The following is a 72089-nucleotide window of genomic DNA, read 5'->3' on the forward strand; positions in this document are numbered from 1 at the left end:
TTTTGAGTTGTGTGTTTAGTTTTAAGTTATAAGTTTTTGAATCAAATAACTTTTATAATTTCAAAAACTCAAAGCTCTCTCCAATACTCAATTCAAAACTCTTTTAAAACTCATAACCAAACAAATTTTTCAAACTCAAATCATAATTTCAAAACTCACAAACTCAAAATACAACTTTATTCTCAAAGCATATTTAGAAAACTTTACCAAACGTTACCTAAATTTGTTGTAGATACTTATAATAGGGTAAAATTCACTAATACTCCCTGAGGTTTTTAATTAATATAGATTCTCCCCTCACGTTTGAAAAATTACATTTCTCTCCCTGAGATTTGTAATCTCATTACAAATTATCCCCTGAATTGTTGATGTTATGCCCTAAATTTTTTTAAATTACCATTTTGCCCTTTTTCACATCATTTATTCTTTATATCATCATGATTACATTCTGCAACTTTCTATCATTAAATTCTACCTGAACATATTCTTATTGAGTGATGATATATAAACGTAAATTTTATATAAAAATTTTAAATACAATGATATAGTTTAATGGTGACCTTTCAATTTAAAACAAAAAACCCATAAACATTTTTTATATTTACAATAACATACTATCACAATATTTTTATGATATTTTTTGTATAAATTTTTATATATGAATAGAATTTTTTATTTTTATTTCCACCATTATTTTTCTTTCTTGTCTATTTACCTGCATTTATTACAGTATTACCAGATACCATCATTCACATTTATTACAATATTACTGAATTTTTGTACTTTTTTTTTTGTATTTGGTGAATTTAAAAAAAAATCACAAAATATTATATTTCTAAAGTATATATAGATTAGGTGCATCTAAAAAATAGAAAATAAAAAATTACTTAAAATATTAAAAAATAATAATAATAAAAAACACACAAAATAAAAAAAATTAATTTTTTGTGTGAGTTAAACTAAAAAAGATGATTATTATTTCTCTTGAAATAACATAAACAAAATATCAATGTTATTTTATTATTTTACATGTATAAAATTTAAGAGACAAATATATCATTTTAATCTGACAAGAAAATAAAAATAAATTTTTAAACCTAAAAAAAGAATCCACATTAAATTGAAATGTCAAAGGCATGTCGGTGTAATGTAACCCTTATAGCCTCCGTTTGGGAAGTGGGTTAGCTTTTTGGCTTTTTGGCTTTTTTGGCTATTTTAGCCTGGGCTAAAAAACTTAGTTTGGGAAGGGCTTTTTGGCTTTTTGACTTTTTTGACTTTTTTTGTGAGAGAAGAGTGTAATGATTATGGGTTGGATGTGATGTTTTGTTTGTTATGGCTAAAATAGCCTATTTTGTTTTTTGTGACTAAAATAGCCAAAAAAGCCCAACCAACTTCTTCCCAAACGGTGCCTATGGTATAAGTCCTTTAGGGCATCCACTTTATACTTTGAGGTTCAAAAATAGGGACGGGCTTTCCTTAAGTCCGTGATTAGATTGGAGAATATTATTGGACTTGTGAGGATTCACTATAGGTCTTATTTTAATAATCTGAACCGTTCAATGTGTAGAAATCGTAGAGTACTATATGCTTGTAAAAAATTAAATTGATCGGATATCGATAGCTACGTAATCAAATCAGTTTTGTATAAGAAAAATAGACGGTGAAAAAATAAACGATCGATAGAAATCTGATCCGATGAGATAGCTATTGATATTCGATTAATGTGTTTTTTTACAGGCATATAGCACTCGATAATTTCTACACATTCAACGGTTCAGATTATCGATACTAAACATGTGATGGGTTTCTACGGGCCTAATAACACTCTTTACTTTAATCACGGATCGAAAGAAGGCCAGCCCAATAAAAAGTCATATAAAAAAAATTTAAAAAAAAAATTGCATGGAAGAAACTTAAGAGAGAGTCCTTACTTTTGTACAAGTTACCAAAGTGTTGATTGGGCAGGACTCCGCAAATCAAGGGAATTTTTAAGTAATCACACGCAGAGTACGGGTCGACTAATCAACTGTTTCACACCGTGCTTTTATTTAAAGCACTTTTACTTTTTTATTACGGTATATGCCTTGTTGAGTAAAGTACTTAAATGCACCAATCACCATTGATGGTGCTTAACCCATGATCCAAACACTTTAACATAAGTGAAATATACTGTAATTATTTTTAATTTTCATTTTAAAATTTTTATTCAAGTTTATGATCGCGCAAGGCTTTGTTTAGATTGTGCATTTGAATAGTAGTTTGAAAACATATAAACAAAAATAATTTAAATGAAATATAAGGTATTTTTTTTTTTTAAAAAAAAGAAGATCTCTTCTAAATTCATAATCCAAAAACAACATAAGAGTATTTTTTGGTTGATTGTTATATTCTCAACTTTTATTATTGTATTTTTAAATTTTGTATAATTAGATCACAATTATCTAAAAAATCTCAATTAAAAAATCACTTTATCAGTTCACTGATTCTAAAAAATAATAATAATAATAATATTTTCTTGCCGGATGAATTTTATCTTCTTCTCCTTTTTAACTTAAATTCACATAATAAATAGTACCATAATTTTATAGTATGACCAATTTATATACGCATGTTCTCTTAAAAAAAATATTATATATGCACATAATATTATTTATTATGTGAATTTATATAAGAAATTTAAAATTAAAAAAAAAGTTAAATCACTTTGAGATATAAAACATAGGATAATGGGTAAATTACACTTACTTCCCCTAAAGTTTACCTTAATTACAGATACCTCCCCTACAGTTTCAAAAATTACATAGACCTCCCATAGTTTTAAAAATAATAGCCAAATTCCCCCTTCTATTAACTTTGTTCCATATGGTGTCAAAAATAACATTAAATGACTAAAATACCCCCATTCCATCTTTCTCTCTCTATCAACCTAACTACTCTAACATTGCCTCACCTAACCCACCAAATTCCACAGAAAGATAAATTAGTGACCTACTATCCGAGGCTATTGTCAGTTTTTATCTCAAAGTGAGTTTACACTTAAATTTAAGGAACTATTACACATTCATAAAAAAAAGTTTATGTTTTTAATTATTAATATTATAAAATTTACTCTTTTTTTATAATTATTTTTCAAAACCATTCCTGAAATAAATTTTTTTTCTAAATTTAAAGTTAGCATAACTAAACTTTTATATCCCACCGTGCAAGGCTATTGAAAAAAAGAAAAAAAAGATCTCACAGGATTTAAGAATATAATCAGTATAACTAAACTTTTAAATCCTAACTTGTTTGGTTTCACTTTTCAAGATTTACATTTTAGAAAATTTTAAAAAAAATTATTTTCATATTTTTTTTTTATTTTCACTAATTTTTTTTAATATTTTAAGTAATTTTTTATTTTTAGATACACCTAACATAAATACACTTAAAAAGTATAATATTTGTGAAAAAAATCTTTAAAAAATTCACAAAATACCAAAATACAAAAAAAAAAAATTGAAAATTCAGTACATTTTTGTATTCTTGTGTATTTATTAATTTTTTAACTATTTTTTTAATAAATATTTTACTTTTTAGATACATCTAAATAAGGTGCATCTAAAACAATTTTTAAAAAAATGCTTAAAATTTTAAAAATATTCATTAAAAACAAAAAATAAAAAAAATAAAAAACTCAATTTACAGAAAATTGAATCTAGAAAATTGAAACAAAACATATTAGATTTTTTTTTTTTTTATTTCTCTTTTTGTTTCCTATTAGAATTCTTATTTTTATTTCTCTTTTTGGTTTTTATTTTTTATTTTATTATTATTTAAAGGTCAATGTATTATACTATCATAACCAACATTTTCAATACAAAAGCAATTCAAAACATATAGGGAAAGTGAATCATAACACTTTTTGTTTGGTTTAATTTTCATAATCAAATTTTTTTTTAAATATGAAAAAAATAAAAATTAATTTGGTGTAAAAAATTAAATTAAAAAAATACTCATCATTTTCACATGATTTTTTTTCTTTTATGGATGAAAAATTAATTTTTACATAACCAATATTCCTGGTACAAGATAATTCAAAACATATACATATATAAAAAATTAACTTGGTATAAAAATATATTCATCATTATCATATTGTTTGGTGGGAAAGTTTACAGGTACTGAAAAATTGGAAGGGTATTTTGGGCATTTATGTGTTTTGTGTTGCTTATGTCACTCTTTTTAACAGAAGGGGAAATCCAGTTATTATTTTCAAAAATAAGGGAGATCAGTGTAATTTTTGAAACTATAGGAGAGGTATTTGTAATTAAGGTAAACCTCAAGAAAGGTAAGTGCAATTTACTCTATGATAATTTCAATGTAGAGTTGTTAGTAGTCTCCACAGAAATTCTTTGGACTTGTCATTTCTTTGATTTGCTTGCCATTAAACTTTAAATTTTGCAAATATTCTTTGGACACCACCCACTTAATACAAGAAATAACCCTACACTCTCAAACCCTAACCCCCACCCCCAACTTTGACCACTCTCCTTCGTAGCTCCATCCAATCTCATTCACCACCCCCAATCCCTCACCATCCTCTAGCACCACTTCCATTGCGCTACCCACAAGCCCCTTTCTTGCCTCTTTACGATAATTTACATCGCTCGTCTTCTCTTCTCCTTCATCTTCTTTTTTTGCTTCTTTTTCTTCAAAACTTACGAATGTGATCTCTCTCTCTCTTGAGGGAAAAGAAAAGCTAAAAATATAGAAAAAGACTAAACAACAGTAAAAAAGAGTGGAAATAGTTGAGCAGTAGTAAGGTAGGACGAAAAGGGGTCATGGATTTAAATAGAGATGTGAAAAAATAAAAAATAAAAAAATGAATAGCATTAAACAAATTATAATAAGAAAGAAATTATGGGTAAATTACACTAACACCCCTTGAGATTTGATGCAATTATATTTCACTTCTTGACGTTCTGGAAATTACATTTCCACCCCCGTAGTTAATAGTCTCATTTCACAAACTCATTTGCTTATATAAAAGGCAACAGCTCCTAGTAAAAAAATAAAAAAAATTACATTGAAAAAAAAAGTAAAGCAAAGGAAAATACAAAAAAAAAAAAAAAAAACAGAAGAAGTAGAGCAAAGTAAGAAAAGAGAGAGTGCATGAGTTCAATGTCTTTGTTCTGTCTAAATAATTGTAATGATAGGGGGTTAATGTAATTTTTTAAACGTCAAAAAGTAATTTGTATTAAATCTAAACTTCAGGGGTGTAAGTGTATTTTACCCAATAAATTAAGGTTGGTGTCGACTTGAATTTTTTATGAAAGAAATTAATAAGAGGGTGATGTGTATTTTACCCAATAAATTAAGGTTGGTGTTGAATTGAATTTTTTATGAAAGAAATTAAGGGGTTGTTTGGGGTGGTCATCACAGGTCCCATTTTGATAATCTGAACCGTTCAATATGTAGAACTCGTTGAGTACTATATGCCTATAAAAAATCACGTTCATCGGATATCGATAGCTATCTGATCAGATTTGTTTTTTTTCAATCGTTAATTATAACACCATTCAAATTTTTTTTTTTTACAAAACTAATTTGATTATATAGTTATCGATATCCGATCAATGTGATTTTTTACAAACATATAGTACTCGACGAGTTCTACACATTAAACGATTCAGATTATCAAAACGTGACCCGTGATGGCCCCCACGGGCCAAACAGCAGTGTGTAAAAATTGTACCAAAATTGTGTAATTTTTCTTCACAAACACTGCACAGCGCTGAACCGTTCAATGATTGCTGAGTTGTATAGATGTGTGAAAAATTAATTTTTTAATATTTTTTTAGTAAATAATGATAACTTTTTAATTTTTTAAATAATTTTTTGATTTTTTATCTTTTTAAAAAGACGTCGAACTTGACATAATAAGAGGGTGATGACCAGACAAGATAGTAATGGCTGAAAAGGACCGGGCCGGTGAGGAAGGCACGACTAGACCGGTTTGACAGGTGAACTGGCATCAACTAAAAAGAACAATCGGTCTACTCATTTTTATTTAATTTTTTTTAAATGTTTTGATTCTGGGCCTTTATTTCTAGAAAAAATATATATTAATAAATCCAATTTTGGATTCAAGATAATTATTAAGTCTTGTCAAGTTTTTATCTAGACAATTAAGTCTTATTTATCATAAAATGTTCTCAAAAAGTTCATTCTTTCATAATGACATATCTTATTCTAATTGTACCATTCTCATATTAAATGAACAATAATTTTAGCCTAATTAAAATTAAAAAAATTAATTGTAAAAATTATTATTATTATATTAAAAAAATAGTAAATAACAATTGGATCAAAATAATTATAGTATAAAATGCAACTTTTTTTTTTATTATTTCAAATTATGATTTTTTTATTTTAAATTTTAGTGTAAACAATCTAAAATGGCTAAATTCTATTAAAATTCGAAAGAGTTATCAAAATAATATTATGACAAATTTATATATATCTCAATGCATGAAATAATTGATAAATCTTACATTTATGCTTTTGTTTATGATTTTTTTTTAAATTTCAACAATTAAAAATAGTTTTATTATAGAATTTTATGTAAAATAAATTATTTATGAAATTTTTGGTTCATACTTTAATGAGAAAAATAAAATATACTATCATGAATAACTGAAATCTTCTATAGCAATTTATAAAATAAAAAAGAAAATAGGACTTATTTATTAATATTGAATTTTGATATAACTCAAAAGTAATTTTCAAAACAAAATAGAACAGAATTTATTAGTAATTTTTTTTATTGTGATTTATGATTTTTTATTACAATATAATAATTTTTACAATTAAAAAAATAATTTTATTTAGATTAAAAGTATTTATGAAATTGTTGTTCATAGTAAATGATGGGTAAAATTGGAATAACGTATATCATTATGGAAGAATGAACCTTTTAGGAATATTTTATGACAAATAACACTAAGTTGTTCATATTGAAACTTGATAAAACTCAATAGTAATCTTAAGAGCAAAATAGCACTTATTGGTAATTTTCCATGTTTCTACATGTTTAATTCTTATTAAAAAAAAATTAATTTAATGTAAAATTTTAAAAATTTGGTAATATGGTTACATCATACCACATCCATAATTTGGAATCCTAATATTATGCGACATGATTGATAATATAAAGTAAATTATGCCACAAGTGTTTGGACTTTTCTATCTTTTTTTAATTAAGCCCCTAAATTTAACCATTTCCAAATTAGTTTATTGTAGCTGCTTTGCTACATTCTCTCTACTTTTGATAGTTAATAATACACATTACATTCATTTTCATAACATCAAAAAAAAAAAAAAAAAAAAAACTACACCTTTTCTTTAATCATTTTTAAAATCGTTAATGAATTTTTTTTTAGTATAAAGAATTTTAGAATTAATTTTATCAATTTATCATTTAAATTGATTCTACATCATATACTGAATTATCAAAACTTGACAGAATGTAAGACACTAATTTTAAAAGTTAGAGATTAAATAGTATTTTACAATTTTTTAATTTTGAATTTTAATTTTAATTTTAATTTTTTTTTTTGTGGCTATTAATTGAGCTTCCTCAATCATTGATGTAGAGGTATTGGCTAATTTGAATATTTAGGATAGGTCTACACTATGGATAATTCTATTCAGCTACAAGGGAGTTAATGCCCAAATCAAATTAATCACCTACATGCTTCCTCCCCAGTTCTATCAAGGCCAACAAGTGGTGGAGGTATTTTAGGAAGGTCATTTCTTGCAAGCTTAAATATCAACTTAAATATTATATTTAATTTTTTAGAGCTCACAACATATCTTATTTTGATAATTTAAATCGGTTATTAAAAATACACTTGTTATCTATTTTTTTTTTTTTAAAAATAAGCATAATAAAATGAAAAAAAAAAATTTATTATCGAATATATCTAATTTTTTTTTTCCACAAACGATATACATGGAGAAGGCCCCTACAAAATAAATAGTTTAGATTATTAAAACAGAACCCGTGATAAGTTTTACACGCAGAAACATGTCAATCAAATTTAAATTTGAACTTGAGAAAAATCCAAAACTTGTATGCATACAAACACACATATCGATTACTGAATTGGACATAATTTGTCATACTAGACAACTTTTTATGAGGTGATCTTATTTTTTTATGAATTTCACACTTATATTGAAAAAATTATATTTAATTTTATGATTAATTTTTATGTAAATAGAAGAATTGTTTTTCCATATCAACTAAGGTTTGAATAAAATTTACTGAGTTTTGATATGTGGGTTGTAAATCATTAGATTGAACTCTCATAATGCATATTTTAAATTTATTTCCCAATCAATAAGCAATGAAATTTATTAAAATTTTGTTATGTCGGTTGGACGAGTTAGGACATGAGATTAGGTGTTAGCAAGATAATCACTTTTCCAAGAAATCAGTTGAGAACATGTGCAAAGCTACTCAAAAGAAGACGTATTTTTTTACAATATAGACAGTTTGGTTGACTTTACATTTTACTTGAGCATCTAGGGTAGGCTTTCTCCTAAACACTGTATTGAATCACTATTATTATTGGTTTTTAGTAACGAAATTAGTCAAACAACACCGACATATAATTTGATGTATATTTTATAAATAAATCATCAACATAGGACTAACCCATAAACTAAGGTCCCGTTTAGTAACATTATTTTTTAATTTAAAAGTCAAAAAAATTTAAAAAAAATTTAAAAAGCCAATAACTTATACTAAAAAGTCAAATATTCTTTTTTTTTTCTACCTTTTACATAACTTTTCATAAAAAACTAAAAAATTATTAAAACAGCCTATTCCCAAATGAAGACTTGAATTTAGCATGAATTTTAAGAGAGAGTATGATTAGCTATAAAAAAAGGACTATAATATTTGAATATTTAATGATTATTTGAACATATATATTTTTTTAATAAGAAATTTAGTGCATAGGGTACCTACATGGTGGAGATGCCGTGCTATATCTTTCCATTTATTAATAGACATTATTCTTAAAATAATATAAAAAAAAATCACTTTTTGTTCAGTTTGTGGTGCCAAGTATTCGGTTATATCTAATTTTGATTTTACTTCCTATCAAATATCAATTAATGAGTGAAAGAGTAACAATTACGTTATCTCAATCAAGCAATCTACTTGTTACATAAAATACTTTCTCAAATTCTAGAGTTTCCTATTTTGGTGCATAATAAAATTAAAAAATGTTTCGAAGTTCATAAAATTTTTTGACAAATATTATTTATTCGTTCTGAGGAAGGGGAAAGGAATCTCGGGAATTAATCCTAAGCTAATGAGTTGGTTGACCTTTAATTAAAGCCATGTTTGTTATTCGGTTTGGAGAGGTGGGCTTGAATTGTTAACCTGTGAGTCCCACAAAAAATAAATTTGATTTTGAAAAATGACTAGAGGTTGAATTTTGTACTTATTTTACAAAACTAATAAAATCAAATTTTAGGAAAAAAAAAATCGAAACTACCGATTAAGCCAAAAAAAAAAACAAAAAACAAACTAGAGAGAGTCAAGCTGAAGATGTTTGAGTTTATGGCTAACCTCACAATTTGCTCCTTAACGGCCTCGCTATACATGCAAGTTGAAGACTTAGGTCCATGCTCGAAAATCACAGGTATCAGTTAAGTTTGAAAAATACAACAAAAACAAAGGCCTAAGCCCTTTCCCTAGATCTGCTAACGATGTCTGTAATAAACAGACTCCTAATCTCAGTTAGCGGTTCATTCACCACCAAAATATCCTCTGATTGCTTAGCTCCAAACTTTGCAAGTGCATTAGTACAAAGATTACCCTCTTCGAACACATGTTGCACAGTACACTCACATCATCGCATAATGATCTTGGTATCTTCTATGAGACCTTTGTACGGAGAGTTTGCCTTTGTCTCTTCCTCCAATAACTTCATAGCTTGCATAGCGTAGGTCTCAATGATGACTTGGTGCTGCTGTTAATCCTATCTTTAACTAACTTGTGACTCTATATCAAAGAGATGCACAATTGAAGCTCCTCCTCACACCATCAAATTCTAAACTTACATTTATTTGGCAATTCAAATTATGTAGTGACACTTGTTCTGTTTTCTCTTAAAAATAGGATGAAAGTAACAAGTACCACTATTTAAATCAATAGAAATCAAATCGGATACCACATATATTGTCCTCGTAGAAATAATTCTTCCAAAGAGTAACCTTCGAAAGTTGCCTATGATTCTATGAAGCACTGACATATTCATGGATAATTCTCCATGTCCTATAAAGCACGTCCTATGAAGCATAGACATTTTTTCCGAAGTCATGTATTGGTGATATCCAACATGAACACATATCGACCACACTAAAAAAATATCCCATTTATTTTTATTTTTTTTCAACCTGACACATTGATAACACGTGATGGACACGTTGGGTATACACCATATCCATTTTTTGTTTTTTATGTATACCCATTTTTTGTTTTTGTTTTTGTTTTTAAAACTAGGGTAACATATCCAAGATTGATGACTTCAATGAGAATAAACATCTAACATAGAATTGTTATATAATATTCAAATATATAACATATAATAAATATGTAAAATTATGTCTTACAAGTCTCCCTTACGTGTCTTATCTTTGGATTTTTAGAAAACTTGCAAATCTCTTGTTTGTGTCGTGTGAAAATTCACGCTAGGCATGGAAATTTTAGAATTTAAACAAACATGAATATCTACACACACACACACATATATATCCAAGGTGAAGAGGCATGTGTTTTCTAGTAACCCTCCATAGCATTCTATACATCTCATCTTCCATATATATAAATATACATATCCAAGATGAAGAGGGATGTGTTTTCTAGTAACTCTCCATAACATTCTATACATCTCATCTTTCACAAAACGGACCGGTACGTTACATGCTAATGAAACTGTTTTCATGTTCTGCAGGTATTACAAGAGTTACCATGCACTAGTTCCGGAATAACAAACTCAAGGAACCATTCATTGTGCCAATTCGGCATATTACTAGAGCTCACAATTTCACAATTTAAACATCTGCATGAACATAAAAGGTTTTCTCTGTTCTCAAGTGATTAAATTCCAACATGAATTGGTCTCTGGACCTACCTACAACTTATCAGCATGAAAATCTATCACAACCAAGAGGAAGAAATAAAAGATCCTCCTCCATTTAGTATATATGATTATTCTCCAAAGCAAAATTAACTAAAGCAAGAAGGTGTTCTTCACCCTTTTGTACACTCCAGAGCATGATTTTAAATAATGGTATCGGGATATGTAAGGGTATCGACGATATAGTTATATATCGGTCGATATTAGATAATATCAGTTGATATATTAGTAAATAAAGGTATCGGAAGTCCAAAAATTTGTTATGTAACGGCCGATATTTAAAACCCTGCCGCCAGCTAAATCAGCAAATGGTGAGTAAAGGCTCCAATCATAGCCAGTAAAATGAACCTGGTGATTAGGAGGCCCATCAAAATAAAACATAATCGAATGCATTTGATCCATTGGCACGACAAATTAGGTCTCAGAGATTAGAAGAGTCCCAACTAGCAAAAATTGCACCGATGATTTTATCATGCAATGCATCCCCACTACAGGCAATTATGCCCCGATCAAGACCTTCTAGATACCCACCCTTTGAAAAGTCCAGAGGGCACCCCCCTGCATCGGTTACCACGCCACCGGCCTCTTGCACGATCAGAACACCGGCAGCGTGGTCCCATATCTTCTCTTTGTATCCGGCTCTTGCAAACTTCATATAAATTTCAGCATCTCCCCGAGCTATGGCTGCATATTTCACCATGCTATGAACGCGCAAGGGCTGCTTTCTGCCAATAGCATAAAAGGATGTCTCAAGGACCAATTTGAACAGAGCCCGCGAAAAATTACATAACGGTAAATGCTACCATGGAGATAAAGGCATTGATAGAGGTAAGTTTGTGGTGAGATGAACCCTTACCTTTATTCTAAAAAATAATAATAATAAATTGAACAAAAGAATAACCAATGATGATGATGATACTAATTACAATTATCTAGTGAAAGCATTACATTGAACTTGAGGCAACAGATAGTAAATTACTTTTAAGCTAGCAATATCACAATTTCTGCAACACTAAATTGAAACCAAAACTCCTCCACTTCACAACTTTAAGTAAACCTTTGTATGTGTTCTTTATTTAGGGTGAGGCAAAACATAGTTAATCTTTGTATCACTTTTATATCCTCTTTTAGAAAAAGTAATGGCTATTGGCCAATATCCATGCTTTCATACTACAAATCTCATTTTTGTAAACTTCAACGGACTGAGGGAAAGAATTTACTTCTATTGTATATTTTAGGGAAAATATAAAAAAAAAAAGTGGAGAATAGAGAAATAATTTCAAAGTGATGGAAGTACAAGTGATTCATGCATTAGATTGTGCAAGTCTGTCTTGCACTTTCATCACTGAAAATATTTTTCTACTCTCCACTTTAAAATTCTCCCTATATTTTTTTTACTCTGCTGTCTTATAGGTTTCCTAATTTGGCACGTCTGTTTTCCAAGTAATTATTTAGTAGTCTCGGACACAATGCAATACTATTTACATGGTGCTCTAATTATTTAGTTGTCCCGGACATCATGCAGTATTGTCTGTTAAAAAAAATGGTTTTTTGGTTTGAGAATTGAATGAAAATTGTCTCATAAAGTTAGCCTCATGAATGAGAGATTGAGAATGATGATTAAGCATTTTATACATGATCTAACCATGAGAGACACATGGCCTAATCACGAGGGACACATGGCCTTAATGGTGTCTTAGGCTATGAGACACACATGGTCTAACCATGAGGGACATGTGGTTTTGGAAGCCATAAGGTACACATGGCCTTGCCATATGTCTTGCCAAAGATACCTATATAAGGGCATGCTCAACATTGTGAAGATAATCATAAAAATATACTAAGTTCTCTCCTCCTCTTTTTCCCATTGCGTATGAAAGGAGACCATCCTCTTTGGTTGGAGTACACAAATTTTTGCTATCATATTATAGTCAGTCTGCTCCTATAATATATTCTTCTTGTATGAGAGAGCGCTGTCATGGTCAGTTCGCCGGAGCTAAGCAGAAGGTGCTTCTACATTAGCGGGTTCTAAACCGTCGTATCTTGAGAGACAGACGCCGACATACCTCTAATACCATGGTGAGGCGGCAAATCTGTTTTAAGGAGACTGCGGTATCACACAAGCTTCAGTTTGCTTTCTTTTCTCATTTCAGCATTTTAATTTGTTATATGTATTTCTGTTCATCAAGATATAATTTTCCATGAATTCTGTGGTTTTTCCAATTTAATTTACCATGAATCTATTTCTTTTATTTGATTCACACAATTTGTATAACAATCTTAAAACAGACTCTATGTTTCCTATGAAATTGGACAAATAGATACATACTAAGGCCAAGTTTGGCAACACCAAAATAATCCATCTTTTTATCTTTTTTCCATCACATCGCCTCTTTACTTTTCTGCACATCTTTTCGTAAAAAGACAAAAAATACACTTATTTAGGTCATCCCAAACAACCCCTAAATGTTTAGGTTCTTAATTTCTTACCATGATTTGCATGCTTCTTTATTTTATAATATAATTTACATGCTCATGAGTGTTTCAATTTTTTTTAATTAAAGATAACATGCTAATTATTTTCTAATTTTCTAGTATAATCAACATGTTCCATATCTACTACATTCTTGTTTAATTCACATGTTTATTATTTCCTAAATTTTAAAGATAATTTGCATGTTCTTTATTTTCTACATTTTAGTTTATGTTACATGCTTATTATTTGTAAAATTATTTGCATAATTTTGTTTTTAGAATCATTTACATGTTAATTGCTAGAATTAGTTACACGTTTATTGTGTAACTTGTAAAGCTTTTTAATTCTTCACTTTATTTTGCTATTAAGTAGATTGCTAGGAGGTTTAAAATAATTTATTACTTTTATAGCTTCATTCAATTATTTGCTTTGTATTTTATTGTGTTTTTTTACTAACTTTCTTTACAGGAATATCAATGCGAAAGAGAATGAAAAAAAAAAAAAAAATACAAAACCAAATGAATAGAATTTGGGGCTGTAAATAGAAATACCTAAGCATGGAAAGGAATTTTGGACCAAATAGAATCCTTAATTGGATTGGCTTGATATTCTCTATATTTGAAGTAACTTTTTTGCTTGAGTTTTAATAATGGTCAAATTGCCAATTTTATGGAAGCATTTTATTTACTTGTAATTGTTGTAGCAATTTTTTAATGGCTTGTAAGTTTTGAAACTTGGTTTGTTTTAACCTAATTTATCTACTGGAAAACTTATTTTAAAATTTGTTTTTCATGGACTAGGAGCCAACATGCTCTTGAAAATTTTGTCTAAGGTTAACGGGGTCTTAAGTGGGGCTGGTGTGACCCCTTCAGTCTTCCTGAAAACTTTCCTGACCATGTTCGATTCTAGGGTAAGTGGTGAGATCAGTTTTGATTAAATTTCAGACTTCAAGATTTTCAAGTATTAAGTTTAGTTCCTGGAAAACAGAATAATGAAATTCTGTTGTGATTTTTCAAAAATGGTTTCGAGAGGTGACAACAGAGAATGTTGTTCCACCTGACAACCTTAAACCTTGCCAGGTTCTTAAAGGAAGATCTAGAAAAATCAAATGTGATTAGAAGAAATCATAAGATTGCATGCTAATATCTTTGAATTAATCAGAGACAGTTAGTATGTTACCCTTAGGTAAGCATATATAATTGCTATATAACTTTGCTTAAGAACAAAGATGAGACAACCCGTTAGGGTGGGTGAATGTACTTTTTGAATTTTTATAATCCTAAATATATTCTTGAATTACTGGTTCCTAATGAGTGCAAGATCATTGATCACAGAGATAGAAAACTGGTGATTCCTAAGGGGTGTTAGACCACTGACTACACAGTTATGAAATTGTGGTTTCTAGCAGTAAATAGATTAGTGATTACATGTTAAGACATGATGGTCTAGTAATGAAAGAGTCTACAGATCCTATGGTAGTGGAGTGATTACTGATCACATGTCAAGATATTGTGATTCCTAGTAGTAAAAAGTTTACTGACTACATGCTGAGAAATTAGTGATTCCTAATGATAAGACTACTGGCCATGTTATGAAGTTTCGAATAGTAGACTATTGAACTCTGGATCTGTGTTTCCTAATAGTAAGACTATTGACTTCAAAGTGAATTGTTTGGACCAAACGTGTTTTGGTGCTTGACTTCAGGAAAAGAACGGATTCTGAACAATATCCTGTTTGTGTTGGACATTCGTAAGAACCTTGTCTTGGGGTCTCTCTTAAGCAAGCATAGTTTCCGCATAGTGTTTGTGTCTGATAAGGTCGCCTTGACCAAGAGTGGAGTCTATGTGGGTAAAGGGCATATAACAGGCGGTATGTTTAAGCTCAATGTAATCCCAAAAATGAATGAGAAATCTTCTTCTTCTTCTGCTTACATGCTTGGGTCCCCTGAATTATGGCATGATAGATTAGGTCATGTGAATTTTGACTCTTTGCATAGATTAATCAAGTTAGATCACATACCATCTTTCAAGAGTAATCCGAGTCACAAGTGTAAAACTTGTGTAAAAGCAAAGTTGACAAAAACTTCATTTCATTCTATTGAAAGAAGTACCAAACCTTTAGATTTAGTGCACAGTGATGCGTATGACTTGAAAGTCATACAATCATGTGGTGGCAACAAATACTTCATCACTTTTGTTGATGATTGCACTAAATATTATTATGTGTATTTGCTTAAAAGCAAAATGAGGTAATTGATAAATTTATTCTTTTTAATAATGAAGTTGAGAATCAACTAAGCCGAAAGATAAAGGTTTTAAGAAGTAATCGTGGTGGAGAATATGAATCGCCGTTTATTGAGATTTGAGCTCAATTTGGAATTATCTACCAAACTACAGCGTCATATTCCCCTCAGTCAAATGGTGTTGCTAAGAGAAAAAACAGGATGTTAAAGAAAATGATGAATGCAATGTTGATAAGTTCTGGGTTTCCACAAAACTTGTGAGGGGAAGCAATTCTCTCCGCGAATTATATTCTTAATAGAATACCTCGGACGAAAGTAGATAAGACTTCGTATGAATTATGGAAAGGCCACAAGCCTTCCTATAATTTCCTACAAATGTGAGAGTGTTTTGCAAAAGTAGTGGTACCTGCACCCAAGCGGGTTAGGATAGGTCCGAAAATCGTGGATTGCATATTAATTGGTTATGCACAGAATAGTAGTGCATATAGGTTTCTTGTGCACAAATCTGATATTTCAAATATATACAAGAATACCATTATGAAGTCAAGGAATACGTCCTATGAGGACGTGTTTTCTTGTCAAACTCGAGGAGAGGATTAAAGTTCTGAAACGAAACTTGAAGATGCTCCTAGTGATATTAATCAACATGAAGAAGTAGATGAGCCAAGAAGGAGCAAGAGGGCAAGGACATCTCTGGACTTTTTGACTTATAAGTTAGAGGGAGAACTTCGAAATTTTCATGAAGTTGTGGCTTCACCTGAAAGTCCTTTGCAGAAAGAAGTGATTAAAAGTGAGATTGAACTCCATCTTAAAAAACCACACCGGGGAGTTGGTTGATCTACCCCCAGGTAGTAAGGCTTTGGGGAGTAAGTGGATCTTTAGAAGAAAAATGAAGGTCGATGGGTCAATTGATAAGTACAAAGCTAGGCTAGTTATCAAAGGATACAGACAGCGAGAAGGCCTGTATAGGCTGTATTACTTTGATACGTATTCACTAGTAACAAGGATTACATCCATTCGCATGATAATTGTGATAGCAACTTTACGTGGTTATAGATATATCAAATGGATGTAAAGATAGCTTTCTTAAATGAAAATTTAAATGAAAAAAATCTACATGGAACTACCCAAAGGGTTTTCAGCTCTAGGGTAAAATAAAAAAGTTTGTAAGCTTGTCAAGTCATTGTATGGTTTAAAGCAAACTCCTAAACAATGGCATGAGAAGTTTGACAATGCTATGTTGTCAAATGGGATTAGGATCAATGTGTGTGACAACTGCGTATATGTCAAAGACACTGACAAATGTTATGTCATTTTGTGTCATTTTATGTCAAAGAAGTTGAATGACTTCACCAATTTGTTGAAGATATTCCATGTTGGCCAAAACCTGTGCTTGATATCTGTATTCATTGCCAATCACTGATTGGGCGGGCACAGAGTAATATGTATAATGGAAAGTCTAGACATATCCGTTGTACACATAATTCCATACAACAACTACTCTCTAATGGAATTGTCTCTCTAGACTATGTAAAGTCTAAGGACAACATTGCAGATCCGCTAACCAAAAGGTTAACTCGAGAGTTAGTAGAAACGTCGTCAAGAAGAATGGGGTTAAGGCCTTTAGTTAATGTTACCGGAACGGAAAACCCAACCTAGCTGACTGGAGATCCCAAGATTTAGTTTTAAAGGGACAATCTAACTACGTGTAACAAGTGAGTCACTGAAGAGGTAAATCCTCTTGCCCATTCCTTTATTCAGTGATACGGTGAAAGGTTAAGCTAATGTTTTTAATGACCTAGGTGACGAAAATAATCAATCATGATATAGTGATATACCTTAAATAGGTGAGATACCAAGGTCACCTATGTGAGTGCGAAGTGGGGCCGCTTCTTTAAGAATTGACAAAGCCGAATTCTTTAAAAACACTCACTAAACTAGGCTAGTATTCCAAGGCCATACTAAACACGCCAGTGAGAACAAGAACAATGGTTAGACTAACTCTTGTGTGAGGTTTATTGTCTCGGTTTACAGAAACGGCAGAACAATTCAAACATCACGTTTACAGGTCAGCCAATAAATCCGATAGGCTTTCACTACAAAAGGTTCAAGGCCAACAACTATCTTTTTTGATATAGGGTTAATCTATGTGCTCTCTCTCCGAGTCTTTGTTGTTAAACGTTACCCGTTATTCTTTATTCGGTCAATTTTTATTCATGTGGGGAAAAAGTTTTTTGATTTGAGAATTGAATGAAAATTGTCTCATAAAGTTGGCCTCATGAATGAGAGATTGAGCATTTTATACATGGTCTAATCATGAGAGACACATGGCCTAACCATGAGGGACACTTGGCCTTAATAGTGTCTTAAGCCATGAGGGACACATGGCCTTAATGGTGTCTTAGACCATGAGACACACATGGCCTAACCATGAGGTACACATGGCCTTACCATATGTCTTGCCAAAGATGCCTATATAAGGGCATGCTCAACATTGAGAAGATAATCATAAAAATATACTAAGTTTTCTCCTCCTCTTTTTCCCATTGTGTATAAAAGGAGACCATCCTCTTTGGTTGGAGTACACAAATTTTTGCTCTCATATTATAGTTAGTTTGCTCCTATAATATATTCTTCCTGTGTGAGAGAGCACTGCCATTGTCAGTTCGTCGAAGCTAAGCAGAAGGTGCGTTTGCATTAACGAGTTCTAAACCGTTGTATCCTGGGAGACAGATACCGACATGCCTCCAATACCACGGTGAGGCGACGAATCTATTTTCAGGAGACTGTGGTATCACACAGGTTTCGGTTTGCTTTCTTTTCTTATTTTATATGTATTTATGTTCATCAAGATATAATTTCACATGAATTCTTGTTTTGTGGTTTTTCCAATTTAATTTACCATGAATCTATTTCTTTTATTTAATTCACACAATTTGTACAACATTTGTCCACATGGTGCTCTCAACCAATGACGTAGCGGAAGAATTTACTTTACAGGTGGGGCAATGATGATCCACCTTTGTTAGGTAAGGGCTAACCAACCTAGTGTGTTCTATGGTTTCTCCGTGGGGAGCACTATGTAAGCAATGTCACATAGTACTCCCGGACTACCCATTAGTTTCCCCGTTTTCCACATCCAACAGCCACCCATGAAATCCAGTCATGGCTCCACTCACTAAAGTTGACAAAATTCTAACCAACCTTTCCAAATGTCCTGGTAAAAGGTCGTAACTCTAATTTGTAATAAAAGAGACAAAATGTGAACATACCTAAGCCCGACACTATGAGCAAGTCCTGCTGTGAAGGAGTGGTTTGAATTTGTCTTCTCCACTGGTTCACAAAAAGTTGCTAGTGCTGGATCATCAATGGAAGAAACCCGAATCAGTTTTGCAAAGTTCGGCCACTCAAACTTCTCATCGCCACGAATTAATGGCTGCATCCATGCTTCATCACTACCTCTACTAGCATACATCACACATCCTTCTTCCCAAGAATGGGAAGAAGGCAACGATTTTGACATACTTCGATAGTGTTGGTGATGAATATTTAACCATTCCTTCCTCATTGGGTAATTAGGGCAGCCAAGAACTCCAAGTACAACTCGTCCATTGTCAATCAAGGCTAACGCAACAGCATATTGATCCCCACGTACAAAACCCAATGTCCCATCAACAGGGTCGAGGGCCCAATGCCTTCCTGTAGGACCCCCACTTGAGTTGCATCGGCTGATGGCCTCAAGAACTTGTGAATTCCCAATAGTTTTATCGGGTCTTTTAAGGCCAAACCTGGGAGCTTCAGCTAAGCATTCGTTCACGGTGCTTACCACTGCGTCCAACAGATCAGCTGAATCAGCTTTGGAGAGAGTTTCAACATCTTCTTCGGCAACAATGGACACATTTTGTCTACCAAAGTATTCTGACAGCATCCAGCTAACCATTGCTTGCACACTCCAATCTGTTCATGCAGAAAAAATTAAAAGAATTAACCAACCAATCATGGAAGCGCATACACCAATATTAACAGTAAACAAGAACATGTAGGTACCAACCAAGGGATAAGAAGCTCCCCAGTTAGACCATCTCCAACGGTGAACCAAACCTGGCATCAAATTTAAAATTTGGTGAAAAAGCCACTTTTTTAAGCTCCAACGGTTTCACCAAATCGATATCAAATCCAGAATTCAGCAAAAATGGTACCAAACTGAGTGCAGGCGAAGCATTTCACCAAATCACTGTTCCTAACCATTGGGATGAGACGAACGGGTCGACCATCCGGTTGACCAACCGGTTAACCAACCGGTCGCCCCGGAGAAAGTTCAGACCGTTCACAAAAAGGTTGAAACCAGTCCAAAAAAAAAAAAAAAAAAAAATTTTGCCTAGGTGGTCGACTACCCGGTCGACCACCAAAAGTTCAAAAAGTTCAAAAAAAAAAGGTTCAAACCGGTATATAAAAAAAAAAAAAAAAAAAAATTTTTGCCGTTACCGGTTGACCGGCCGGTCAACCAACCGGTTGCCCAGCGCAAATTTGATGAAACGGATTTGATGTTGAACCGTTGGAGCGCGAAGTATCAAATTAAGGAAATGACCCCTTTTTTACTCAGATTTGGTGAAACATTTGGTACACGGTTGGAGATGCTCTTACAGATATAATTAAACCAGTAACTTATGCTCAGAACAGACACTATGACATATACCTCATCAAGATAATGAATAAATTATAAACTGTCGGCTATCAAACAAGTGCATATGAAGATCATATTACTTCTAAGATCTTAAAATATGAAAATCACAGTAACAGTGGAGTTGAAAAACAAAAAGATTGAGATAGAGACACGCTGCACAATCCTTCTCTTATAAACTTCCGTGTAAAAACTAACATAATAGAAATGCAATAATTTTGAGAAAACCAGGGTTACAGTAATAGTTAGTTGCAATTCTTCAGAAAATCACTGTTTAACTCTAGAGTTTTCCTTCAGTGAGAGAAGAGGGAGGATTGAACAAGGGGAAGTTATTACAGAGGAGAGATGAGAGATAAAGATGAGGAGAGATAAAGTTGGAAAGCAAAATTTATATTAAATAATGGAAGCAAAGTCAGATGGCACAAATGAAGTTTTTAACATAAGGAATCCATTAAGATGTATGGGATTTAATGTCATATGGAGGATTCAGACTGGAAATATGTAAGCAACTGGAACAGCAGCATTTTGAGCGACTGCAGCAAAACTGCTTCCTTCAGCAAGTGTAGAGATAAATAAATAAAACATATTTTCAAGCCAAAAAAAAAAAAGGTATATAGGGAGTAAATCTATCCCAATTCACTTTTTCAAGGAAAACTGACAAGAAAAGGGGCATGCAACACAACACACACACACACACACACACACACACACAAAAGTTTCTAGAGAAAAAGGCCTCAATAATAGAAAATACATATATATATATATAAGACAGAACAATGCTCTTAAAAATCAGTTAAGCAAATTAGACACTTAACAAAGAACTAGGCACCCAAATAAAGGTATATAAAACTCCAAATGAAAACCGAAATTCAGAAAGGCACTTCTACAGATGGGAATAAACATAAAAGTTTCACACTTCATACTTGCCTCTTACAGACAAGGTTAGACAAAAATGCATGTATTTACAAATAGTAACAAAATCGAACTCGAAGTCTTGTATTTACGACTTGAAGAGACCTCACATTTTGAATTGTTGGCCCATGCATGATGATAATTTTACTCACCACCACTACTTAATGACATCAACCATATGTGTTTGCTTTCCATTTAGCAAAAAGAAAAGGAAAATTCTCTGGTGTGCATTGCACACCGTATGCAACCCTGACACAAAATTACATAAATTTTCAAGAACTTATATAAGTGTTCTCACAAAAATATGCAAGTTGAACACAACTTCGCATAAATTCACAAAATCACAAAAGTTTTCACGAACTTATGTGAATTTGTGTTCAACTTATGCTTTTTTGTGAGATTACGTAATTTCGTGTTAAGGTTACATGTGGTCTGCATTGCACACCGGAGCATTTAACATCACTATCCATCAATTCTACTGTTATTTGATTAAATAGGCACCACAGCTGAATTAGGCATGTTAGATGGGTAAGGAAAACAAAAACCGATTTAATTTAAATGTGTACACATAACATAACCTGAATTTAGCATGCATCAAATTCACAAGCTTAAAAAATTACCACTTTAGAAAAACTCTGAAGAGGGAAAAAGAGGAATGGAGACTACAATGCACCAAAATATATAATGAATCAAAAGAAATAGTACATCACTTTGCCTCACCGGTCAAAAACACCATAATACACTTTGCCACAGGACACAAAGCAATTCAAAAGCATTCAATTTCACAATAACTTCCCAAGAAAAGCCACATAAAATTAGAACAAAATATTTAAAAGGAGTTGTTTTCTTTTTGATTAACCATTTAGCCAGTTTTTGGTGGATATCTTATATTTAAAGCAGAATAATATAAAGAATGCCCTATACAAAATGATGTGATAATGAACTGTAAGATTCAAAATTTACTTTTGTTTGTTCACATTTTCCAAGCATCCAAATTAAAAAAAAGAAGAAGAAAAAAAAAAGGAGTAATAAAATCAAACACTAGTAATGCAGATCATCTCAAAACTGTAAAAACCAAAAGCAATGCACACAACAAACATTCCAATCAAAGCATACCCACTGAGAAAAAAAAAAACAAAAACACAGTTCAAGAAAAGGGAAAAAGAAGCAGAAAAAGCAATTTGGAAATAAAATCAAAGCAATCCAAATTGAGAAAGGAGTAATAAAAGCAAAAACCAGTAATGCAGATAATCTCAAGCCCATAAAAACCCACCAAACACTAAAATCAATGAACCCACAGAGAAAAAACAAAAACCCAGTTCAAATAAATCAAAAACAGAAACATAGAAATCAATTTAGCACCTGCAACAGTAACAGGCGAATCATCGTCCTTGGACTTGACATGATCACTGTTGGTAGAAACCAAACCCTCTTGCACTCTCTGACACAGAAAACACGCCAAGTGCACCACTCGGACAGCCACATCCAACTCTTTCGAGTACTTTTCGTCCTCCATACGATCAAATTGGGCAGACCCAGAAGGGGAATCAGAGAAACCCAGCTCAGGATTTGTGGGTTTTCATAATTCTGTGAAGGGGGATGGCCCTAAAAGCGGAGGGAAAGTGGGTGAAGAAGATCTGGGCCAGATGGGGTTGCGTTGGGGAGGCTATAGGGGCTGTTTGGTTTGGGAAAAAGGTAAAAAAGTTGGTTGGAACAGACTCTCTCTCTCTCGTTGCCACATTCACTTCTTTCTCTTTCAGGTGGGATGACATTCGGCAGGAGACGGTTAGGCTTTTCTCCGTTTCATATTGGACGACTTCATGCGAATTATTGAATGAATAAGACTAGTCAAATATTTTATTCTTTTAAAAAATTATATTAATTAAATATAAATAATTAGTTAATCACATTAAATTTATATCAATGATAAGTATAATTTTAAAAAAAAATTATTAATATAAATATAATCAGATTAAATAATTATTAATATTTAATTAATATAATTTTTTATAAAAGTAAAATATTTAATAAACTTTACCTATTAAGCAATTTGAATTTCGGAGTAAGCCTACAGTGTAACAATAATTTCCAATTGAAAAAACTAATTGGAGAGAAACGTGTCCAAAAATAAAAATAAATATTTTCGCCACTCACCAAAAATTGTATACTTTTTTTTTTATTCAAAAATCTCGGAATTCTTTTTTAATAGAAAAATCTTATATTCTTCATGAATGCATGAATTTAATTAATTAAGATACCAAAAACAAATCAAGGATAAACATCGCTTTGATATTGAACGTTAATTTTTAAAAGGTCAATCATAAATACATCTATTGAGATTTATATAAAATACGAATTGTACATTGTAAATTTAAAAATTACATATGTTCTTTCAAATTTCTTATCGCATAATAAATTATCTATTTTATTAATAAATTATGAAGTCAATTAACAATTCTAGTAATTTTATTATTAAATAGGATAGTAGTTAGCAATTTCATTTTTTATGTTAATTCTATTAAATAAATTTTTTTGACAGAGAAATATTTGTAATTTTTAAAATTATAAAGGATAATCTATATTTTAAATGAATCTCAATAAATGTATTTGTAATTTATCTATTTTTAAATTGGGATAAAACTCATTTGGACTAGTTGATTCTTCCGTCCATCTCCATATTTCTCAATCAAATTAAATTTATATCAAAGGTCCCTATAGTTTTTCTCGAATTTCATTTTGGTTCTTGATATTTCAATTTGAAAATATTTACCCTCCAAATTGTATTTTTGTGTCAAATAAAGATAATTATGAATGAAAGTTAAGTTTTTGGATGGAAAATGATTACATACAGTGCACATGACCATCTTTTAGGAGCAAAAATGAAAAGATACACTAGTCAATTGAGGTCATTTACTTTGAGTCACTTTTTGGGTTGACTCAATCACTTTGTTTACTTATCAACCCCGTATCACCAAATTCATCACTTCGCATAGCAACCAGCACATGCTTCTCCTTCCATCTTCTTTACCTATGACTCCATTATGTCTTCTTGTCCTTTCCTAGATCAAACTATCGTCTATCAATTCCTTTTCACTCTTGCCCAAACCACCCTTCATCTCCTCTCTGTATGTGATGTGTATATAAAAAAAATTCACTACAGGTTGTTGCAGTAGATTCAATGGTCTGCTTTGTTGAAGATGCAGATTTTGATGGGAGGATTTGAAGTTGGATTTAGGATGGTGAAAGTGGTAGGGTAAAGAGAGTTTGGTGGGATACTCTGATAGTGGTTCAAGGGTGATGATGGGAGGTGGATTTTGGGTTGGTGAAGTGATGAGATTTGCTATTCATTTGAGGTAGATTTTTTGTTAGTTTAAAATTACTTTGATGAGATGATGGTGTGGAAGAGGAGGTGTTTTGGTGGTGCTTGGTGCCTATGCATAAGGTGGTAATGTTTGGCGGTGGTGGTTGGTGGCTGTAGGTGGTGATGGTCGAAGAAAGAAATAAGATGAATTATAGAGAGAGAAGAATAAAAATACTATTTTGTCTTTAAAAGATGATCATGTACAATGCATGTCACCATTTTCCATCCAAAAGCTTGACTTCCATCCATGATTATCCTTATTTGACACAAAAACAAAACTTGAAGGGTAAATGTATTCAAATTGAAAGATTAGAGACTAAAATAAAACTTGTGAAAAACTATAGGGACCTTTGGTGTAATTTGCCCAATTAAATTTTAGAGCAAATTAACTTTTCTCAATAATTGCATATAGTATAATTGGTTTTGTTAGTATAAAAAAAAGTCTCGCTACATCTTCTAATTGAGACCCTTTAACTCCACTTCAAATGATGCGGCAAAGACATATGTGAAGCAGTTTCATACTACTCTCTCTCTCTCTGTCTCATCTTTAGCCCTCTTAATTCTATATTATTGAGAGTGAAATTAAGAATCAAAATTAAAAAAATGAATTATTTTTCATAAAACCAAAAAATTATACCGACATTTCTTAATATTTAATTGGTATTTCATTTTGACTCTCGTCATTATTGAACTATCAAAGTGTTGGACGAAATATTATAGACAATATAATAGAACTAACAATAGAGTAACATAAATGGAGTAATTTATATAATGGTAAATTCCATCATTAATTTGATATGTATGATTAAAATTAATTTTTTTATTATTGATTCATTATTTGTAAAATTATTGCGTAATATTAAACCAAGTCGTGACATGTTAGATTGAAGTCTTAAATATTTTTAGACCCAATAATGTTTAAAATAATGAAAAGTATCAAGAATGTATAATTCTCACTAAAAATAAAGAGAAAAAAAATCAATATAATGACTCATTGTGTTGACATTTACACTCTTATTTATTTATATATTTTATTTATGTTTATATAAATATTTTTTTCCTCCAAACATTGTGGCCACCCTATCCCGACAGTGAAGGTAAATATATATATATATATATAAAATATAAAAAACAAATAGAGAAATTGACGCACGATTGGATGAGTTTGACCTCTTTATTTTGAAGTAGTTTTAAATTGTTATTATTATTATTATTATACAACAAGACAGACATTGGCATGAGAGAATCAAAATTGTACATTTTAACAATACATCAAAGAGGACTTTTTTTCCTCATCTGTTCCACTGTGGTACACACAAAAGTTGTTTTGAAATTAATTAAAATAAATTGTGTGATAAATAAGATTTAGTTTCAGTATTAAATGAGGTCATAAAATTTATTTTATTTTTTAAGAAAATCACCTCATCAAATGTATACCAAATCTTGTAATAAACAAGCTACTCGTACCAAAATACAAGTTATTTGATACTAATTTAACCTATTTATTTTTCGTGTGATATAGTGGTTGTTTGACATGTGCTAAAGTAACACATGTTATTTTAGCACATTATCCTATTTAGGTTATAATTATCTTATTTAAGTCACATCATCTCTCTATCACATCACTTTTGTAAGAGGGGCTAATTTTAGCCCACTAAATTATTTAGGCCCAATAGCCCAAGATTAGTGGGCCCGAATTTATCGCAAGTCCAAGAATCGGTGGGCCCAGATTTATCGCCATCAAACGGATTGAATCGCTCTAAGCCTCGAAAGGGTTCGGATCCACGAACCTAGAGACTTACTCGGGCCCGGACTCGAAAGGGTATTAAGCAAGCCTAGAGATCCGAGGCACTCGGACTCGAAAGGATTCAGATCCACGAATCTAGAGATCCGAAGTACTTGGCTTCGAACGGATTCAGACGCAATCTAGAAGTCGCTCCGTTAATGAGTCCCAGAACACTTGCGGGCTCGGAGCTTTCCGGGGTCTACGTACCAGAACCATGGGCGTAATGGAGTCCGAACAAAGGACCCGATCCCGAGGACGGTGAGTGGAGATAAATTCACTCTTCGGTTAAACTAGCCTATACCCGGGTCGAGGTGGCACGACCCCGGGGGGTCCATGAGACTCGGCAATATTTTGCGGCAGGACGTCCTCTGGGACTACCCCTGACCCTTTGGGATGATTGGGGATCATTGGTTAGGTGTGGCTAAGAAGAAGGGTTCGCCGAGGGAGTGATCTCCTCTTCGGGGTTTTCTCATCCTCGGAGAAGTCACCTCCTCGGAGAGGTCACCTCCTCGGAGAAGTCACCTCCTCGGAGAGGTCACCCCCTCGGACAAGGTGGTTAGAGAAAATATCCCCCATGTGCCTTGCACATGGGCTCCATCCTACATCATGAGGTGCCTATAAATAGCACCCACCCATAGCTTTACAAGGGATGGATTTTGGAGATTTTTGAACTCTTGGGAAAGAACTAATTTCCCTTCTCCATTATCAACCTTGAGAGTGAAAGTGGGAGATCAATGGGAGAGCCTTGCCATTATTCTATTCTCTAGCCATTTTGCCTTCTTCTTCACCCAATCTCTTATCTCCATCATCTCCTTTGTTGTTGTGTTCCTAAGTTGAGATTATTGAAGAATCTAAGCCTCTCATCATATTCTAGAGAATTCGATTTTCGAATTTTCTAACTCCTTTCTTGAACCCTCTCCTACATTTTGGCGACTCTGCTGGGGAGGCGGATTGGTTAATGGTCTCAACGAGATCTGGAATCCACACAACTCCAACAAGGATGGCAGGAGAAGATGAAGTTCACCAACAAGGATCCTCTAATGGTGGTGATGACAGAACCACGGCTCCAGATCAACCACTTTTGCTTGAAGCTATTCAAGGACTTCAAAATACTCAGCAGGAGATTCTTACCACTCTTCAGAATCTCACTCACACCATGTTGGTGATGAGTTCTAACTTTGCACCGGCGCCAAACGGAAATCAAACTGGTGGTGGAGTTATTCCCGCCGGAGCGCAAAATCAAATCCAAGGAGAAGTAGGCCCCAATCAGCCTATGGCTCATGGCAACACGGCCACAGTAACACATGCTCAAACCACAGTAGGCGGCGGCAGTTTGCCCATATCCGGGCTCCATGGCGTGCCAAGCCAAGATCCAATGGTGACTAGGGGAGTTTCTAGTGTAATGAATGGTGCTCCGGCGACTGTTGGTGTCCAGGAAAACATAAGGAGCGTGATGGCGCAAAAGGGAGCTCTGCCCGTACCTAATCTTGTCACGCCACCAGTAAATGTTACCCAAGCACCAAGCGGGCCTCCTTTGGTGCCGACAACAAATCTGCAAGCACAACCCGGTATAGCGGCGCCGTACGGTGGACTTTATGGGCCTCAATTCAATATCCCATCACCAACTGGCTTGTCTATAGGCGCTGATGGCCAGTATCGTCAAATGTCCTCACCAATGATGAATTCGCAGCACCAGAATGGCCAAGACGCCCCTAGCTCAGTCTTCGGGTACATAAGCCAAGTCCCGGGAATACCACCATCAAACTCTCTCCCTCAACAGTTTCTCACTCTTGCCGATGTACAGGCCATGTTCGATCTCGAACGGGGCAAGAGGACCTTACCCTCTTTGCCTGATCCAGACGTCAAGCCGCCTTACCCCATTGAGATGCTGAGCTATCCATACCCTGAGGGGTATACAGTGCCGAAGTTCATCAAGTTCGACGGCAAACAAGGAAATGCCCGAGAACATGTTGTGCGATTCATCGAGACTCTAGGTATTCATGGTTCAAACCACGTCCTCCGACTGAGAGAATTCTCTAAGTCCCTCACCGACCGAGCATATAGTTGGTATGTTAATTTGGCCCCAAACTCTGTCCGAAGTTGGGAGGAAATGGTTAACAAATTCCACTCCAAGTTCTTTCAAGTGGCGGAGAGGGTGACCACACTTACATTGTGTAAAGAGAAGCAACGAGAAAGTGAAGACATCATTGACTACGTTAAAAGGTTTCAGGACAAGGCCGTGGATTGTCATGAAGCAGTTGAGGAGAGTTATCTGGTTCAAATTTGTCTAGAAGGGGCATTGAGCAGGTACAAAATGTTTCTAGTTAATCACAAGCTACCCACCTTCTCGGCATTAATAGAAGCAGCTCGGAACATTAGCATTCCTCAGGCTCAGGAGTCCGGATTTAAGGCCAATTACAAGACTAGTTTCAAATCGTCTCGTGGACCTATTGTTGCTGTTGCCTCTGCCCCAGATACCCGAAATTCACAAAGAGGAGGTCATACAGGCCAGAAGAGAAAGCAATATAATGGTGAAAAGGGGAATGTTTCTTATCCATGTGGAATCGAGGAAGTGAAAGCTCTAGTTAAGGAGTGGGTGGCCGACGGAGAGCTAAAATTGCCTTATGTCGAAGAAATGCCATCAAAAAAGGACCGCGAGAGCCCTGAATTTTGTGTCTACCATCGTACATTGAAACATCCGACAGAGAAGTGTTGGACTCTCAGGAAAATCTTCAAAGATAAAGTCGAAGCAGACGAATTGAGGTTCAAAAAGCAAGGGACTCAAGACATCCGAGAACAACCATATCCTCAACACCGAGACAAGGGCAAGAATGTTGCTATGATAGCTTATGAAGGCCCAATGATCGAGGCTATCGTTAATCTCGATGACGATGACTGTTATCTGGACGACATCCTCGAGCCAGAGGGTGAGCAAGTTTACTATGGAAGTGCTCCCTTTGATCTAGAAGGAGGAGAAGAATACTATGGAAGAGGAGGACACCATGTTTATGTGGCATCTTATTTTGAGGAGACCGAGGAGATGGTTAACTACGAGCCTCCAAGAGTGGAAAAAGATCCGGATCACTATGCCAAAACCCTGCAAGACTGTGTAAAGTTCAAGCAGTTCTTTGACCAGCTTGGACTTTCCAGGGAGGCAAGAACGGAAATCACCAAGTCTATCATTAATATAGCCGAGGCACACCATGAGGAATGCATGTCGACTGAGGGGTCTATCCCGAGGAAGGCAAAAGAGCAATCTAGTGCCATTACTTTCTCCGAGGCTGATCGGAAGTATCCTTTTTCTCACAATCGCCCGCTTTATGTGACTGCTTTTATTAACGGGGTTGAGTTCAAAAGGGCCTTTCTAGATAGTGGAGCCTCTATCAACATTATGACTCGCGCTACTCTAGAAAAAGCCGGAATCTCTGAAGAACGCATTGTGAAGCAGCCGATAGTCATCACTGGCTTCGGTGGAGAAAGGAGAGTTACTATCGGATGCGTAACAGTTGATTTAGCCGTTGGAAAAATTCGCTCGGCCACCAAGTTCCATATTATCGATTCTGAGACAAATTATCACATCATTCTAGCGAGGACCTGGATGCATAGATATGGGGCTGTACCATCGAGTTATCATCAGTGTGTTAAGGCAAAATGGGGAAAGAAGACGGTGACAATTCAGGCTACAGAAAGGCCTTTCGAGATCCATGAAGCTCATTATTCTGATGCCATCTACTTCACCGAACTGGCTGTCGAAGAAGTTCCCACCACCTCTAAGCCTCGAGGGGTCAAAATTCCTCGTTGGGAGGATATCAAAGATGACAAGGAGCTGATGGCAGAGTCAAGTAAGCGGGCAATGTCTAGACCAGAAAGTCCGCCTATTCCTCGGAAGGTGATGAAAGTTCGAGAAGGAGGCAAGATGGTGTACTATTTATGATGGTGCATGATGGCCACAACCCGAGCAGCTGGTGAAAGCTTTCCAAATGATCTTACAACTCTAGGGGCAAATGTCAACATTCCACGGAAGAAGTCTATCTATGACATTTACAGTTTGCATTTACTGCATTGTCCATGAAGTTCTATCTTTCTTATGTTATGAAGAAATTTATTTCCTCCATATTATGTATCTCCATTAAAAGTTATTTTTCTCTACATTGTATATCTTCATTGTGTTATTTTGCTTGAAACAGTTTTCAATTTTGTTGCCCCTCAAAGAAGAAAAAGGAATGGTAGACTCAATTACCAACCTGAAGGGAGTTTTCTTGACACAGTAGAAGTATACTTCTACTCGGACCTCCGAAGAGCAGCCATGGCTTTCATCAATGCAAGCTTTGAGGGTCTTTCTTGCTGAAGTAGAGTGTGTGCTCCCACTCGGACTTCCGAAGAATAGCCCTTACTTCCATCAATGCAAGCTTAGAGGGTCTTTCTTATTGAAGTAGAGTGTGTGTTCCCATTTCGACCTCCGAAGAATAGCCCTTACTTCTGTCAGTTCAAGCTTTAAGGATCTTTCTTGTTGAAGTAGAGTGTGTTCTCCGCCTCGACTTTCGAAGAACAGATCTTGCTTCCATCAGTGCGAGCTTCGAGGGATAGCCTTTGCTTCTATTAGCTGCCGAAGTAGAAGTGCGCATCCACTCGGACTTCCGAGAGACAGCCTTGTTTCTGCTCGGACTTCTGAGGGAGAGCCTTCTGAGGGAAAACTCTTGCTCTCATTAGTGCGGGTCTGAAGAACAGCTCTTGATTTCATCAATACGAGCTCCGAGGATCTTTCTTTTCAAAGTAGAGTGGACTCTTACTCGAACTCCCGAGGGATAGCCTTTGCTTCCATTAGCTACCGAAATAGAAGTGTGCATCCACTCGGACTTCCGAGGGATAGCCTTGTTTCTGCTTAGACTTCTGAGGGAGAGCCTTGTCTCCTGCTCGAACTCCCGAGGGATAGCCTTTGCTTCCATTAGCTGCCGAAGTAGAAGTGCGCATCCACTCGGACTTCCGAGGGACAGCCTTGTTTCTGCTCGGACTTCCGAGGGACAGCCTTGCTTCTGCTCGGACTTCTGGGAGACAATCTTTATTTCTGTTGGTGCAAGCTTGGTAGACTCGGTTATCTTCTAGAGGAATCTTTCTTGCCAAAGTAGGGTGTGTACTACCTTCGGACTCCCGAGGGACAGTCTTGCTTCTGTTCGGACTTCCGAGGAACAGCCCTTGCTCTCATTAGTTCGGGTTCCAAGGGCCCCGACGTCGTGGATTTCAATCAAGAATTCATTTGCCTGAAATAGCAAAACCGACAACTGAGACAAACAATATAAATTTCAGATCATGATTCAGGCATTATCAGAATGGGGCAACATCAACAAATAATAATTATCTATTTAAGCTACAACAATTTTATTACTCTGAGCAAGTTCATGAAAATGCAACAATCAAGTTTTTGTCTCTCCGGGCTGGTTTCTCTCAAGCCGACGTAAAACTACAACAGTCACACAAAATTTTGGCATCAGCTATGTATTTTTTTCCAAGCATCCACAAGTTAAACAAACAACAATATATCATCTTTATTATTCAACGAGAGGAAGAGGGAGCCGAATTTCATACTTACAAATTTGGGCAGTTAGAGAGGTGAAGTCCGAAGCCGATACTGGAAATTTAAGCTGAAATCAGAGAGGCTTTACAGACTGTAATCAACAAGACTGGGCTAGGCTTGGGCAAGACCACACACGTTGCGTTGAGAGGGCGAACGTGCGTGGTCAACGTCGGATAAGCTGAAGCCGGAAGCAGCGATATGGAGCTAGGTTGGGCAAGACCACACACGTTGCGTTGAGAGGGCGAACGTGCGTGGTCGACGTTGGATAAGCTGAAGCCGGAAGCAGCAATTGATTGTGCACAAGCCAAGGCTAATGTGGGTAATCCGAGCTCTAAACAAAAAAAATATATATGTATGATAATCAATATATATATATATATTTGCCCAAAGTTTGTCAAGCCAAAAAAAAAAAAAAAAAAAAAAAAAAAAAAAAAAAAAACACGAAGCACCAGCAGATTCGAAAAAAAAAAAAAAAAAAAAAAAAAAAAAAAAAAAAATTGATGCTCAATACTCAACATAGTCCCATCGTGCCTTCTCTCAAATGATAAAAGCCAACAAGCCATATTCAAGTCAATTCATCAATGGAATTTCAAAGCTCAGACATGGGTTTGAAATTTGTTTTTCTTCAAGAAGAAGTTATGTAAATCAGGACAGGGTCAACAGAGTACTACCTATCTCAAGCCAGATTGTACAAGGGCCAAAACTTATCCAAAATTTTGAAACCCCAAATCAAGAGAAAAAAGGTTTTGAAAAGGAATGAAAATAGTTGAGAGGAAGACCAAGGCCCACCAAAAATGGGTTTCATAGTAGATCGATGACGGCGCGAGCAGCGTGCGTGAACAGTGGGCTAAAAGGATGTTGGGCAGGCCAACACCGCGTTGAGTGGGCGGCGTGGCCAGCTCTGGTCGGTCGCGGCTGGTAGCAACAGTGAGGTCACGGATGTCGGACACAAGGCACGTAGGTCGTACGAGCTGGTGGTTGCACGCGTAGGGCAGCTGCGAACTGAGCCGCAAGCAAGCAACAATCGTGATACCGCGGCGGAGCTGGTGTCGGATCTGGCCAACCGTAGCAGCAGCAGTGGCGTCGCAGACGAGTCGGTGTCGGCGCTGGTCCGCGAAATCGAGCTTCGGTGTGCAGGCTGCGTCAATGAGCCGAAGTAGAACACCAACGGTGAGCAGCAGCTTAGGTCGCGACAATGGCTAGGCCGCGACGTCTGCGGCAGTCGGAGCGGGGCTAGGTCGGCGGTGTTGCTTGAAGCTATGATGAAAATTAGTGTACAAATTGCAGCAGCCCCTAGTTTGTTGAAGAAGACGAGCACGTCGGTGGCCTTTAGCAGTCCAGAATGAAGTCTTCTTGGAGAGGAAGAAAGAAGCTGGGTTTGCGCCTGTTGAAGAAGATGAGTTGGGTCTGTGCTTGTGGCGGCTGTGCAACAAAAAGAAGGTGTATAGAATAGGGTTTTCAGGCCTTTTTTAAATAAAAAAAAGGGGAACATTATTCTTGAATAATCTAAATATGTGTATGCCATGTTTGCCAAACAACCGAAAAAAAAAATGTCCATGAATCTTGTACAAAAAATGTTTTAATCCTTTGGTAAAAAAAAAAAAAAAAAAAAAAAAAAAAAAAAAAAAAAAAAAAAAAGAGTACAAAAAAATAAATTTTTTGCTTGTCAATTTTTTTTGTAAATTGAAGTGCGTCATCAACTTTATCCATAGACTCTGTCGTGACAAAACGTTTTTTTTTTTTTTTTTTTGGGGAACGTGATGCGAAACAGGGTCGAAGAAATGACAGTATGCATGTCTGAGAAATTTAAAATTTCTCATACACGCAAGGGGCAAATGTAAGAGGGGCTAATTTTAGCCCACTAAATTATTTAGGCCCAATAGCCCAAGATTAGTGGGCCCGAATTTATCGCAAGTCCAAGAATCGGTGGGCCCAGATTTATCGCCATCAAACGGATTGAATCGCTCTAAGCCTCGAAAGGGTTCGGATCCACGAACCTAGAGACTTACTCGGGCCCGGACTCGAAAGGGTATTAAGCAAGCCTAGAGATCCGAGGCACTCGGACTCGAAAGGATTCAGATCCACGAATCTAGAGATCCGAAGTACTTGGCTTCGAACGGATTCAGACGCAATCTAGAAGTCGCTCCGTTAATGAGTCCCAGAACACTTGCGGGCTCGGAGCTTTCCGGGGTCTACGTACCAGAACCATGGGCGTAATGGAGTCCGAACAAAGGACCCGATCCCGAGGACGGTGAGTGGAGATAAATTCACTCTTCGGTTAAACTAGCCTATACCCGGGTCGAGGTGGCACGACCCCGGGGGGTCCATGAGACTCGGCAATATTTTGCGGCAGGACGTCCTCTGGGACTACCCCTGACCCTTTGGGATGATTGGGGATCATTGGTTAGGTGTGGCTAAGAAGAAGGGTTCGCCGAGGGAGTGATCTCCTCTTCGGGGTTTTCTCATCCTCGGAGAAGTCACCTCCTCGGAGAGGTCACCTCCTCGGAGAAGTCACTTATTAATTACAATATTGAAAATTTTTACAAAAATATTTCACGCAAGTTTGTACGATTGATTTTGAGAAATATCAAAAAAATAATGTTATTTGTAACTAGTGTATCATGGACAAAAAAAAAAGGTCCAGTTTGTCTCCAGTTGGAGATCAAGACTGGGCCGTCCAATCCGGCTCGTGAGCCCATTTTTGGGGCCCGTTTCAATAATCTAAACCAATCAATGTGTAGAACTCGTCAAGTACTATAACCTTGTAAAAAAAATCACATTGATCTGATATCGATAACTATTTGATCCGATAAGTTTTATATTAAAAAAAATGAATGGTAAAAAAATAAACGGTTAACAGAAATCCGATCTGATCAAATAGCTATCGATATTCGATCAACGTGATTTTTTTACAAGAATATAGTACTCGACGTTTAGATTATCAAAAAGGAGCCCAAATATGGGCTCCGGGACCGGATTGGACGATCCAATCTTGATCTCCAATTGGAGACAAGGTGGACCCAAAAAAAAAAAAAAAATGGATATAAGTCTTAAAATAAATTATATAATGATAAATTATTTTTTTATACAAAATTTAATTAAAAATTCAATATAATGGTAATACCACTTCATTATTGGTATGTGATATCACCAACTAATAGTAAATAAACACATGGAGGGTGAACCTTACATGTCAAATGTAACTAACAATCTAATAAATTTCATATCTTTATAGTGAGATTAATTATACTTGCATGTCAATAATAATGACATCACCGTTACATTCAAAAAATTTCATAAAATTTTTATACATAATACGGTTTATAGTCGTCTCTTCATTTTCAATCAAAACAACCATTATTGTTTTCATAATTTTTAAAATGTCATTGACATTTCATTATAATAATATTTTTGTAATTTTTTTATTTAAAATATTTTCTTTATATTTACAAAATAAAAAATCCTAAAATACAGGGGGCATGTGACCCCCCCCCGGTCCTTCACTCTCTCCGCTTTTGCTAACGCTAATGTGTGTTTTGCTCTGTCAGCTTCTATTTGAGGGCCAAATGTATCAATGATCAAACCCTAGGCAGATCCGACCACACAATTGTTCTTTTTTCCAAACAAAGGTCTTTTGCTCATATTCTCTTTCTATCTATACAACACCAAATTTGGACCATCATTTGACGACGGTGATTTTCTCACAAATCTGAACTAGTGTTTTGCGGATCTGCACCAGCGTTCAACGACGACGGTCTAGGGCTCTTGATGACGGTGATTTTCTATGCTGGCGGCGGTCTAAGGTGGTGTCACAACTTCTTGATTGGCTATCTCGGTGATTGACGAATAGAAATTTCTCTCTCTCTTTCTCTCTCTCTCTCTCTCTCACCATCTTCCTTTCTAGGGTTAGGGTTTGTTATGATCATTTCTGGTTTTGTTTTGATTGGATTCAGCTTACATTGAACAAATCTATGTGTGTATGTATGATGTGCGTACATTGAACATATCCGTGTGTATATATGATGTATTGTAGGGGTTGATCGCTGATAAAAGGAGAAGAAACAAAAATGAAATAAAAAAATTTGTGTTACATTGTTTCGTTGAGAATTAAAATGATCTCCACTGCTGGATATTGTTTTTTCTTGGTTTCCAAATGATAGAAGATTTGAGATTCAAAGTTTCAATATATACATTTTCATTTATTTTAAATTATCGATAGGTCCTAAAATTTAGATTTAATTCCCATCAAGTCCTATTAAAAATAAATCCCAGTAAAATCGTCGTTAAAAATAATTTTTTTGTGACAAATATTTGCGTATGTCATTAAAAATTGACGATTAGTAATTTTTTTTTTATCATTTTTTTTAATAAATTGTCGCTAAAACTTACAATTTGTGATGTTTTTCTGTGGCGAATTTTTCAAACTATCGGTGAAAGTTAAAAAATTAGTTTTTTTTTTTTGGTGAAGATTTTTTTAAACCGTCGTTAAAATTTATAATTAGTGACTTTTTTCTAACAAAAATTTTAAAATGTCATCGAAAATTAACAATTAGTAGCGTTTTTTTAATAGTGTTTAATGAAAAATATTATTAATTCTCACAGGATCTATTAGATAATAAATTCACCTATTAGGACTTATACGTAAGTCTACCTATATCTTATGTATATTTTTATTCGCCCAACTATCAAAGGATTAGATCTATATCCTTTACTTGGTTATGAGAAGCTACTTTTGTGTGGAGTAGTCTATTTTACATGTGAATCATTTCTACAATGTAAGACTGTGAATTCCACCTCTGGAATACATAGTTGCATTCCATTTGTGTATATACTTCTATACGAGATGTGTACGATGCTTGGTTTTGTGTTTGTATTCTTTTGTATTTAGTTTACTTTTCTATTAGTTGGAAGTTGCTAATGTTGTTTTTTCAGACTCAATTTTTTTTTTTTTTTGGAAATCTAATGTTTAAAATGATTTGCAGAATTTCAAATAAAGCATTAAAACTAGGGATGTAATAATGGCCCGGGCCGGTTCAAGCTAGCCTCGCGGGCTCCCTTTTTTTAGCGGGCCAGTCCATGGGCCAAAAAGTGGGGCCCAGGCCCAAGCCCACTCATAATAGCCCCTGGGCTTGGGCCCAACCTAGTCAGGTTTTTTTATAATTTATTTATTTAAATGAACGATAAATATATTATCTATATAGATTATTTATTAGAGATAAAAAAAAAATTATACTAGAGTATTTTAGTTAAGATTAATGAGATGTTTTATTTGGTTATGTTTCATGGTGGAATTTTAATTTAATTATGTATGACTTATGTTTTTTCATTTATGAACTTATAACTAAGAAAGTATGCAATTATATAATTTTTTTCTTTCGAAATGAATAATTTTATATATATGAAAATGAAACTTTCAATATTACAATATTAAGTTAATTATATAATATTTATTGAATGAATAATTTTTATTTCAAAAGGAAATAAAATATTACAAAAATTTATATGATCAAATAAAATAGGAGTAGATTATTGATGATGGTAGAGAAATTGTATCACTATAGGTCAAGTACATCCCAACTAGGTTGGCACCTACTAGCCTACCAATCATTTGCATTATACTCCACCTCAATAATCTAAAAAAAAAAGGAAAAAGAAATGAAATAGTTAAAAATAAATTGTTAATAAATCATTGGAGGAGAAAGACATTTTAGTCGCATTGCCCGATGATATTTCATCCAAATCATTTTGAATTCACTCATTTTCACTATAATTTTGTCTTCTCGTAAGCACATGCATATGATCTCTGGATATCATCAGTGCCTCAACCATTTGGGATAAAAGCTTGCTGCGATAATCGCTCAACACTCGTCCACCTCCACTAAAAGTTTTTCTTGAAGTAACTATAGAAATAGGAACGGTTAGTATATCACGGGCCAATTGTGAAACCACAGACCACATAGTTTCATTTTGTTTCCACCATTCCAAAATGTCAAAATCATTAGAATCATCCACTGACTGGCTTTCCAAATAACGTTGTAGTTCAGAACTACTTATGCTTGTATATTGAGATATTCTTCTACTTTTTATTGTTAAAAAAATACTTAATCTCTCGCCTCTAAATGAGACTACTAGTGTAGTGTGTGTAGGTATATTTATAGATGCAGCCGCCCTGTATTCTTCAAATAATCTATTGCATGTTTGCATAATAGGGGCAAACTGTGTTTGATCAACGAAAATACATTCTAAAAATTCTTGTAAACTAATTTCTTTACACCTAGGATCAATTATTATGGCTAAACCTAAAAGATGAGGCAAATGATCAAAATATTTATCAAATTTTACTTTCATTGAAGTAATAATGGTTACATAATATTCATTACCCACATATTTTATGAAAACTTTAATTATTTATGCTAGCATATGTAAAACAAATGGTGAAGTAGGAATATATATATAAGAAAATAATTTTGTTGAAGTATCAAAAACTTTTAAAAAATCTTTATACAAGGTTACTTGGCGCCAATTAAGGTTTGTGGAAGTCAGTACTCCTCCTATTGATATTGTTGCAAGAAATAAATCTATTACTCTTCTTTATTTAGAAGCTCTTTTAAACATATTATACGTTGAATTCCACCTACTATCTATATCTAAATTAATTTTTTAAATGGTATTTTTTTTCGTTGACAATTTTTTCTATATTTCGAAATTTGATTAGCAGAAGACATAATAGTAACAACTACATTTTTTATGAAGAGTACAATAGTCTTGTATACATACATAGCTTCTTTAACAATCAAGTTTAAAATATAGGCACAACAACAAACATGAAATAAATCACCATTAATAAGTAATTGTAAAGTTTATTTTAAATGCGCTATAGTTTAATTATAATATGCTACATTATCTAAACTAATCGTAAATATTTTATTTTTGTAAAGCCCACTCATATAATACATTTCTTATTTCTACACCAAATGAATGACCAATGTATGGAAGTTCAACTAATTTAAATAAAATAATTCTTTTATTTAATTCCAATTATTATCAATAAAATGTGTAGTGATATATTGATATTTGAAACCATTACTTGACCACAGATTAGATGTTAAACAAACTCTTCCATTCAATTTTTTAAAGATGTTAAATAATTCACTTTTAACATTCTCAAATTTCTTTAAAATCTTGTTTTTAGTAGTATTTCTTGAAAAACTTTGATATTGCGATACAAAACTTTCGTGAATCATTTCAGTGAAATCGGGACATTTACTAGTAGTAAAAGGCCGTTCTTTTTTTAATAATATAATCAACTATAGAATTTTATGCACGTATAGGATCATATGAAAATGTTTGTAAATTATCAGTTGATGAAGCCCCTAATTGCATTTAACTTCTAATATCTGGTTGCTGACTTTGTAAATGTTTGTTAACATGCCTTTTTAGATGACTAATACCCACTACAGATGCAACATCAAGTAAATGTGCACAATATTTACATTTTGCTTTAAATGTAATTGTACTATCAGGATTATTTATAGATATTTTTTCAAAATATTCCCAAACAATACTAGTTGTGCCCCTAGATGATGATCCAATTGTCGGAAGAGGGATATTAAAAGGAGAATCAATAGATTCATGTTGTGTATTATATGTATTAATATCGACATAAATATTAGAAATATTAGGATTAGAAATATTAGGATTCATAGTAATGTAAGTAAAACAATATATAAGAATTAAAAATTAATTTAAATAATGTGTAAATACAATGAGTAAAAAATAATAATTAATATGTGTTCACAAATAATTAATGAAAAAAATGAATAGCTAATAAATTTAATTAAACTAATTAATCTTATCGACTGACGAATGCGATACAGAAATTAGCGTCTTCAGATAAAAGTTTTTTGTTACACAGCTGCAATTTTCACTTAAGGATGACATATCAAAATTAATTGACAGTTAAGAGAGATTGAGAGAGTAAGAATTATTTGTGTGATTTATTTTGAAAAATGAGAGATATTTATAGTAGTTTGAAAGATTGAAATAAATATATATATTACCGTTGTATTAAACGGTAATATGATCATTTGAATATTTTTTTTTAAGTCTGCAGAGGTGTTTAGATACAGAATAATTTTTTTATTTTTTATTTTCCATTCAATGAATGTGAGTAAAGAGTGAGTTGAGTGATGCAAATATAGCACAGGGGTAGGCCGTAAGGGGTGGCAGGGGCAGGCAATAGCAATTGAGTTGCAGTATTTTTTTTTATTATTTTTTATTTTTTTCTCATTCATTGCAACAGTAACTTGAACTTGATTGTGAGTGAGAGTGATGTGATGCATGAAGGGCAGGGCATGGGGCAGGTTGGGTAGGGGCATGGGTCTAGAATTATATATATATATTTCATTCATTCATTGTAAGGAAATGACCGTTGTGTTGTGTTGTTTTGTTTTTATTTTTATTTTTGCAAGATCAATTTTTTATTTTATTTTATTATTTTTTTTAATTATTTAACCATTGCAAGTTGCTTTTTAAATTTTTTTTAAAATTTGACCATTGGCAGAAAGAGGGCCGGGCCATCCACAGGGCCCGAACTTTTTTTCGGTCAGTCGAGGTTAACGAGTCGGGCCGGGCTTCAAATGGAAGGCCCAGGCCCAAGGTACTGGGTTGGGCTCTGGCCAAAATGAGTTGAGCCCACCTCGGGCTAGCTTCGCGCCGCCCATGGGCATCGGGCCATTTTTACACCCTAACAGATAGGGTTTGAGTTAGGGTTCCAGATCTATATTTGGAAAAGGGTAAATAGAATAGATAGAAAAAAAAAAAAAACATGTTTGTTGAATTTTAACAAATAAAAGATTATACAGATAAAAAATTCGATGGATAAAATTTGTATAGATAAAATTGAACAAATAGGAAAAAAATTAAACAAATAGATATAAATTTGAACAGATAGTCAAAAAAAGTCAACAGATACATTAAGGGTAAAACTGAAAATAAAATGTCCTTCAAAACAAATAAAAAAAATTTTCACCAAAATATTTCACAAAAGGTAGATCTCTTATCAATAAAAAAATCCACTGCATCTAATGCCTTATATTCTCTTTAAGTTGGATTTTTCAACAATTAATTCTTTTCTAATTTGTTTTGTCTTTAGTAACTGAGAGGGTAATTTATAAGTAAATTGGGCCGAGCTGGGTAATGGGCCGTTCTGTGGACCACAGTAAGAAGGGCTGAGTAGAAAGGGCTTGTAGTTAGCTCGGTCCCAAAAGAGCCTTGCAGTTAGCTCAGTCACCCCGGTCGAAGTGGTAATTAGCTCAGCCTAGTGTTTTAGACTGAGGTATTATGGCTTCTTAAGGTTGACCTTGCTATGGTTTGCGCGGTCGGAGCTTGCTGTATTTAGCTCGGTCTTTAACGGATACAACCGAGGTATTGGTGAACAAGGGCTGAGCTATGAGTTACATGTGAAGACACTGGTTTGAGTATGACAAAGAAGTATTGTTAGCTCGGTCGTTTTGTCATACTACCGAGGTAAAACCATCTCACTTGGTTTAAGCAGCGAGGGGGGTGTTGAAGGATAAGCATTATCTTTTTGAAGTATGATTCCTAGGAGGACTCTACATGGAGGAATAAGAGTCCTACTAGGATTGTGCTATGCAGAACCTATAACAGCTCACAACATCATCTATGGAGAGGTAACACAACTTTGATTCCCGAATACACAGAGCTTTTGTCTATTTATCTATTTTGCTGACTTAGGCATCAGAGAGGTATCCGGCACATACCCGTCGGCTAGCTCACGTTTGTGTTTTCAAGGAGTAAAGCGACGACGTTTGGAGGAGCGCAGACTTGATCAACAAGATTATACGAGAATATTATTTCGTGCTCGTACAATTGGCGGCGTCTGTGGGAAAGCTAGAAAGAACAAAACCTCTTGATCAAGTTTTTCCTCTCTAATTGGAAGTAATGGCGCACAATAAAGATTTGTCGCAGTCCACTATCGATAGACAAACCCCAGAGGGGGGTGGGAGGCGCGAAGGTTTGCCTTCTATCCCTCCCATGGCGGATTTAGAGCCCCAGCGACAGAACCCCCGGAGGAGGGGAAGGCGGGCTAACAGCCTCCGTCGCTCTCAAAGTCCTGAAAGACAGAGGCGGATGATGGATCCTCAAGTTCTAGAGGATCGCGTAAAGGAACAAGACGAGTTAATAAGGAAGATGGCAGCAAGCATGGAGTCTATAAAGTGCCAGATCAAAGGAAGAAGGGTGGCGATAGGAGAGGGGAGTAAAAGCAACACGCCTCATCGCCACTCGAAAGATCATGGTAGGCATACCACACTATTGCAAGCAGAGAGTAGGAGCCTGAGAACAGGCGACACTTAGTCAAGAACTCCTAGGAGTCGTTACTCCAGGTCTGAGAGAACGAGAACTGAGAGGTCATATATTGAGGGAAGCACCTATCGGCTCTCGTGCATGCACCAGACGTCATCCAGGCAGATGGAGTTGCCTAGATCATCCGATTTGCGAACTGTGCTAGAAGAAAGGGCACGATGGAAGGAAGATACCAGGGCTCGTGACCTGCGTAGAGTTTCAGCCCTTCAGCGGTTGGTTCCTCGGACGCATGGGAGCGTCGAGGTAGGAATGCCAATACCGCGCCTTGCTTACAAACCAATAGACAAAGCATTAGCAAGGCTGCAGACCTCACCGTTCGTTATGGCAATTGAGAACGCACCACTACCTTCGGGCTTTCACCAGCCCAAATTCACCACTTATGAAGAGAAGACGGACCCCTACATGCACTTGAGCCACTTTCGCCAGGTTATGGCAGTATATCGGCGAAACGAGGCTTTAATGTGCATCATGTTTCCGTCCAGCCTAGGCGACCTGGGTCTAACTTGGTTCGAAAGACTACCAAAAGGCAGCATCGCCTCCTGGGCACAATTGGCAGAGGCGTTCGTGACAAGGTTTAGAACGAACACCAAGACACCAGTGGAGATCGATCAGCTACTCTCTATTGACATAGGCGACAAAGAAATATTGAGGTCCTACAACAGTCGCTATTGGGAAACTTTCAACCAGATAGGAGATTGTCCTACAAACCTCACCATCGCACAATACAAACGGGGCCTGCCAGTCGGCATCAAATTGTGGGATTCAATTACTATGATGCCTCCCCTCACAGTGGAGGCCTTAATGGAAAGAGTGCACCAACATATTCGTGTGGAAGAGGATGGCGCCCGTGCTAAAGCGAAATCTGGCACAACAGCAATACCAGATAAAAAGACTTTGGCAAAAGTCAACACGGTTGAACGACCAAGCATGAATGGGCGAGGCAGACAGGCCAACAAAGAGGATCTAGACAAAAGGTGGCTAAGAGTTCGCACTGCCATTACCACGGTGTTCAAAAAACCAATCTACCGGATTCTCAGTGAGATACGTGACGAACCTTTCGTCCGATGGCCAGCTAAGTTGGGAGAAGCACAAAAAGACTATGACGAAAGGTCACGGTGCACCTTCTATGATGAAAAGGGGCACCGCACTGAAAATTGCATGTCGTTGAGGCAGCATTTGGAGTAGTTAGTAGCAGCTAGGCACCTAGACCAGTACATAGAAGGAGGGACACAGCCAGTCCCCCAGAACTACGACAACCAAAACGGAATGCCGATCGACGCCCCACCTCAAGGCGTGATTAACGTAATACATGGGGTATACGAACCTGAGCGGGTATGTGAGCTCAGGAGAATGATCAAGAAGGCTGAGCACTTAAGGGAGGTATTAAGTGCATAACCTACCATTAAAAAGGAGAGAAAAGAGGCCACGAATGTCATATCTGTTTCAGACCGAGACTTGGCAAGGATATATTGCCCTCACAATGATGCACTAGTTGTCACTCTTAGCGTCAAACGGATTTTGATCGACCAAGGAAGCTCGTATGAGATAATGTATTACGAAACCTTCAAACAATTGAAATTGGAAGACAAAGACTTGGCGCCTGTAACATCTCCCTAATCGGATTCAACTCAACGCCAGAGTGGCCAGTGGGCAAGATAATCCTCCCAGTCAGAGCAAGAAACATGACGAAACAAGTGGAATTCTGGGTATTGAAAGTCCCTTTCACTTACAACATAATCTTGGAAAGGACATGGCTGCATGCCATGCCATGGGTAGCTTCAACCTACCATCAAGTATTACGGTTCCCCAACGAAGCCGGAGTAATTGAAAAGGTCTTTGGAGACCAAATTATGTCCAAACAGTGCTTTGTCACAGTAAATGGCAGCCGCGCTGCCAAAGGGTATGCACAGATGGTAGAAGAACCTGAGAGTAATGAATTGTTTGCGGATGTTGGCAAAGCCGCTAAACAGAAGGCAGTAAAAGACTTGGTACAGGTAAGGAGAGATGAAAAGAACCCAGAAAAGTTCTTTTTGCTCGGCTCATCTATGTCCAGCACTAAAAGAATAGAGGTCATGGAATTCTTAACCTCTAACATCGAAGTGTTCGCCTGGACGCTGTATGATATGCCTGGCATTGACCCAAACTTCATCTTTCACCAATTAAACGTCCACCAAAATGCCAGACCAATTATACAGCGCACTCACAGATCAGTACTCCACCACGCCGAGATAGTGGCGGAAGAAGTGGGAAACCTTCTAGAGGCAGGAGCTATCAGAGAAGTGCACTATTCCAAGTGGATATCCAATAAAATAGTGGTGCCAAAGAAGAATGAAAAATGGCGTGTCTGTGTGGACTACAAAACAATCAACAAGGCATGCCCAAATGACAGCTTTCCCCTACCACGGATAGACCAACTGGTAGACCTGACGGCAGGACACAATCGACTTAGCTTCCTTGATGCGTACAGAGGTTACCATCAGATCGCTATGTATGAACCAGATCAGGAGGTCATATCCTTTACAACGCCTGGAGGATTGTATTATTACAAGGTCATGCCCTTTAGCCTAAAGAATGCAGGGGGAACATTCCAACTAATGATCACCAAGATGTTTGAGCCATTGTTAGGCAGAACAATGGAGGCTTACATAGACGATATGGTGGTCAAGAGCAAGGATGAGAAAGACCATCTTAGGGACCTAGATGAGATGTTCCAGATTCTGAAGAAGAACAAGTTGCGCCTAAATGCATCCAAGTGTGCATTCGGCGTAGGATCGGGCAAATTCCTAGGCTTTCTGGTGACCAACCGAGGTATAGAAGCAGACCCCTCTTAGATCAAAGCAATCCAGGATCTTGAGAGGCCCAACACAGTCAATGAAGTGCAGTATCTCACTGGCCTAGCAGCCGTAGTCAACTAGTTTATAAGTCGATCGTCAGACAGATGCCGGCCATTCTTCCAAACATTAAAGGCCAAGTTTGAGTGGGATGAAGAATGTGACCAAGTCCTTGAAAGCCTGAAACAGTACATGTCTTCTCCACCGCTGCTAGTCACCTCAATACCTGGAGAAGGGCTCTTTTTGTACCTGGCAGTTTCACAACACGCAGTCAGCGCGGTGTTGGTCAGAGTGGAAGGAATCCGATACCTGCTATCTTTTATGTGAGCAAGACTTTGTTGGGCGCAGAAATTAGGTACTTACCATTGGAAAAATTGGCCTTAGCCTTGATGATGGCCTCAAGGAAGCTATCGCATTACTTCCACGCCCACACTATAGTCGTCTTAACAACTTTCCCATTAAAAGCTTTGTTTGAGAGGGCGAACTTTTCTGGGCGAATCTTGAAGTGGGCGGTGGAATTGGGATAGTATGATATCAAGTTTCAACCCAGAACCGCAATAAAAGCTTAAGCTCTGGCAGACTTTGTGGCAGAGTTCACGCCAGGAAGCCATCACATCTGCCCAGTTGACTTGATTGGTACAATCGAAATGGGGACGGAAAGTGCTACAGGAAATGCGCAACCCCTAATACAGGATACTCAGCCACATCCCAAGGCATATTGGATTGAGGAAAGTGCAAAAGAGGCAAACCATACTACACCAAGCAAAGACTCATCAACAAGTGAAAACTTGGTACAATCAGATAGTAAGGGGCAAACAGTACATATGGAATTTGAAGAAGACATCAGCAATACTCACGACCCCAAGTCATCATCCGACCCCTCCACTTGGTGGAAGCTATTCGTAGGAGAGATGTGGAAGCTCTTCGTGGATGGAGCATCCAACAGGCACAGTGCAGGACTTGCCATAGTCCTCATCTCACCAGATGGCTTAATAGTGGAACAAGCAGTCAACCTAGGATTCCCAGCATCAAACAATGAGGCGGAGTATGAAGCGCTCTTACTAGGCCTAAAATCAACACTCTTTATGAAGGCCACTGAGCTAATGGTTTACAGTGACTCCCAGCTGGTAGTAAATCAGATTTCAGGCGACTATGAGGCAAAAGATGAGAGGATGGCTAAGTACCAAGAGTTAGTCAGAAAGGAGATCATGAAGTTCGAGGTAGTACGGATAGAGCAGATCGGCCGTGAAAAGAACAGTAGAGCAGACGAGCTAGCAGGCTTCACTTCGATGGCAGATACATCCATCCCATACCCATTACTAATCGACTTCCTACCAAGACCAAGCATTGAAAAACCCGAAGTAGCAAAGGTATGTTGTGCCGAACTAGGCCCTTCATGGATGGATCCCATTATAGTATTCTTAAAGGACGGCATCTTACCAGAAGAGAAGAAAGAGGCCAACAAAATAAGAGCAAAATCACAGCGATTCTGGCTCTCCCCATCAATGGCCTTGTACAAAAAATCCTTCACAGGACCCTACTTGAAATGCGTTCATCCCAACAAGGTCGAAGCATTTTTGTTCGAGATACATGAAGGCGTATGCGGAAGCCACCAAGGAGAAAGATCATTGGCATACAGAGCAATTTCACAAGGATGTTGGTGGCCATTCATGCAAGCAGATTCAGAAAAGTATGTCAAGAAGTGCGAGAAATGTTAGAAGTTCGCACACCAAATACATCAACTAGCCAGAGAACTTCTACCATTAACTAGCCCATGGCCCTTCGCAATATGGGGCTTGGACATAGTAGGACCACTTCCAACGGCGCCTGGCAACAGAAAATTCTTTCTTGCTGCAACAGACTACTTTACGAAATGAGTAGAAGCAGGAGCACTCGCCTCAATAAAAGAGAAGGATGTGAAGAAGTTCGTCTGGCAAAACATTATCACCCGATTCGGCATACCTAAGGCTCTAATATCAGACAACGGCACTCAGTTCGATGGCAAAATTTTTAAAGGCTTTTGTGAAGAATACAAGATAGAATTCTACAACTCTACACCGGCATACCCCCAAGCAAATGGCCAGGTGGAAGCATCAAACAAAGTCGTCTTGGATGGATTGAAGAAAAGGTTAGAGAAAGCGAAAGGAAAGTGGACTGAGGAGCTTCCTCACGTTTTATGGGCTTACCGTACCACACCTCGGCGATCAACTAGAGAAACACCTTTTTCCTTAGCTTATGGCATGGAAGCAGTAATCCCACTGGAAGTTGGCCTCCCCACAATTAGAAGTGAAAATTTTGATCCAGACTTAAATGGAAAAGCCATAGCATTAGAGCTCGACCTTGCGGAAGAAAGAAGAGAAAGAGCACTGGTTCACATTGCCTCATACCAGCAGGAGTTATCCAGAAAATATAACAAAACAATACATCCGAGGCAATTCAAGATTGGAGATTGGGTACTGCGCAAAATAATGGGCAACACTTTGGTACCCGAAGACGGCAAGTTAGGGCCTAATTGGGAAGGACCTTACAAAGTGGTTGGATTAGCAGGAAAGGAGGCATACAACTTGGAAGATAAAGACAACAAGGCCATTTCCAGGCCATAGAACACGGCCAATCTCAAACTATTTTATTTTTAGCTTTTCTTTAAACATACTTGTAGTTTTTCTTTTTTCAATAAAACAAGTAGTTTCGTTTTCAGCATAAATTATTTTTTGTTATAAAAATTATTTTAGTGAGCTAAGGGCATTGAAAGCAGAGTTGGTCGGAATAACCAACTTTGCGCTCTCTTCAGCCAAGATTAGGATCAAGGCTGAAGAGGTTGGCTAGAAAAACCAACACTTCTCTTAAGCCTAAGATAAGGATCTAGGCTGCAAGACGTTTGGCAAGAATAACCAAACACCTCGTTCTAGGTTGACAAGAATAACCAACTTTGAGCTCTCTTCAGCTGAAGAGGTTAGCTGGAAAAATCAACACTTCTCCTAAGCCTAAGATAGGGATCTAGGCTGCAGGACGTTTAGCAGGAATAACCAAACACTTCGCTCTAGGTTGGCAGGAATAACCAACTTTGAGCTCTCTTCAGCCAAGATCAGGATCTAGGCTGAAGAGGTTGGCTGGAAAAATCAACACTTACTTCTCCTAAGCCGAGATCAGAATCTAGGCTGCAGAAAGTTGGCTGGAAAAATCAACACTTATTGCTCTTCAGCTGAGATAAGGATCTAGGCTGAAGAGGTTGGCTGGAATAACCAACACTTAGTACTCTTCAGCCGAGATAAGAATCTAGGCTGAAGAGTGGTTGGCTGGAATAACAACTTTTGTAATCTTTAGCCGAGGTAAAAACCTAGGCTGAAGAGGTTGGCAGTTATGACCAGAGAGGTCACTAGGTTAAGACCGAGATAGCTAGAAAATGTTATACTGCATTCAGATTACAATTGGAAAGTAAATGCAAGCATGGCAGTTAACTGAACTAACAGTTGAAACAAAAGAAGATTTTCATTCGAAAGCAGAAGTACAAAAGGTGGGGCCTCAGCCCGGTTACAAGCTTTTTTGTTTAAAAAAAAAAAAGAGAAAAGAAAAATCAGGAGAAAAGGTCTTCCAAGTCGGCGTCCAAATCAACCCGGCCTTCACCCAGAGGTAGCTTGGTCGAGATAAGCACACCTTGGTTTAGCTCGGTCGTAGGCACTGCGGTAATCACAACAGTTGAAGGTGGGACAGAGACCACTGGGGTGAGAGAGATGGATTGGCGACCGAGCTGGGCGTTGGCCTCAGGAGCAGAATCCTCATCATCCTCCTCTTCTTGAAGAAATTTTTGTTGAATGGCGTTGGCATACTCTACCATGTAGCTGGGAATAAAATGGGGAGGAGGGCTCTGAAAAACCTCGGTTTCCTGACCACAACCGAGCTGCGCCACGGCTGCTTTCCACTCACATTTAAAAAATATATCCTTAGCAGCCTCACATTGCTGGATATAGGTGGCTTCACCCTCCTTGTACCCGCGGTCTTCCGTGTCTTCTATCTTTTTTCTCCAGTTTGGTTATTTCGTCATTTTTCTTTCTCTCGAGCTTGGCCAGCTCGCGCAGATATTTGTCTTTCAGCTCGGCCGTAGCCTTTTGCTTGTCTGCTTCAGCCGAGCTGACGAGACCGGTCAGACGGGCTACTTCGGTGCGTAGCTCGGCCATTTTTGCTGGGACTCTTTTAGCTCGGCCGTCTTTGCGTCGGCCTCTGCCACAGCCTGCCGTGTGGTTTTTCGAAGTTCCAACACGCACTTGTGAGCGACGTGGTTCTTCTGTAGGGCCTGCAAAAGGAGAGAAATAATTTTGAGCAAAACCGAGCAAACAGATGTATAAATTAGGACAGGAAAAGGGAGAACTTACCAACACCATTGACTTTGTTGCCGAGCGAATGGCCTTCAGCTCGGTGGGATGGTCGTGATGCTCCATATCAGTTGGAAGGCATACACTCTTGGCAAGGTTAAAAGCCAACGAATGGTCTTTTTCGGTGACCACTGAGTCAGAGTCAATGATAGCTTGGTTCTTGTAGGTGACCTTGGGTACCCATTCTGATGGGCTAGCCTGGTTTGATCGCTGAGGTTGTGGGCTTGGTGGTGTGGTTTGGGGAAGAACAGTTTCATCCTCGTCAACAAGGTGTGGCTCGGTTGTGGAAGTCCGAGCACGCTTGCTGGGCCGAGATGATGAAGGATGGGCGGTTGGAAGGGCCACCACGACCTCTTGTGTTTGACCAGTTTATGGTACCTCAGCTTGATTTGTCTCGATAATGAGGGCCCTAACAGCTCTTTTTTTGGCTATCTCTTGTTCTGCAGTTAATGGAACCAAAGTGATTTGATGAAGTATTGGATCTGGTTCTGGTGAGGGTTCCAAGCGGAAGTCTGTCACCCTGGTCTTCCTCCTGCTGCTATATCTGTAGGTCGGTTCGAAATTAAGTAGCTCGGCCCAACTTCGATTGGGATATCTTAGTGCGGCGTGGAGTGCGTCAAGGTTGGGATAACTGTACTGCGACTTTAGATGGTCCAAGTCTGCATAAAAGAAGACAACGGTTAGCATCGTTGAAAATGAGGATAACGAAGTAAAGAAAGCACAAAACTGAGCCGAGGTATTTATACCGACCACTCCTTTATTCCAGTTGATTCGGTCTCATAGTATTTGGGCTTCTTGGTCTTCAAAGTTGCCCGAGACCTAGAAAAAATCGTCATCGTTTACATCTTTGTCCAGGGTATTTTTTATTATCTTTTCTCGGCGGTGTCTTATTCGTAGGTAATATCAGCCATCTTCATTCTGGCCAAGGGAGTATTGGTGGAATAGTTCGGCTAGACCAAGGTTAAGGCCAAGTCGGCGGTTTAGCTCGGCGATGCTGTTTATTATTCGGTATGAATTTCTGGAAAGCTGGGTAGGGTAGAGATTTGTTTGTCTGAGGAATTCGCAAAGAAGAGGCTGAACGAGAAAATGGAGACTGGCCTTTACGAAGGAAATAACGTTGAAAGGCACGAAGCCCGGTTTTCCCCAGGGAATGGTGTCTAGTTCGGCTAGTGAGAGGTGGACGTCGTCTGGAATTTGGTAATCCCTTCGGAACTTGGCTATGGTTCCTGGAGAGTTCACTAAAAATCGATACTTCCCCATGTGGCTTAAATTCCGTATAATTTAGCTCGGTATTAAAATGACCTTTAGTATCTCGGTTTACCATGCAAATGTGTGCCTGGCCAACCTAATTCAGTCTGCAAAGTGAAAAGGAAAAGTGTTAAGCACAGATCGTTGGACCGTGCTATAAGTAACAAAGGTAAAATAAATGGAGTCCTAACTCTACTGCGTGGGATACTATCTGTTCTTAGCCCGGTTGGAGCAGAAGACTTTAGCTCGGCTAAGTGGAACGAGAAGTTCGTAGCTCGGTTGAAGCTTATGGTGCAGCATTCTTAGTTCGGTTTTAACTAAGTCACGGAGCTGGTTTGGCCCCAAGTTATAGCTTGGTCGGTGTGTGAGGCTTTCTAGCGCGATATTGCGCAAACCTAATACAGTTCGCTAGCTCGGCTAAGTGAAACAGAAGGTACTTAGACCTATTTGAAACTATAGGTATGGCATGAAGTCCTAGTTCGATTGTTCAGTTTTGCTAGGTTTGCACCTAATACAAACAACTTCCTAGTTCGGTTGAAGTGTGATTTTGGATCAAACGCATCGTTCTTCAGATTATTTGTAAGTACAGTGGTTCTATTACCTGGTTTTTCCCAGAAAGATGGAAGCAAAAATGGTATATATATTTTGAAAAGTGTACGAGTATTATGCTACATACTTCAGAAACTATATAAACAAAGAGGAAATGGGATTGAGTTACTTACAAGTATGAAGACGAGTTGATGAAGATCGAAGTCGCAAGGGAGAGTTTTGCAGGCACTGTGTTTTGGAAAATGAAGGCTCAGAGAGAGAGAGAGAGAAGAAGATGAATAATAAAAGTGATTGGTTCAAGGCGAGGGGTTTAGTTTTGTGTAAAAGAGAAAAGGCGGGACTATTCAAATTTTTCGGAGTACGAAGACGGCGTGACAGCTACGCTGGGCCAATGAGAGTCTGCCACGTGTCCATAGAATGGAAAGCGATTCAGTTACAGCAACTAAAGAGACGTTTTGACTGGACAGATTAATAGCTCGGTGTGAATTTAGTTCGGTTTAAAAGCTAAAGTTTTTAGCTTGGCTTGTAACGGGTAATCCCAATCATGCTACGCAGATGGAATTAAGGGGCAATTGAGAGGGTAATTTATAAGTAAATTGGGCTGAGCTGGGTAATGGGCCGTTCTGTGGACCACAGTAAGAAGGGTTGAGTAAAAGGGGCTTGTAGTTAGCTCGGTCCCAAAAGAGCCTTGCAGTTAGCTCAGTCACCCCGGTCGAAGTGGTAATTAGCTCGGCCCAATGTTTTGGACCGAGGTATTATGACTTCTTAAGGTTGACCTTGCTATGGTTAGCGCGGTCAGAGTTTGTTGTATTTAGCTCGGTCTTTAACGGACACAACCGAGGTATTGGTGAACAAGGGTCAAGCTATGAGTTGCATGTGAAGGCACTGGTTTGAGTATGACAAAGAAGTATTGTTAGCTCGGTCGTTTTGTCATACTACCGAGGTAAAACCATCTCACTTGGTTTAAGCAGTGAGGAGAGTGTTGAAGGATAAGCATTATCTTTCTGAAGTGTGATTCCTAGGAGGACTCTACATAGAGGAATAAGAGTCCTACTAGGATTGTGCTATGTGGAACCTATAAGAGCTCACAACATCACCTATGGAGAGGTAACACAATTTCGATTCTCGAATACACAGAACTTTTGTCTATTTGTCTAATTTGCTGACTTAAGCATCGGAGAGGTATCCGGCACACACCCGCCGGCTAGTTCACGTTTGTGTTTTCAGGGAGTAAAGCGACGACGTTTGGAGGAACGCAAACTTGATCACTAGAATTATACGAGAATATTATTTTGTACTCGTACAGTAACCTTTTCTAAAAATTATGTCAAAATTTTTGTTTTTTTCGATCCTTTTTTTATAGACTAATCTAAAAGGTTAAATGTTTTTGAAAACTTTCAAAAAAAAGTAAAAGTAAAAAGTATAAAAAGTAAATTATTTTTACAATTTTTAAATTTTTTTTGGTTCGTCTCAGCAAGTAGAATAGAAGTCTAGTTTTCAAAAAAAACAAAAACAAAAACAAAAACAAAAAAAAAGTCACTAAAACGAAAATAAGCCGACAAAATATTTATAATAATTAATGAATTATTGATACTCGTAAGGTTTCTTTTTATTGATTGACACTTATTGGCTTATATGGGTTGGGTTGGGTTTGGATTGAGTTCGATGTGATGTGTTAGAGAGGTGATGTGATTTAAATAAGATGATGTGATTTAAATAGGATAGTGACTTTTTAACTTTTTGTATTATTTAGTATATGCCAAACTTGACCTTAATTCTTTGTCTCTTAAAAATCTAACATTAAAGTGATAGATTTCATGATTTAAATCAATAACTATTTACTTAGAGTATCACTTATACTTACTCTAAAAATATTTCAATAATTTTTTTGTTAAGAAGGCTTACTAACATGGTGTAATCTGCTATAGTTATAATAATTAATAATTGATTGATACTTCTAGGACACGTAACAATCCGATTTGGATAATTTTTTTTTGTTAAGACACTACAAAAAAATTTGTTTTTTGCGACGGTAAACGGCCGTCGCAAATGCCCCGAAAGCCGTCACTAATGTCTTTTGCGACGGTAATGTGGCTTTTTGCGACGGTAAGGGGGGGTCGCGACAGACGGGGTTGCAAAAGACATATATATAGATTTCGGATAAACAGATTTATATATATAGATTTCGGATAAACAGATTTATATATACATATATATAGAGATTTTTCAGATTTATATATATATAGATATAGATTTATACACATTGCATATATATATATACACAGATTTATATATATATACACAGACCGAGAGAGAGAGAGAGAGAGCATACGCAGAGGGAGAGAGAGTCGTCGCCGGAGCACCACTCTTGTCGCCGGAGCCGTCGCCGCCGCACCACCGATGTCTTCCTCGTAGGCCGTTTGGGGAATTTGGGGGTGAAGTTAGGGATTTGGGGAGGAGGATCGAGCGGCAGCCAAGAGGAAAAAGGAGGGGTTTTTTTTTTTTGGACTTTTTGCGACGGTATGATGTAGACCGTCGCAAATATAAGGCAAAACGGCGCCGTTTGCATTAATCCTTTTTTGCGACGGCAAATTTCCGTCGCAAATGATATGTGCCGTCTAAAAAAAAAAGGTTTTTTGCGACGGTTTTATTTACCGTCGCTAATACTTCCGCATTTCCGACCCCTCCGCTTGGTTTCATTACCGACGGGTCAGTACCGTCGCTAAAGGGTATTATTTGCGACAGGTGCAGTTACCGTCGCAAAAAACCGTTTTTTGCGACGGGGGGCGCAGCGTCGCTAAAACTCCGTGTTTTTTGCTATGTTTTCTTGTAGTGAGAAGGCTGACTAATATGGTGTAATGTGCTTTATTATAAATTACAAATACACCCTTAAATTTTACTTAAAATACAGATTGCTCTCGATAATTTGAAAAATTACAAGTACCTCCTTATTAGTATATTTTATTTAATAGAATTAAATAAAAAAATGAAATTCATAATTGCCCTCCTATGCGATAATAAAATTATCTAAATTATTAATTGAAGCATATTTCTAATATCATTAAAAACTGTTAATTGACTTGATGATTTATTAATAAAATGAGTGCTTTGTTATAAAATTAGAAACCTCAGTGGATAGAATATAATTTCCAAAACTACAGAGGCGATTCGTATTTTAATAAAACCTTAGAGAGTGTATTTATAATTTGGGTATGGCTTCTGTCTAGTCCAGGATTGGACTGGACCGTGCTGTTGGGCTCGTGGGGGTCTACCACGGGTCCCGATTTTGATAATCTGAACCGTTCAATGTGTAAAAATCGTCGAGTACTAAATGCCTGTAAAAAATCGCGTTGATCGGATATCGATAGCTATGTGATCAAAACAGTTTTTTGTCAACCGTTAATTTGTTTACCGTCTAATTTTTTTAATACGAAACTGATTTGATCATATAACTATCGATATCCGATCAACGTGATTTTTTATAATTATATAGTACTCGACGAGTTCTGCATATTGAACGGTTCAGATTATCAAAACAGGACCCGTAGTGAGTCCCCACAAATCCAACAGCGTGATCCAATCCGATCTCGGACTGGACAGAAGCCATACCCTTATAAGTTACCCTTATAATAATTAATGATTGATCGATGCGCCTAGGACACGTAACAAGGGTGACTAACATGGTGGAATGTGCTAAAAATTCAACACACATTTAACACATTCAAGTTGTTTGTACAAATTGGCCAAATAGATGCAAAGCAATCAATAAATTACATTAATTTAGTAGGAGGACGGTTGGTAGTAGTTGTTTGTCATTGTTCTACTCCTTTGCAAATGTTCGTGAATTGGGACTGCCCAATTAATAACTAATTAATAGTTTGGAAAGTCATCTTTTAGTATTTTTTATTATTATTAAAATATAAAGTAAAAATAAAAAGTGTTTTAAGAATGATATTTTAACTTTTTATAATAAAAGAAAGTACAAAAAATATAGAAAAAAAATAATAATCTGACTTTTTTTTTAATAACTTTCTGACTAAAATTCTAATTTACCAAAACTTTATTAGCTTAGAACAATTCATGATAAAGAATCTTAATACTAAATTGATAAGTAAAACAAATTTATATTGTGAATTGTCATTAATCCTCAATTTTATGACATATAATCATTTATGGCAATTTTGTGGCACAAAATACCAATGATAGCCGACGTGGATCCGCTTGGGTTTTAGATCTTCTTCTTAGTCTATCTCTTTAGCTCTCTACTTGTAATAGTGGAGATACAACCTAAGATAATTTAATAGTTTAAATCTAGTTATTTCAAAAAAAATAATTAAAATAAATTGAAATAATTAGATTTAGACTATTGGATCATTTTGAAGTGCATTTCTACCTTTGCAAATAGGAAGACAAAGAAAGCGACCAAAGAGAAGATCTCGACTCTTGATAATTGCTTTCAGTGCTTTCTTTCGAAATTTTGACTGAGACAGAGTTCAAAGAGGACTTGTTAACATTTACATTTATTGTCATTTGTTATCATTTTAAGTGTAAGAATATCGAAAAATAGTTCAAAAATTACAAATATTTAAGACAGAAACACAATAATTTCCAACAAGGAATCCTGAGAAGAATTCGGAACACTATATACGATTTTCCATCACATATTCTACCTCGGATAATGTGGACTCCACTCTCATTGCAAGTTGCGAGTATGTGATAAAATATATAGTAAAAATTAATGTTTCATATTATTTAATTTACTCGATTTTATCTTTTAATTTAATAGATCGTGTCATATTAGTTCAATAAATAACGGTTATTAGATTTGGTGAATGAAAATTTAAATGATTTATCAATTTAGTCCTTATAATTTACGTAATGTGTCATGTTGGTTCCTATTTTTTAATTTGCTGAATTTTGACAACGACCAAATTAACCTATCGCGTAAACTATAGGGATCAAATTGACACATCATTTGAGTTTTCGTCCACCAAACCTAATGGGCGTTATTTATTGGACCAATATAACACAATCTATTAAATTAAGGAATAAAATTGAGCAAATTAAAATAATAAGGATCAAATTAATATATCGTGTAAACTATAAAGACCATTTGCATAATTTACCAGTCCCAAACTTTATTATGAAATATGACAAATAGTAGCTTGAACTTAATGTGGCCTCATCTTGTATTGTATACTATTATTCAACTATTCTTTTCCAATTTATAGTTAAGGGCAAATTACAGAAATGGTCCCTATAATTTACTTGTGGTTTCATTTTGGTTCCTGTACTTCTAATTGCATCAATTTTGCCCCTACAGTTTGGTTTTTGGCTCTATATGGTCCAATAGTTATCAGCCGTTGGCTTTTTGGACAGAAATCCACACGTGTCTTGCACGCACAGGATGAAACTGACTAATAACTTCTCCAAAACAAGGCACTGTTTGTGTTGGAAAAATGGTTTTTTTTTTGGTGACTTTAATTAAAGATTAAAGTGGGTCCCAACCATCTATTGTGTTGGGTCCAAGTGGGTCTAGATACTTTGCATTGAGATCTTTACCCCACAGATAGAATGACCAAAAACCATTGAGATTTGAATGAGAAATTACCTCATGAAGTTAGCTTCATGGAAAAAAAAGGTAATGAAGTTTGTAACTCCTGCATTAATGGGGTTTGTAACTCCTGCATTAATGGGGTTTGTAACTCCTACCTTTATTACAGAGGTTAATGGTGCATTATGAACAGCCATAAAGGCTGGAGGCTCTTCCTCTCTCCCCTATACATGTATAAATTGAGACCCTCCTGTCAAGTCTCAAACACAGAAATTTTTACTTCCATTTCACAAGTCAGTTTGCCTGAAAGTTCCTACAATGAGAGAGTGCTGCCACTGTTGTGTTCACTAAGCTAGACAGAGAGTGCTTCTACCGTAGCTGGTTTTGACCGTCGTATCCTAGGAGACAGACGCCGGGATTCCTCAAGCACTCGACCAGTGAGGCGGCAAAATCTGTTTTAAGGAAACTGCTTCCGTGCAGGTTTCGATTTCGTCTCTTTACCCTTTTATTGTTTTGTGTATTTCTGTTGAAATTTAGTTGTAATTATTAGCATGTGTTCTTAGTATATATATAATTTGATTTCTTCATAAATCTATTTATTTAATTTCAAAATTTGAACAACAAGCTTAAAACAGATTTTTCATATATGTTTTTCCTATGAAATTGATCGAATAGATTTATATAGACATTTGTATAATGTTACTAGGAACTATTGTGGAGTTGCTCACTGTTTCAATGATACAAAATATAAATTTGCATGTTTAGAGATTCAAGTAATTTACATGAATAGGCCATTGTTTCGTTTTCTGTCTGTTAATTGCCAGTTCATGATTTTGCTTCTTTGCATGCACATAAAACTATTTTCATGCCTTCTTGCACTGATTCATCCTTCTAAGTAAATTAATATATTTGTGTTTGTTAGTGAATAGATCCATGTGTGTTTTAAACGTATTACATGCTATTGCTTCTATTATTTAAGTAGACTACATGTACTAAAGAGAAAGTCCATTATTTGTTTTTCCTTTGAAAATTCAATGATTGTAAAGTATGCAATGTGATTCTCTAATTATAATTTGTTACATGTTTATTTCTTTTTTTTAATTATTTGCATATGTTAATTGCTAAATGGTTGTTGGATTGTAACTCTTGCCTATTAATTTTAGTTTAATGTATTTGGAGTTATAGAGTTTTATGAATTGTGTACATGATTAATTTGAATTAATTGGGTGCATTAATCTAAATTATTTAATTGGGTGCATTAACTTTGAATTTAATTTATTTATTTGGAGTTATTAGTTTAAAATGGTTTCAATTATTTATTATATTTATTTTTTTCTTAGATTATTTGTTTGTATTTTGTTGTGGTTTGCTACTAACTTTCTTTGTAGGAATACCTAAGTGTAGAAAGGAATTGTTTGGACTACTTATAATCCTTAATTGGATTGGTTATTTTTCTTTATGTTTGAAGAAATTTTTTTTTTCTTGAGATTTAGTTGGTTTGTTTACCAATTTGTAGTAGCAAGTTTTATTTGCTTATTAGACGCATTTTATATGCATGTATTTGGTTGTAGCAATTTTAAATTGTTTGCAAGTTTAAGTTGCTTGTAAGTTTGGATTTTGGTTTGGTTTTCTGGAGTAGAAACCAAAGTGTTTAGCCTTGGCTAAAAAGGAGGTTTTATTTGTTCGAAATGGCAATTATCACTGATGCTGCTGCTACTGCTAATGTTGGTGGGGATCTGAACCCCGGGGCAACTGGGTTGCCAACCCCTACTGTTGTGACCTCTGTGGTCAACCATGGCGTTACTCCGGCTGTTCCAGGAGGACCGCTCAGTCATCATGAGCGCCCAGAGAAATTTGCTGGGGTGAACTTCAAGAGATGGCAACAAAAGATGCTGTTCTACTTGACCACGCTAAACCTTGCAAAGGTTCTGAGCGAGGATCCTCCAGCCGTGGCAGAGAATGAGCCTGATAGGCAGAAAGTCATGGCGCTTGACACATGGAAGCAGACAGACTATCTTTGCCGGAACTATGTGTTCAACAGCTTGGCAGACTCACTCTATAGTGTGTTTTGTTCCAAGAGCTCAGCAAAAGAGTTATGGGAATCTCTGGACAAAAAGTATAAGACTGAGGATGCCGGGGCAAAGAAATTTGTGGTTGGCCGGTTCCTTGATTTTAAAATGGTAGACTCTAAAACTGTGATAAGCCAAGTCCAGGAGTTTCAAGTGATCTTGCATGAAATTCATGCTGAAGGAATGCCTTTGAACGAGTCATTCCAAGTTGCTGTGATCATTGAGAAACTTCCCAATGGTTGGAAGGATTTCAAGAACTACTTGAAGCACAAGCGCAAGGAAATGTCAGTTGAAGAGCTGGTGGTCCGACTCCGGATTGAGGAGGATAATAGAAAGAAAGGAGGGAGTACCTCCTCAGTAAAAGCCAATGTCATTGAACATGGCAAATCTTCTGGAATAAGAAAGAAGCCCTGTAAATTGGGGCCTAGAGGTGGTGTTGCAAAGAAGCCGGCTTACAAGTCACCGGAACCAAGTAATCGGTTCTTTGGGAAGTGCTATAACTGTGGTAGCAATGGGCATCGGGCTAGTGACTGCCACAAGCAGAAGAAGCCATACAAGACTAAACCTCGTGCTCATATGGCAGATTTACAAGAGCACTCCCATGAGGAGGATGATATGCACTTGTCTGCCGTTGTCTCTAAGGTGAATCTGGTAGGTTCAAACCCAAGAGAATGGTGGATTGATACTGGGGCTACACGCCACATCTGCTCCGAGAAAAAGCTGTTTACAACTTTCGAACCGGTTACAAACGGTGAGAAGTTGTTTATGGGAAACTCTGCTACCTCGATTGTTGAGGGGAAAGGAAAGGTGGTCCTGAAGTTGACGTCAGGAAAAGAGCTGACCTTGAACGAAGTCCTGTATGTTCCGGACATTTGTAAAAATCTTGTCTCAGGGTCTCTTCTTAGTAAACATGGTTTTCGTATTGTTTTTGAGTCCGACAAGGTCGTTTTGACCAAGAGCGGAATGTATGTGGGTAAGGGTTATATGTTGGGGGGTATGTTTAAACTCAATGTAATGACTATTATCCCAAAGATGAATAAAGATGCATCTTCTTCTGTTTACATGCTTGAGTCTTCTAATTTGTGGCATGGTAGACTAGGACATGTGACCTTTGAATCTTTACGTAGATTAATCAAGTTAGATCACATACCATCTTTTAAGATTAATCCGAAACACAAGTGTAAAACTTGTGTTGAAGCGAAGTTGACAAGATCTTCGTTTCATTCTATTGAAAGAAGTTCAGAACCGTTGGATTTAGTGCATAGTGATGTGTGTGACTTCAAATTTATACAATCACGTGGTGGCAATAAGTTCTTCATCACTTTTGTTGATGATTGCACTAAGTATTGTTATGTCTATTTGCTCAAAAGCAAAGATGAGGCAATTGACAAGTTTGTTCTTTATAAGAATGAAGTTGAGAATCAAGTAGGCCGCAAGATTAAGGCTTTAAGAAGTGATCGTGGTGGTGAGTATGAATCACCTTTTATTGAGATTTGTGCTCAATCCGGGATTATCCACCAAACCACGGCGCCTTATTCTCCTCAATCAAATGGGGTTGCTGAACGGAAGAATAGGACGCTAAAGGAAATGATGAATACAATGTTGATAAGTTCTGGATTGCCACAGAACATGTGGGGGGAAGCAATTCTCTCTACAAATTACATTCTGAATAAAGTACCCCGGAAGAGGTGGACAAGACGCCATATGAGTTATGGAAGGCGTTAAGCCTTCGTATAAATTCTTATGAATGTGGGGGTGTCTTGCAAAAGTGGCAATTCCTACACCCAAACGGGTTAGGATAGGCCCGAAATCCGTGGATTGTATATTCATTAGTTATGCACATAATAGTAGTGCATATCGGTTTCTTGTTCATAAGTCTGAAATTCCAGACATACACAGGAATACCATCATGGAGTCAAGGAATGCATGTTTCTTTAAAGACATTTTTCCTTGCCGAACCCTTGCAGGGGTTCCAAGGTCTTTGGAGAAATTTGATGAGCTTGCTAGTGAGGATGATCATATTGATGATTCAGGTGATGATCAAATTGAGGTTTTAGATGAGCCCAGAAGGAGTAAAAGGGCTAGGATATCCAAATCTTTTGGTCCAGACTTCTTAATTTATATGGTTGAAAACGAACCTCAAACTTTCCACGAAGCTGTGACTTCTCCTGAGAGTCCATTATGGAAAGAAGCGATCAAAAGTGAGATTGACTCCATCTTACAGAACCACACCTGGGAGTTGGTAGATTTACCTCCCGGTTGTAAGCCTTTAGGCTGCAAATGGATTTTTAAAAGAAAGATGAAGGCCGATGGGTCAATTAACAAGTATAAAGCGAGGCTCGTTATCAAAGGGTACAGGCAACGAGAAGGCCTGGATTACTTTGATACGTACTCACCTGTTACTATGATAACATCCATTCGGATGGTAATTGCGATTGCTGCTTTGCGCAATCTAGAAATTCACCAGATGGATGTAAAGACAGCTTTCTTAAATGGAGATTTGAATGAAGAAATCTACATGGAGCAACCTGAAGGATTTTCAGCTCCAGGGCAAAGCAGGAAAGTTTGTAAACTTGTCAAATCTTTGTATGGTTTGAAGCAAGCGCCTAAACAATGGCATGAGAAGTTTGACAATACAATGTTGTCAAATGGGTTTAGAATCAACGAATGTGACAAGTGTGTTTATGTCAAAGACACTGACAGAGGTTATGTCATTTTGTGTCTATATGTTGATGATATGCTCATTATAGGTAGTAACGATGAAATGATCAAAACTACCAAGAAGTTGTTAAACTCTAAGTTTGACATGAAGGATATGGGCATTGCAGATGTTATTCTGGGAATTAAGATTACCAGAATCTCTGACGGAATTGTACTATCTCAGTCTCATTATGTTGATAAGATACTTGAGAAGTTTAGTGGATCAGATACGAGTGTGTCATCGACACCTGTAGACTTAAGTCTACACTTTACCAAGAATAATAAAGAGAGTATCTCTCAGTTAGAATATTCTCGGGTAATTGGAAGTTTAATGTATCTGATGAGTTGTACTAGGCCAGATATAGCTTACTTGGTTAGTAGGCTTAGTAGATACACAAGTAATCCTGATGCTTCTCATTGGAAGGGTATTGTGAGGGTGTTAAGGTATTTACGCTACACTCGGGATTATGGGCTGCATTATACTCGATATCCAGCGGTGCTTGAAGGCTATAGTGACGCAAATTGGATATCAAATATAAAGGACTCAAAGTCCACTAGTGGATATGTGTTCTGTAACAACCCTCATACTGTTTACCGATTAATGACTGATTAGTTACCGATAAACGCTGATTACCGTGAAACTGAATTGATCATGACTGATAATTGAACTGATTAAAAGTACTGAACTGACTGACCGAAATTGAAACTGAATGGAATGAATACTTCTGTTTGAATTGCATTTTATCTGTTGACTGTATGATTATCTGTTCATGTTTATATGTATAAACTGCTAATTGAAGGCCTTATCGGCGGCCGAATTAGAAACCGATTAGTGTTTTATGATCCTCATGATTAATGTGATTTTATGGTGTATTTACCTGAAGACTGATTAGGTATGAGTAAATTAGATTAAATTAAGCTAATTAAAGAGTTGGACTTAATTACCATTAGACCACTTAGTGGCCACTACTTCATACATGTTGAGCCTTGTATACACTTCAATCAAAACATTGCTTCAGCTCATTTCTTGTGCTTAACCGACCAAGAGAGGGAGAGGGAGAGAAATTGAGTTTTACCTTGTGAATTGCTTGGAAATTGAAGAATTGTTGAAGGGTAGATTGCATATTTGAGCTCCCTTCTTGAACTACAAGACTAAAGGTAGCTCCATTGTCTTCTTGTTCATGTTTTAAGTTGATTCTTGCATGGTTCATGTCATATTGATGGAGTGTAGAGCCAAAACATGGTTTAGATGTTGAATTGTGGCTTAATTGTTGCATGCATGTACATATATTGAAGTTTTGAGGTTGTAGTCCATGTTTCCTCACATGCATGTCCATCTTTTGGTCATACTCCATGAGTTCATCTTGTTTTTGAAGGTTTGAGCTCTTTTGAAACAGCATTAAAGCTTTGAAAATGATTTAAGATCATGCATGTTTGCATGTTCTCCATGTTCTTGGAAAATGGTTTGAAATTGGATTTGAATTAAACACCCTTGGGCTTTGATTTCTCAAATTGAGTTTTGAACCATGTTATTCTATGTGTTTATAAATGTTTTCTGGAAATTCAGCCCAAGAGGATCGGTTTTGATGCATTTAAACTTGAGTTTGAGCTTGGAGGTGCAATCTGGGTTTTCCAGATTTCGCACTTCCGCTCGAGCGGGGAAGTTCCGCTCGAGCGGGGAATCCGAGCATCCAACATCTCTCTGCACTGTTTTACAGTCCGCTCGAGCGGAGGATCGGGCGCTCGAGCGGAGTCATGTCTCAAGCTCGAGCGGGTGTCGAGCGGAGATTTCACCCATCCAGTACTTTTACAGTACGCTCGAGCGGGAAAGTTTACGCTCGAGCGTGTACCTTTATTACATGACCGCTCGAGCGGGGAAACCTGCGCTCGAGCGGGACTCTGTTTTTCTGAAAATGCTTTTAAGTGTGCCTCCTTGCATCCTCATCCCATCCTAGGCATTCTTAGGCCTAGTTTAAAACATCTTATTGAGGATATAGAGGTAGAACACACCGAGGCATTAGGGATTAAGTTGTTATATTTCCCAACTGCGTAGCTTAGTGTGTTCAATCTGTTAACTGTGTAGGGTTGGCGACTGGGGAGACACGCTCTAGCTTACTGTAGCCCGAACTCTGTGAGTAACAATTGTGTAAAGATATGTTCAAATGATTATCTTCTGAATACTGAACTGAACTGTTTACTGAACTGCTATTGTTTACTGAATGAATGTATGTCCTATATTCTAAACTGTACTGTGGCATCCTTGGCATCTACTGTTACTGTTACTGTTACTGTTACAGAGATCTCTGTCGGTTCCCTCGTGGAACCACTACTGTTTACTGACTGATGGCCATCATTACTGTTCAATCTTTAAGACCTACTATTTACTGCTATGCTAATGGATGTACCACATATGACTGAATAACTGTTCTGACTGAAAGACTGAAGTATTGTTTAATGAACTGATTTCATTACTGTAAGGACATTTCATTCATAACCTCTTTACGCATTATGTTATTCACTGGGCTTTAGCTCACTGTTTATATATATATGTAGGTGTTCAGCCACCAGACCGGAGCTAGGAGCGTGGGTTAGACTCCAGTTTTGTCAAGCCAGCCTATGTGCCTCACTGCGAGGTTCCGAGCCTATCGTGTTAAGGCTTAGGGGTGTTTTACAATTCCCCCTTCTGTACCGTCTACTGTTCTGTATAGACTAAATGTTTACCGTACTGCTATTAGGTCCCTGTACTGTGTGACTGTAAATTTTGTATAGACTGTACTGTTTGTATATGTGAATGCATGAAAAATCTTTTTGGCATGCAGACTGTCACAGCTCAATGGACATTATTCATTTACTGTATTGGCTTCCGCCAGGCCCTGTACTCTGTTTTACTGTACTACTGTTAAGCAGGCCTTCGGTAATCTCGGATTACTGGCCGGTTACGGTGCCAAACCCATAGGGCCGGGTTTGGGTCGTGACAGAGTGGTATCAGAGCGATACTTAACCACGAGTTATACCGCACACACGTGTCCAAATGAGCTATAGGGTGTCCTAGAAACGTAATTAGGGCATCTCATGAGCATGATAAGTGTGTGATATGACTGACTGAATATGTGCTAACGTGTTAAACTGTTAAACAAATGACTACTTATGTTTAAAACTGTTATAACTGCTTATAGTGAAATGGATAATGCAAATGAACCTGAATCCTCATCTACTGAGGCAAGAATGGAAAGAATGGAAAGGATGATGGAACTGATAACTGCTAGACTTGAACAACAACAGAACCAACAGCCCCCTCCTCCTCCTCCGGTACAGCCGGAACCTAATGTGAATGTGAATGATAGGGATATTATTGCTCTCACCCATAAATTCAGCAAGATGAAACCGCCATCCTTTCAGGGAGGACTAGAACCGCTAAAGGCTGAAGCTTGGGTGCTTGAAACAGAGAAATTATTTGAAGTGTTTCCGTGCTTAGAAGTGAATAAAGTATTGTTAGCTACCTTCACCCTACAAGAAGAAGCTAGAAGGTGGTGGATGTTGATCCGTGATACAAATACTGTTATAACTTGGGCTCAGTTCAAGGAGTCCTTCTTTGAAAAGTATTTCCCTCAGTGTGTCAGGGATAGAAAAGTGACTGAATTCGAACAGCTGAAGCAGGGCACAATGTCCGTTGCGGAATATGAGACGAAATTTACCGAACTTGCCAGATATGCACCACACATGGTGGACACTGAATATAAGAAGGCCAAGAAATTTGAAGGCGACCTTAATGTTGCAATTCTCGACAGAATAAATGTTTTGAAGTTACCGAATTATGTAAATGTTCTTGACCGAGCCTTGATGGCTGAATCAAACATTGAAGCACTGAAAACTGAAACACCAACGTCGGAATGGCGTATTAAGAGGCAGGGTTTCAAATTTAAGAAAGGCAAGCATAACCCGGCCAACAAGAAACAGAATACGGGGTCGAGAACTAGCCCCAGCCAAGGGAGTGGGTTTATACCACCCTGTTCTGAGTGTGGCAAGAAGCACAAAGGGGTCTGCTACAAAATATCTGGAGCCTGCTACAGGTGTGGCAAGGTGGGCCACATGGTTAAAGACTGCCCCTCTGCGCCGCAGGCCAGTAGTAAAGCTGCACCAAGCGCAGCAGCATCAACTGTAGCACCAAAGCCGAACCCCAAGGCTACTGGGAAAGAGCCCATGAGGCAGGGCCGAGTTTTCGCCCTAGTACCGGGAGACGTGCAAAATACTGAAACCGTTGTGTCAGGTACCCTCTCTATTTGTGCACAAAATGCATATGTATTAATTGATTCGAGATCTACGCATTCTTATGTGTCGCATGCTTTCTCACGGAAATTGAATAGACCCTTAGAACCCATGAACTATCTGCTAGCTGTATCATCCCCCGTAGAAGGATCCATGACCTGTGCTTATATGTACCCCGCTTGTGAAATTATTGTTGGGGATATGCATCTGTTTATTGATTTACTGCCATTGAACATTGATCATTTTGATGTAATATTGGGGATGGATTGGTTACAAAAATATCATGCCACTATTGACTGTGTGACCAAGCAAGTTGTTTTCCGTCCACCTGGTTTGCCTGAATTTGTGTTTAATGGGAGTGGAGTAGTACCTCCTCCGTATCTGATTTCATCTGTGAAAACTGTTAAACTGATTAGAAAGGGATGTAAAGGATATCTGTGTTCTGTATTGACTGTATCTACTGATGTTAATGCTAATATAAACTGTATTCCTATAGTCAGAGAATTCCCAGACGTTTTTCCAGAGAATTTGCCAGGGGATTTGATTGACAGGGAGATTGAATTCACCGTGGATGTGATTCCCGGAACACAGCCAGTTTCGAAAGCTCCTTAGCGAATGGCTCCAACTGAACTGAAGGAGTTGAAAGTGCAATTGCAGGAACTGTTAGACAAGAAGTTTATCAGGCCCAGTACTTCACCCTGGGGTGCACCGGTTTTGTTTGTAAAGAAGAAAGATGGCTCGCTGAGACTGTGTATAGACTATCGTGAATTGAATAAGGTAACTGTAAAGAATAAATACCCATTACCGCGTATTGATGACCTGTTTGATCAGTTACAGGGTGCCAAAGTGTTTTCTAAGATTGACCTCAGATCGGGGTATCATCAACTGAAGGTTAAACCGGAAGACATTGATAAAACTGCTTTTAGAACGAGGTATGGCCATTATGAATTTTTAGTTATGCCTTTTGGAGTCACGAATGCACCAGCTGCTTTTATGGACCTCATGAACAGAATTTTTAAACCATACCTTGATGATTTCATTGTAGTATTTATTGATGACATATTGATTTACTCCAAAAGTATAGAACAGCATGAACATCATCTGAGACTTGCCCTACAAACCTTAAGAGAACAGAAACTGTATGCTAAACTGTCTAAATGTGAATTTTGGCTTGACCATGTTATGTTTTTGGGGCATGTTGTTAGCAAAAATGGAATTTCTGTTGATCCGCAGAAAATTGAAGCCGTAGTGAACTGGCCTAGACCAACAAATGTGACTGAAGTCCGAAACTTTTTGGGATTGGCTGGATATTACAGAAGATTTGTCAAAGATTTCTCCAAAATTGCCCTACCATTGACTCAGTTAACTCAGAAGGGGATATCATTTGACTGGACTGATCAAAGAGAATCTGCTTTTCAGGAGTTGAAAACTCGATTAGTGACTGCACCTGTTCTGACTTTACCTTCAAGTACTGATGGTTATACTGTATTTAGTGATGCTTCTCATAAGGGTTTGGGGTGTGTTTTAATGCAGAATGGGAGAGTTATTGCTTATGCTTCCCGACAACTGAGACCACATGAAAAGAACTACCCGACCCATGATCTGGAACTTGCTGCAGTAGTATTTGCACTGAAAATCTGGCGTCACTACCTGTACGGGGTAACATGTGAAGTATATACCGACCACAAGAGCTTAAAATATTTCTTCACACAGAAAGAACTGAATATGAGACAGCGGAGATGGCTAGAACTGATTAAAGACTATGACCTACAAATTTTGTACCATCCGGGAAAAGCCAATACCGTTGCCGATGCATTGAGCCGGAAATCGATTGGAAACGTAGCATGTTTGCTTACCGGACAGAAAGAGCTGCTTAGTGACCTTGACAAATTTGAAATTGAAGTTGTTTTGAGAGAACAAGGTGGAACCTTAGCTGCTATTTCTGCTCAACCGGCACTGATTGAAGAAATTAAAGAGAAACAGCAACAGGATGACTTCTAGAAGAAGATCATCGAAGGAAGAGAATCTAAACCGAGACCGGGATTCAAATTTGAGAACAATGTACTGAAATTTCATAAAAGACTGTGTGTACCGAATGATATTGAACTGAAAAGAAGAGTTCTGCAAGAAGGCCACAATTCGAAATTGTCGATCTATCCGGGGAATACGAAAATGTACCAAGATTTGAAACAGAATTTCTGGTGGCCAGGAATGAAGAAAGAGATTGCCGACTTTGTGTCCAAATGTCTTCATTGCCAACAGGTCAAAGCTGAACATCAACGACCTGCCGGATTACTGCAACCCTTACCCATACCGGAATGGAAATGGAAGCATATCACGATGGATTTTATAGTGGGATTGCCTCGCTCCAGAAAAGGTATGGATTCAATTTGGGTTATTGTTGATAGACTAACCAAATCTGCTCACTTCTTACCTGTCAAGACAATCTATAATGCGGACAAATTGGCCGTTATCTATATTGATGAGATTGTAAGACTGCATGGAGTACCTGCATCTATTGTTTCTGACAGGGATTCGAAGTTTACGTCGAGGTTTTGGCAAAGCCTACAGACTGCACTGGGTACTGAACTGAGACTGAGTAGCGCCTATCATCCACAGACAGATGGCCAGTCAGAAAGGACCATCCAAACTCTGGAGGATTTACTGAGAATGTGCGTCCTTGATTTTCAGGGAGACTGGGAAAGCCATTTACCCTTGGCTGAATTCGCCTACAACAACAGCTACCATTCGAGTATTGGCATGGCGCCCTTCGAGGCATTGTATGGCAGAAAATGTAGATCTCCAATTTGCTGGGCAGAAGTTGGAGATGGGCCTTTGCTTGGGCCCGAGATTGTTTATGAAACAACTGAGAAAGTGAAACTGATACAACAGAGACTAAAAACTGCACAGAGTAGACAGAAGAGTTATGCTGATATCAGAAGACGAGACAGAGAATATGAAGTGGGTGATCACGTATTTGTGAAAGTGACACCAATGAAAGGCCAGACTCGTTTTGGAGTCAAAGGCAAGTTAGCACCAAGATACGTCGGATCGTATGAGATTATTGAGAAAATTAATCCAGTGGCGTATCAAGTTACGCTCCCTCCTGAAATGGAGCATATGCATAACGTCTTCCACATTTCCATGTTGAGAGACTACCTCCGGGATCCCTTCCATGTGATTGAGCCTACTCGGATAGTGTTGAGTGATGACTACACTTACGAGGAACGGCCTATACAGATTGTAAACAGACGGATCAAGAAACTGAGGAACAAAGAGATCCCGCTAGTGAAAGTCGACTGGAAGAACCATGGTGGCATGTATGCCACTTGGGAAAGGGAAGATGACATGGCTAAAAGATATCCTGAACTATTTCCACTGAACCCCGTTTTCTTCCAGATTGAAGGTAACTCGAGTTTAGAGGACTAAACTCTTTATAAGGAGGGGAGACTGTAACAACCCTCATACTGTTTACCGATTAATGACTGATTAGTTACCGATAAACGCTGATTACCGTGAAACTGAATTGATCATGACTGATAATTGAACTGATTAAAAGTACTGAACTGACTGACCGAAATTGAAACTGAATGGAATGAATACTTCTGTTTGAATTGCATTTTATCTGTTGACTGTATGATTATCTGTTCATGTTTATATGTATAAACTGCTAATTGAAGGCCTTATCGGCGGCCGAATTAGAAACCGATTAGTGTTTTATGATCCTCATGATTAATGTGATTTTATGGTGTATTTACCTGAAGACTGATTAGGTATGAGTAAATTAGATTAAATTAAGCTAATTAAAGAGTTGGACTTAATTACCATTAGACCACTTAGTGGCCACTACTTCACACATGTTGAGCCTTGTATACACTTCAATCAAAACATTGCTTCAGCTCATTTCTTGTGCTTAACCGACCAAGAGAGGGAGAGGGAGAGAAATTGAGTTTTACCTTGTGAATTGCTTGGAAATTGAAGAATTGTTGAAGGGTAGATTGCATATTTGAGCTCCCTTCTTGAACTACAAGACTAAAGGTAGCTCCATTGTCTTCTTGTTCATGTTTTAAGTTGATTCTTGCATGGTTCATGTCATATTGATGGAGTGTAGAGCCAAAACATGGTTTAGATGTTGAATTGTGGCTTAATTGTTGCATGCATGTACATATATTGAAGTTTTGAGGTTGTAGTCCATGTTTCCTCACATGCATGTCCATCTTTTGGTCATACTCCATGAGTTCATCTTGTTTTTGAAGGTTTGAGCTCTTTTGAAACAGCATTAAAGCTTTGAAAATGATTTAAGATCATGCATGTTTGCATGTTCTCCATGTTCTTGGAAAATGGTTTGAAATTGGATTTGAATTAAACACCCTTGGGCTTTGATTTCTCAAATTGAGTTTTGAACCATGTTATTCTATGTGTTTATAAATGTTTTCTGGAAATTCAGCCCAAGAGGATCGGTTTTGATGCATTTAAACTTGAGTTTGAGCTTGGAGGTGCAATCTGGGTTTTCCAGATTTCGCACTTCCGCTCGAGCGGGGAAGTTCCGCTCGAGCGTGGAATCCGAGCATCCAACATCTCTCTGCACTGTTTTACAGTCCGCTCGAGCGGAGGATCGGGCGCTCGAGCGGAGTCATGTCTCAAGCTCGAGCGGGTGTCGAGCGGAGATTTCACCCATCCAGTACTTTTACAGTACGCTCGAGCGGGAAAGTTTACGCTCGAGCGTGTACCTTTATTACATGACCGCTCGAGCGGGGAAACCTGCGCTCGAGCGGGACTCTGTTTTTCTGAAAATGCTTTTAAGTGTGCCTCCTTGCATCCTCATCCCATCCTAGGCATTCTTAGGCCTAGTTTAAAAAATCTTATTGAGGATATAGAGGTAGAACACACCGAGGCATTAGGGATTAAGTTGTTATATTTCCCAACTGCGTAGCTTAGTGTGTTCAATCTGTTAACTGTGTAGGGTTGGCGACTGGGGAGACACGCTCTAGCTTACTATAGCCCGAACTCTGTGAGTAACAATTGTGTAAAGATATGTTCAAATGATTATCTTCTGAATACTGAACTGAACTGTTTACTGAACTGCTATTGTTTACTGAATGAATGTATGTCCTATATTCTAAACTGTACTGTGGCATCCTTGGCATCTACTGTTACTGTTACTGTTACTGTTACAGAGATCTCTGTCGGTTCCCTCGTGGAACCACTACTGTTTACTGACTGATGGCCATCATTACTGTTCGATCTTTAAGACCTACTGTTTACTGTTATGCTAATGGATGTACCACATATGACTGAATAACTGTTCTGACTGAAAGACTGAAGTATTGTTTAATGAACTGATTTCATTACTGTAAGGACATTTCATTCATAACCTCTTTACGCATTATGTTATTCACTGGGCTTTAGCTCACTGTTTATATATATATGTAGGTGTTCAGCCACCAGACCGGAGCTAGGAGCGTGGGTTAGACTCCAGTTTTGTCAAGCCAGCCTCTGTGCCTCACTGCGAGGTTCCGAGCCTATCGTGTTAAGGCTTAGGGGTGTTTTACAATTCCCCCTTCTGTACCGTCTACTGTTCTGTATAGACTGAATGTTTACCGTACTGCTATTAGGTCCCTGTACTGTGTGACTGTAAATTTTGTATAGACTGTACTGTTTGTATATGTGAACGCATGAAAAATCTTTTTGGCATGCAGACTGTCACAGCTCAATGGACATTATTCATTTACTGTATTGGCTTCCGCCAGGCCCTGTACTCTGTTTTACTGTACTACTGTTAAGCAGGCCTTCGGTAATCTCGGATTACTGGCCGGTTACGGTGCTAAACCCATAGGGCCGGGTTTGGGTCGTGACATGTTCACTCTTGGTGGAGCAGCGGTGTCTTG

The 72089-nt window shown here is 37.0% G+C and overlaps 1 protein-coding gene across 1 annotated transcript; it reads right to left on the reverse strand.

Annotated features, from left to right (window-relative positions):
• Positions 1-11454: 11454 nt before the first annotated feature.
• HL (HAL2-like protein) lies at positions 11455-23345 on the reverse strand. Its single transcript, XM_028201849.2, has 3 exons — positions 22872-23345; positions 19189-19873; positions 11455-11923 (listed from the first exon to the last, which is right to left on the reverse strand). The coding sequence occupies exons 1-3, from the start codon at positions 23023-23025 to the stop codon at positions 11620-11622; spliced, it is 1143 nt and encodes a 380-aa protein (XP_028057650.2). The 5' UTR covers positions 23026-23345; the 3' UTR covers positions 11455-11619.
• Positions 23346-72089: the final 48744 nt, after the last annotated feature.

This window comes from Camellia sinensis, chromosome 7 (assembly GCF_055761805.1).
Source record: "Camellia sinensis isolate YWXY chromosome 7, ASM5576180v1, whole genome shotgun sequence".
In the NCBI taxonomy this organism is placed as follows: domain Eukaryota; kingdom Viridiplantae; phylum Streptophyta; class Magnoliopsida; order Ericales; family Theaceae; genus Camellia; species Camellia sinensis.

Bases quoted from the DNA above. Each gene is read 5' to 3' on its own strand.
- HL (XM_028201849.2), bottom strand. From the start codon at position 23,025: ATGGAGGACGAAAAGTACTCGAAAGAGTTGGATGTGGCTGTCCGAGTG. The intron at 19,874-22,871 runs GTGCTAAATTGA...CTGCATGAACAG, and splicing joins TTCGCCTGTTACTGTTGCAG to ATTGGAGTGTGCAAGCAATG. The intron at 11,924-19,188 runs GTATGTTCACAT...TGCTATTGGCAG, and splicing joins GCTCATAGTGTCGGGCTTAG to AAAGCAGCCCTTGCGCGTTC.